The sequence below is a fragment of the Delphinus delphis genome, chromosome 4 (assembly GCF_949987515.2).
Source record: "Delphinus delphis chromosome 4, mDelDel1.2, whole genome shotgun sequence".
Taxonomy (NCBI): Eukaryota; Metazoa; Chordata; class Mammalia; order Artiodactyla; family Delphinidae; genus Delphinus; species Delphinus delphis.
In genome coordinates, this window is record NC_082686.1 from 5,644,163 (window position 1) to 5,716,251 (window position 72,089).

Genomic DNA, 72,089 nt, shown 5'->3' on the forward strand with positions numbered 1-72,089 from the left:
GCTCCATGATGTCTGGGGGTCTCTCTGCTGCCATGCTAGTCCACACTAGGCCTGTAACGACTAGTCAAAATTTTGCTGATTTCTTTGAAACACTTTTATGGCAGAGGTGACTTTCTCTCTGTTCTGATGCAGCACTTGTGTCCTGACTATTCTCAGGGGAGAGACTCTGCCCCCTGGGAATTCAGGCTACTCGATTACCCCTCTGATGGGTTCAGGAAAAGCTATGATTTTGTAGCTTATCTGGCTTCTTCTCATGGACGTCTGGGTGATGTTCTTTCCAGCTTTCTCCATCCTAGGCAGGAGTGGAACCCACATCCAATTTTAAGTGGCACCTTTGCTGCACATAAATGCTGAATTCAGCACCGGCAGAAACACATTTTGCAAAAACACAATGTCAAGCCCAGCACAATAATTACCACGAGGCTCTGATATCACTGATAATTCTCCAGCAGTCAAAAATCTTCCAAGGAATGTGTAAATATCCAGTTAAGAAAAACGACAGATGGGAAGAGACAAAATGAATACCTGAACATACCTAAACAGTTTGGTGGATTCCTCTCTTTTCCCTTTGCCAAACCTCCTTCAGAAGCCACATGTGACTCTGTGGGATGGGGGAAACACAGAGATATTTTAAAGCTAAAAGGACAATCATAAGCAGAGAGTCTAAAGACTCTTACACTTTCAAATGCAATGCCATATGAGTAAAGATTATTTTGCATATGAGTAAAAATTATTTTGCAATGTCTACTTTACTTTTCTGAAATTAAGTTCATAGATAATGTAACTTAACTACATACCTAAATTTCAAAATAAAAAACTCCAACATAATGCCCTGTGTATGATATAAAGGAGGTATACACTAATTATTAGAGAAATGCAAATCAAAACTACAATGAGATACCACCTCACACAGGTCAGAAAGGCTATCATTAAGAAGTCAACAAATAACAAATGCTGGAGAGGTTGTGGAGAAAAGGGAACCCTCCTGCACTGCTAGTGGGAATGTCAATTGGTGCAATCACTATGGAAACCAGTATGGAGGTTCCTCAAAAAGCTAAAAATAGAGTTGCCATATGATCCAGCAATCCCACTCCTGGGCATTTATCCAGACAAAACTATAATTCGAAAAGATACATGCACCCCTATGTTCATAGAATAGCAGCACTATTCACAATAGCCAAAATATGGAAACAACCTAAATGTTCATCAACAGATGAATGGATAAAGAATACGTGGTACTAATAAGAACCTGCTGTTTAAAAAAATAAATTAAATAAAATTTTAAAAAAAGAATATGTGGTACATATATACAATGGAATACTACTCAGCCATAAAGAAAAATGAAATAATGCCATTTGCAGCAGCATGGATGGACCTAGAGATAATCACACTAAGTGAAGTAAGTCAGAAAGGGAAAGACAAATACCATAGGATATCACTTATCTGTGGAATCTAAAATATGACACAAATGGACCTATCTATGAAACAGAAACAGATGAAGAGAACAGACTTGTGGTTGGGGGGGTTAGTAGGGGAAGGGGTAGGATGGACTGGGAGGTTGGGTCAGCAGATGCCAGCTAGTGTATATAGGATGGATAAGCAACAAGGTCCTACTGTAGAGCACAGGGGACTACATTCAACATCTTGTGATAAACCATAATGGAAAAGAATATGAAAAAGACTGCATATATATAGATATAACTGAATCACTTTACTGTACAGCAGAAATTAACACAACATTGTAAATCAACTACCTTTAATAAAATAAATTTTTTAAAAAGTAAAGGAGAGGGCTTCCCTGGTGGCGCAGTGGTTGAGACTCCACCTGCCGATGCAGGGGACACGGATTCGTGCCCCGGTTTGGGAGGATCCCACATGCCGCAGAGCAGCTGGGCCCATGAGCCATGGCCGCTGAGCCTGCGCATCCGGAGCCTGTGCTCCGCAACGGGAGAGGCCACAGCAGTGAGAGGCCCGCGTACCGCAAAAAAAAAAAAAAAAAAAAAAAAAAAAAGTAAAGGAGATATAAAAGGGAAGTCATTTATAAGACAGCAAAAATAACACCCAGTAGGACAACACCAGAAGACATATGAAGTAGTCAAATCCCTGAATCTACAATAAGAATTACCGGGGACGCAGCAGCTATAAATCCAGATGGATCCCAGTACGCTGTAATAGCAGCTCAGATACTCTAAGTCGCAGTGCCGTCGGTGATGCAGTTTTCCAAAATGGCAAACAAGTCTTGAGGAAGCTCCTCCCAAAACCAACTTTAACTTTCCCTTGATTTTCAAGGTAGCTTCATTCATAGAAAATTAGATGTACCTTACACACATGATACATATACTTTATGATTTTTTATTGTGAAATATTTATAGTGAAATATAGACTCAAGTAAACAAAGTTATCACTTATGTAGATGTCCGATGGGACATTTGAAATTTTTCAGGCTTCTCCCAAGTATTGTAGGACATCTAGGAACCCGCCCTCAACTGAAAGTCACCAGGACTGTCAATTGCTAAGAAGTTCAAGCATTGCACCTACACCAGAAGAAGGGCCACACCTTTGACCAAAGATGCCATGACTCAGAGGTCACAGGGCAAGTTGGCTGCAAGCCCAGTCGCTTCTTTGCAGAGTGTTTCCTCTGCATCATGTTTCTGGGGGCTTCTAAGCTCCAAAAAGGGAAAATCTAACTCTGCAACAACCCCCCCCAAATGTTTTTAAATCGTGATGATTACCTTAACTGTGAGTCTTTGAGCCTCAGCTTGTGTCCCCTTGGCTGGAGACACTGTGGAACCAGGTGAGCCAAGGAGGGGAGAGTGGCCACTAACGTGTGTTTTGGTCAATGGGTCTTGACAGCCTGGAGGTTCTGAAAATAATGTGAACCACAGCCTAAGAGCAAAACCAATTTCCATGTTCCCTTTCTGGTTCTGGAATAAATCGTTCATTCTGCAAACAGTTATAGACCACGCGGAATGCACCTGCCCCAACACAGCGCCAGGGCCATGGGGGAGCAGGTGGATGAGAAGCCCGCCCACCTTCACGGAATTTAATGCGAAAGTAGGCAGTCAGTAATTAATTACACAATTACGTCACTAATGCAATGAAGGAAACGCCTAAAGTGACATATTAGCAGCATGGAAGCATTAACCCAGCAGGGAGGGAGTCAGAGTTCCATTAGGGAAGCAGAAAGTTCCGAGTGATACAGTAAGGGATTAATTATCAGAATTCCACCTCCCACATCACAGGAGATGCCAGGGAAGAAAAGGTCCAGAAGCGGAGGGTTAGATGGTCAGAAAAGAGTCACTAACCAGGGCCTGCGAAGGGAAGCTGAGAAGTCCACCACAAGCATGGTCCCTGCAATCAGGCCCCAGTAGAAGAGTGGAGTGTGAAGAAACAGTCAGCAGCCACGCAAACTTGAACCCCGGGAGAAACACGGCCGCCTGCCTTTCTCTCAGCTCACCCACCCCCAGTGACGCAGGCACCCTGCAGAAGCTGGCATCCTTCCCCCAGAGCCACACACACCTGCCAGGACCCAGAGAAGCAAAGGAAAAGGTCACGACAGTGCTGGAGGGGCTGCAGATCCAGCAGGCAGCAGGCCAGCCTCCGCAGGTGTGAGCTCCAAGGGCACGGGGAGCCGCACACCACCCTTCCACGTGCATTGCCTCTGGCCCTTCACATGCCTCTTTCTGTGCGGGTAGCTCCCACCCGGAACCACAGCAGGAAGAGTGGCTAACTGACAGAGTACAGAAGCATCCAGAAGGCTTCAGCAAGGAGAATCTGAAGAATCAGCCAGAGTTGGACAAAGTGAAGAGAGGAGGAGGGAGTGATCCAGGCAGGACCACAGACCCCAGGGGAACCTTCCGCGCTTCGGAGACCACAGTGGGATTTGTAGAGAGTGGCGTCTGGCCAGGGAGGGTTGGGGATACACCCAGCTGATCCCTGGAGGCCTTGGCAGGATTTTAGATTTCGTCCTAAGAGTGGTGGAGATGCGGGCGAGATGTTGCCCTGCACAGGCAGAGCAGCAGCCTAGAAGTCCGAAAGGCCTGGGGTCAGAAGGTGTACGTGTTGCTCTGTGACCACAGCTTATGAGCTCACTTTGTTCATTGGAACCACACAGGACTGAGCGAGGATTAAGGGAAATAACCCATGAAACTGTGAGTGTGCGTGAGGCAGGTGGGCACACTTCTGCAAAGGGCCACATAGTGACTGTCTCAGGCTTTGTGGGCCAAATGGTCTCAATGGTTCAACTCTGCCATCAGGCCTGAAAGTAGCCACAGAAAACATGTAAATATCGACTGGGTTCCGAAAAAATCTTACTTGCGGACACTGATGTTTGAATTTAACATAATTTTCACGTGTCATGAAATATTATTCTTCTTTCAATTTTCTTCAACCACTTAAAAATGTAAAAACCGTTCTGAGTTCACGGGCCTTATAAAACTAAGCAACAGCTGAGTTTGACTCATGGGCTAGAGTTTGTTGGCCCCTGTGGTAGACACAAAACTAGTGTCTCTCCCCTTAACTTTGCTCTTTACACACACATGCACACACACTCATATATATACTACCATATACACCCACACATACATACACATCACACAAACACATGCACAAACACACACACATGCATGCATGTACACCACAGATCTGTGAAGAGGCTGCTGCCATGATATAAGCCTTCGTGCTGACTGCATTTCCTTTAATTCAGTCCAATTTGTACATTCTGAGGAAAACAAACAAAACTAGATCAACTGGAATTTTTAAAATTGGTTTTTGATTTAGACAATAATGTGCTATGATTTGAACGACCACAGACTTTATTAGCCATGAAATTGAAGCAGTTATTACCAAGAGTTCCCAAATTAAGTTACTCTGTGAAACATCCCACATTCTTAAGGTTTCTGTAGAGAGATGTCATCAATACATTCTGTACTACATTTTCCCCATAGACTTTACTGGAATTTTATAAAATTTCTGCTTTGTCAACACAGTATGATTATGAGGCCAAGCATGAACCTCTCATTCTGAAGCCATTGGTTGAGCAATGATTCTCACAAATCTTCCCACCAGCCCGCAGGGTTCTGAATCTCAATGTAGTTTTAGAAATAACGTCTCACTCAACAAAAGAAGGAAGACAGTTGTGGGGTTGTTTCGGCTCAAGACCCAGCCTGCTACCGCAAACTCTGCATTTTCCAGGCTGAGAAACCAGGGCACCTGCTTCATAAATGTTGGAGAGTGAGTCTCATCCGAGGCTGTGGCCTGTGGCATGATTTACAGGCTGTGCAGGGTGAGAATTAAATATTTACCATCTGCAGGGGAATGCAGCTCCCTCCAAAGGCTGCAGGGATGAGGGAGGCCTGCATGCACTCAGAGCAGGGCAGCCTCGGGCCTAAGAACTGGGCCATGTCAGGTGAAGACAGGGCAGGGCGTGTATGTGTGCATGTGTGTCTGTGTGTGAACATCTCCATGAGGGTAAGCACCAGAAGGGACTTCAGGGGTCCACAATTCAATCCCTTTGTTCTACTGATGTGTCACCAAAGACGTGACCTACTCAAGTTCAACGCAGCCAAGTTCCTTTCCCCCCATGTGTGTCCTCTTTTGGTAAATGGATTCATCCCAAGGAGAGGAAAAAGCAGAACCCTACAAAGCAAAACATCTTTCCCCGTGATGTCACGAGCACAAGGCATATCTCCATGCCTTGATTTGTTTCCTAAATGTTGCCAAACCCTCCTGGCTGGGTGTCTTCTCCCTGCCTCTCCCATCCATTGGCCGCCCTTGCCCTTCTCCATCCCATGTGGATGCCGTCCGTGGGCTCCCTGGACCCCTGGCTCTGGATGGGCTTGGTGAGCAGAAGAGTGGGGAGGTGGCCTCTTTGTCACCTGACTCCCTCCCTGCCAGCTTTCCAGAGCTTGGCTGTGTCCCTCTACCTGTGGCCCAGCAACCGTCAGAGACCCTCTCCATACAGGGCTGGCCACCCCTCCTAGCCTGTCAGCTCTATGGATGGTGACAGCTTCTCAGACATACACATCCTTCACAGGCCTGCTGAACCGCCATCTATCCCATCCTACGTGCCCTTGAACCCTCCCTCCTGTCTTGCCGCTCACCTAGTCCTCTCGTCTCTGAACTCCATGTTCTCAACTGTTCCACAGAGAGGATTTTCCTCCCTCTTTGCACAGGACACGTGTTCTTCCCCAAGGGCATCATACTCACTTAAATGGCAGGCCCAGATGCTGACACAGCATCTCCTGTATCCTCGGCAGCCTCCATTCACCTTGAGGTCATCACCGCCTAGGAACTGGCAACGCAGCTTTAATGCCCCTAATTGTTTTCCAAGAACAGGGCCACATAGAGCAAAGGAAGTGCTTTTATTGGACCTCTCCAATTATCTTCAATGTGTTTACATTACGACTTGAGTCCTACTCGTAAGTAAATGATGAAAGATCCTTGACTCCATAGGGCAGGCTTGGAATCTGACAGCATAACCAGGGTCAAAGACCCTTGGAAGCATGGGCAGGTGTGGTCTCCCTGGGTAGCATTTTATGACTCAAGGCTTTGAGGAACATTTGTTTAAACATATCTGGGCCTTCATCAGCCATTTATTAGCAGAGAGCCGTATCTATCTTTCGGAGAAACACTCTTGGCCATGATGTTTTGACTCCTTTCACCCCTTCCCCTTGAGCCTGCTTCAGCTCTCTGCACTGCAGGAGTGAGAGATAAATCTACCACATCAGCAAAATCCCATTATCAGTTGAGAGCTGCCCTGGGGTTTGCAGGATTCCTAAATAGAAACTGGAAAGTACACAGACATAACACTGAGAGAAAACATGGATTGCGTGTTTGTGTAAAAAAGCCCACCCTTGACACATCTAGGTCATTTCCAAGTAGCTAGCTCTAGGTCAGCACTGTCCAGAAAAAACTTTCTGCAACAATGAAGGCTGTAATCTGCGTGTCCAATACAGTAGCCACTAGCCAGATGTGGTATTGGGCACTTGACATGCGGCTAGTAGGATTGAGAAAATAAATCTTATATTTTACTTAATTTCAAATAATTTAAATGCAAATAGCCACATATGTCTATGGTATTGGACAGAGAAACTCTAGATAGTTTTGTTTATAAAATATCCATACCTCTTGCAAAATAAAAACTAGCCAGGGGTCCCTTTGAGAAAACTTACTCATAGAACAAGCTACTATAAGAAAGAACCTGTTTACTTGTGACACAGGAAACCTTCCCGAGCCTGATAAATGAAAAAAATATTATAGACTGATTCACCAAGCACATAGCAAATTGAAGAAATTTCTGTGAAGATCATTTGGCATTGTTCTCCAGAGTCTAAAACTTGAAATTCAACTATATTCTACATGCAACCCCCCACCGACTTCTAAAATAACCACAAGAATATGATTCTTATAGCAGGCAGATGGCAAATATTCATTATACTTCAATATACTGTGTTTCCCAGTATTGACTTGTTTGAGGTCAATATTTACTCAGTGCCTCCAGAATGCTAGGTTCTGTAAAGGTTACAAAAAGTGTAAATGACATGACATTTGTTTTGTCTCGGGATCCGTGTTCTGTGGCAATTTGGAGAGAGTAAACTATGAAGAAAAGAATATGGAATTCACTCACTGAACAGCTCTGCTTAACAGGAGACCAGAAGGTCTCCTGAACCTTCTGGGCTTTATCCTTGACTTGTACCCATTCAAGGATGGTGGCAGGAGACAGGATCACATTGACAGGGAGTAAAGAAGTTATTATAATAAACAAGAGTCTCACTTTTAAGCAGTTGAATTGTCAACTTTTCTCATAAAAAGGACTCTTTGGAAAGTATCAACTGAAAAAAAATGCCCAACATGGGAGTTGTGAGTTAAGTTTTATTTGGGGTAAAATGAGGACTATAGCCCGGGAGACAGCATCTCAGAGAGCTCTGAGAAACTGTTCCAAAGAGGTAGGGGGGAAGGTCAGTATATATGTGGCTTTGGTGAAGGGGGAGTCCATGCCATCAAGTACATAATTTTTGCAGAAGGTTTCTGCTAGTCTCGTGAAGGTTACTTCTAGTCACGAGGAGCAGACGTCACCATGAAGGATTTTAGCGCTTTTCTAGATATGCGGAGATACAAGAATTAGGCTCATAAAAATCATCTCCTGAAAATAACTATCTGAAGGCCTGTTCTGCCAGTTTTTTCTAGAGCACAGAGTGCCTCATTCCTGAACTCCTTTCAGAAGGTGTTGAAGGTCAGCAGCTGCAGTGGCTCATAATTTAATCCTTGTAAATCTAGATGGCAAGTGCCGATTTGTAGGTGACAAAAGTGACACAGCTATATTCATGGTGTTTCGAAATTTTGCATTTTAGTTCTACTCTAAAGAAAATAGTGACCAATTCCCTCACATTAGGGACACAGTCTTAGAAGAGGTGATCTTTTTCTTAGGATCCTCTAAGTAGCGGGCATATACAAAATATTTGACAACCTATAAAACAGGAACACCACCCAATCAGAGTGGATAGTGTATGGGCACCACCCAATCAGAGTGGGTAGTGTAGGGGCACCGACCAATCAGAACAGTACAGAACAGCACACAGCCCCACGTTGTACCAGCAAACACCCCTTGAGTTAGTTGTCAATTCATAGGAGGGGGTCCAGGGTAGAGACCAAATGTGATTTATGATGAAGAAATACTTTAAAAATCATGATAGTATGCAGGTACACCTTGTTTTATTACTCTTTGCTTTACTGTGCTATGTAGATATTGCATTATTTACAAATTGAAGGTTTGTGACAACCCAGCGCAAATCTATCGGCGCCATTTTTCCAAAAGCATTTGCTCACTTCACGTCTCTGAGTCCATTTTGGTAATTCTTGCAATATTTCAAACTTTTTCATTATTATTATACTCGTTATGGTTGTGGATGAAAAACGCTGCCTGCCATATCGGCAAACAAAGGGTGATGCAGCCGTCAAGACCTCAGCCACTGCAGCCCCCCCAGGCGGTGCCCCGGAGGGGACTCAGGATGGGAAAGAAGAGGATGCTGGCCCCAGAGAGCTGAGGTGCACATCGAAGGAATGATTGCAATGAGCCCAGGCTCTTGCATCTTCCCATGCATAGAAAAGCACTAAATTCCTCAGCTTGAGGTGTCTGGTTTTCTTTAATTAACAGTAACTTTTTGATGTTCCAACTACCTGCTCTTTGCTGCAAAACTGCTATATATCCTGGCTCCCCCCCTGCCCTCTTTGGAGTAGTCCCTCAGAGTCCACTGAGAGGCTGCCTTCCAGGCTTGAAGTCCTCAGAAAATCTGCCAGGTAAAACATAATTCTCAACTTTTAGGCTGTGCAGCTTTTTTCAATCGACATGGTGACCTGTGATCAGTGATCTTTGATGTGGCTCTTGCAAAAGGATTGCAACTCACTGAACTCTCAGATGACGGGGAGCATTTTTTAGCAAGAAAATATTTTTTATTTAAGGTCTGTGCGTTGTCTTTTAGACGTAGTGCTAGGGCACATTTAATAGACTACTGTATAGTGTAAATGTCACTTTCACATGCACTGGGAAACCAAAACATTCCTGTTACTTGCTTTATTACTGTGTTCTGGAACCGAACCTGCAACATCTCCAAGGTCTGCCTGTATAACTTCTCTACCACTGGATTAGCACGCAGCGGTGTGGAGTGATAAGAAACATCATCACGATGAATGTGTGTCTTTTACCAGGTAACTTCAAGGAATTCACCACAATCTTAACACTTTTAAAATTTGAATTCCATAAAGACACAGACCTACTAGAGAATGGACTTGAGGACATGGGGAGGGGGAAGGGTAAGCTGGGATGAAGTGAGAGAATGGCATGGACATATATACACTACCAAATGTAAAATAGATAGCTAGTGGGAAGCAGCCGCATAGCACAGGGAGATCAGCTCGGTGCTTTGTGACCACCTAGAGGGGTGGGATAGGGAGGGTGGGAGGGAGATGCAAGAGGGAGGAGATATGAGGATATATGTATAACTGATTCACTTTGTTACAAAGCAGAAACTAACACACCATTGTAAAGCAATTATACTCCAATAAAAATGTTAAAAAAAAAATTTGAATTCCACTTCAGCAATAGCATGGTTGGGCCTCGGGGCCCAGAGCAGTTGCTAATTACTGACCATCATAGCAATCTGTTCCAACCAGTGCAGAGCACAGCCAAATACTAGCCTCTACGTTAAATATGAAGTGATGGGGTGGACAGCGAAATACACTGAAAATCTCTACATGAAAAAAGAAAAAAAAATTTTATAGAGGTCTCTGTTTTGTTTCTTGGAAAATTCTTGGTTCCTAAGCTCTATGATTCTTTAAACTACCCCCTGAATAGTAAAGAGTTAAGAAAAGCAATACAAGTTTTTTGGTGTTTTCCTTTTTATTTATGAAAGAACATATTTCCCATTTCCAGTTTTTTCATGGCTGGAGTATGTCCCCCACAAAACATAATCCACATCTAACTCATCCGAGGACAAGAGAACAAGACTGATGAGGGAGCAGATAAAAATGAATGTCTTCATGTCAATATTCAATAATGAGATATTTCTCAAGGTGCACATTAGCTTTAGAATTTAAAATTACTTATAACCTATAAGTCCTGATTTTCTGGGCAATTTTTATTTTTTGCCACGCCATGCGGCTTGCAGGATCTTAGTTCCCCGACCAGGGATCGAACCCGGGCTATGGCAGTGAAAGCGCCAAGTCCTAACCACTGGACCACCAGGGAGCTCCCCATTCTGGGCAATTTTCGATGTCTGATTGATCCTAATTTTTATCCTCTTTTTTTCACAGATAATATGCAATAATACCCACATAGTAAACATACATAAATATCACTTCATAGGATTTCAGATAATAAAAACTTCTTAAATGTCATGGTGGGATGTAGACTTATCTACCATTTGTTGGGTCAGCAAGCAGGAGTGTTGAGTGATGAGAAGCACGATCATGACGAATTTGCAGCTTTTACTTAGTAACTATGGAATTCACTGAAATCTCAAAACATTTTAAAAGTCAAATTCCACTTTAGAAGCTGGGAAAATGGATTCCTTCCGTCCCTATAAAATATCCATTCCGATGATGCCAGCATCGCTTCTTCTAGGTCATGTTGGCAAAGCTGGAGCCCAGCCATAGGATGATGGAGAGCAATGGCAACACCATTGTGAGCAATGATGACATCATCATGAGCAGGGATGACATCATCATGAGCACTGACGATATCGTCGCGATGTAGGTCATCAGCCAAGTGCCGTGTGGAGCCAAAGGGATGCTGTACTATACCAAAGTCACATTCCTGACCTTCTTAGGACTGGCCACATTAAAGGAAACCTGTGGGCGACTTGCTGGGCCCAGCTGGTGCTGGTCAGATCCCTGGAGACAGAGAGAAAAGGGTAGATTGAGTTGGTTGAGATCATCATAACGGCACACTTGAGAAGGAAGCTCAACTCGTCAGCTAAGATAAAACGAGGGTGCAGAGAGGAGCACAAACGTTAACACAGGTCCTTCCTCTATGATTTTCAATAACACACACTGCAGATGTTTCCCAAGTACAGGGCCTGAAGAGCGATCCAATTCAAAGAATCCAGTGTTTATATGAAGGCAAACTACAGTAAAGATTCACTGTTTTGTTTTTCAATATTCCTATGGAAATTCTCACCATTGTGTGAAAATGTAAAATATTTCTAACCTTCTTTAAATAGCACACTTTCTTTCTAAAGGAAAGGAGCAAAACTGAAGAACTGACTCCATGTCAATCACCCACCTGTCTCCTCGGACAGTGTTCCTGGCTCTTACATTCTGAAATGTACTACCAAGCAGACCACTCACTCCTCTGAGGGGCCAATGCCTGTGGAAGAGTGTTGCCCTATTAAAATACATGCAGTGGACTTCCCTGGTGGCACAGTGGTTAAGAATCTGCCTGCCAGTGCAAGGGGACACAGGTTCGAGCCCTGGTCCGGGAAGATCCCACATGCCCCGGAGCAACTAAGCCCGTGTGCCACAACTATTGAATCCCGTGCACCTAGAGCCTGTGCTCCACAACAAGAGAAGCCACCGCAGTGAGAAGCCCACACACCACAACAAAGAGTAGCCCCTGCTCACCTCAACTAGAGAAAGCCTGTGTGCAGCAACAAAGACCCAATGCAGCCAAAACGAAATTAATTAATTAATTAAAAGTCATCAGTCCTTTACATAAAAAATAAATAAATAATTAAAATAAAATATAATACATGCAGCGTATTTTCCTGCCACCCTGAGAATGCTGACTCAGACTCCAGGGCACCCGAGCTGCATTTAACATCTTAAATAATGTAACTGGGCACCATAAATAATTTACATCACAATGGAACGTCAGCAAGTCTGGGGGGTGGAATCACGCTGACTCGTGGTTTTAATTCATTGACCCCCCATCACACAAGGATGCAGCCCCACAGGTCTGATGGGGTTACATCGCACCATAAAGGCGGTGCTTCTGCTGTGATGATGCCTGGAATTTTTGCTGTCGTTTGCCTTTTGTCCCCATGACATGGTTGTACCAACCATTGTTGTTTTCTAAGTTTATCAAGAGTTTATTTCTGTTGACCTCCATGGGGAAAAGATTAGCAGGGGAGACATCATCCAGGTTTCAAGTTATTCATAACCTCACCCCCCAAAACTGAAAGAGTCAGGAGGAAAGACACAGAATTGCCTGAAATAACCAGAAAAATGGACTGACAGCGAGTCAAGGAGAGGAAAGGGTGGATCGTTTGATTGAAATATTCATCATGATGTAAAATATTTGCAAACCCTATGACTTCCTATCAAAATAAAAGGTGCTTCCCTTTCTCATTAACTGTAATTTTCAGAAAGAATTTCTGATTTTATTTATCAGTTTTGTGCCAGTGTGTTTCGTGGGCAGTTACACCTGCGTTATCTGTACTTCACCAACAGAAATTCTTGTCTGGAAAATAATGTCGGTGTTATATAATCCTAACTGGAGATGCAGCCCGGATAGACATAATCAGTGTAGAAAAGTGCCATGTTTTGGTTTATGTCAGTTTGTAAAATCAGTCTCTTTTTTTACCTTCTGAGCCTTCTTAAAATTTAGTGCATGCTCTGGGGTCTCTACAGCCCCAAACCCTCTTTCTATCCTTCATATATATTGAATGCGATGTGCCTTAGACCCACCTAAAACATGGGAGATTTAAAAAGTGTTCCTCAGCTATGGTGCCACGTGGTTATGGAATATTCTGGTGCTGAGACGCTTCCATTTGATCTTCATCACAGCCCCACCACAAGCATCTCAGATCCTCCATGCTCTGTGGCAAGGGCCATGCAGTGGGTTTGTGAACACGAATGATTCCAAATGCACAGATGTAAGCAAACCCCCAAAACTCAGAATGACTTTCCCTTAGAAACAATGCAATACGTGTCTGTTTTCACGCTGAGCCACAAAACAATTTCCTTAAAGCAGATTGCCTGGGGAACAAGGTAAAAATGCCCTTTCTTCGGTCGTATCTTCCAGAGATTCTGATCCAGAAATTCTGGAACAGACTCAGGAGTGTGCACTTTAACAAGCCCTCCCCCCGCCCCCAAAGGGCTTCTCTGTACTGAGGACCACGGCTCGATGAGCAGGTACCCAGATAAGTGTGTCTCCAGGTGCTGGCTGCACCCCCACGCTCAGTGAGCATTCTTTGGTACCCAGGATACAGGAAACACTTCCCGCATTTCTGCCCATTGGTTATAGGAATGAGGATTCTCCATCTCAGCCTCTGGTAAAGAGCCCCAAGTTCACGGGGCACCCTGGCAAGGCAGCGGGCTGAGAGGTAGGGATGAGCATGGGAGGTGCTCCAGGCGGCTAGCGGGGGCGTCTTCCCATGGTTTACAAGCCAGCAACTCCCAACGGACCTGGCCTACATCAGCCATGGCCCCCTGTGGCCTCTGACCACAGTGGCTGGCCTTCTATGGAGCCAATCTCCAGCCCACAGCCTGTCCCCGATGACACTGTCCCTGATGACACTGTCCCTGAGCTGAGCCCTCACCACTTCTGACGTTTTCAAGGACGGTCAGCACTGAAAGCGTCGGGAGACAACTGGAGATCTGAGAAAAGAGGTTCGCCACGACATCCATGCTGCCCTTCCCCACAGCAGAGTGGGCCTCTGGCGTTCCAGACCTTAACGGGAAGGATGTTGGAGGAGCGAGAGTCGTGGGGGGCTGGTGTCGTGGCGACGGGGTTTCACCCCTTCCTAAAGCATTAAGAATCCAGGCTCCTGTTCTAGTAACTGTTGAGCATAGGATGTAATTTAAATCGTACTTGGCAATGCATGATGAAGACGCAGCGTGTACAGGCTCTCTGCAGCCTGCAGATGTAGACACAGGTGGTGGAACTCTGGGTGGGAGTGACCCCGAAAACCGCCCTCTCCTCAGCAACTGTGCGCAGCTCTGAGCAGACACGGCCACAGACTCCAGGGCCTTCTCTCCTTGTAAGGGAGTCCACATGATGTCAGCAAGAGTACAGGCACCATCAACCCCGGGGAGGGGTCCAGTACAGCCTCTGCCCAGTGTGGTTACCATGAATGCCTTGGGACTCTGAGCAAATCATAAGTACTGGATGGGGTGAAATGACAAAGTAGGCAAGTCCATCTTTGGCAAAGCCGCACTCTTCCCTCCTGCAAGCCCCACTGCCATCTTACTATAAGGCAGCCAATAACACTTCAATCTAGCCACGTGTCAGAGCCCCCTCAGCTGGCTCTAAAAGGCAGAGATGCCCAGGCTGCCTCCCCAGCTCTACTGAGACAGGAAGTCTGCAGGTGGGGGCCAAGAGCTTGGACATCCCAAAGGCCACAGCGTGAGTCCCCTAAGCACCCCAGGCCCTTCGGGTTTCCCCTTTCTTGGATCATGTTTGAACGAGAGAGCCTTGAAGAAAACCCAAAGTGACCAAGATTCCAAAGGAGCCAAATGGCCGTTTGACCTGGAATCATGTATCTTTCTTCAGGGATTCAAAACAAAATGTTGCATCCTCGTCTATGTTTGTCAAATAATATTTTTTGTCATGATTTCACTGTGGTGATCAGTCCGTAGGCATACGGGCTCCTGGTGTCGCCCTGTTGGTGACAGCACAATGCTGGGCTTTGAGAACCTTCTCCACTGGAAGGAATTACTGTGTAAGGAATGCCCAGAATGAATGCTGTGCCAGACTGTGTGTAGCCAATGGCCGTCCACTACGTACGACCTCCTGCGATGCAGAGGGCAAATAAGACACCAGCCGAGCAGAAGAGGAGACAGCGTGGAGAGAACATGCACACGCGGACTTGTGGGTTGTTGTACTTGCCAAAGCCAAGATGACGCTGCTCTGAGTGAGACCTGTTGACCCAGAGCAGGGGCCTTAGCTGCTGTCATGCACACCCTGTCTCCGCCCACAGGACTTGCATCTGACCCAACCAGCTCCACAGTGATGGAGCCTGGGCTGCGCTTTTGCTGCAGGTTGACTCACAGCTTGAGTTCTCTCGGTTTAACTGACAGGTTTTTCGGGACCTGAGCCTAGCGCAGATTTTCTGCAAAACTGTGTCATCTGTAGTCAACCACCCTGAGCTCTAACAAGCCAGCTTCTCAGGCAGGAGTCTCGCTGGGCACCTGCTCTGGGCCCCTGAGGCCCACGTGGGTGGCCACACCCCACAGCAGCAAGGACGGCAAAGTGGACAAAATGAGTCACACGGAGACAAGTGGAGAGGAAGGCAGGATGAAAGGACAAAGGACGGGACTCTGAAGAGCTCTCCTGTCCTGGGCCCTCCAGGGAGCAAAGCTCATTGCACATGGAGAAAGTTTATGAGGAAAGAAAGCACAGATTGCACTGTCCTTGCTCTGTGGCCTAAGGGGTTCCGAGGAAAGTCCGCATGAGCCTGCGCAGCAGGGGGCGTGGCCACACAGACCAGGCTGGGCTGCAGGCCCGGCCTTGGCAAGTTCTAAAGGAACCTCTGGCTAAGGGTCGCCTGGACCTGCTTCTACAAGCTATGGCTTGACCACCTGGTGGCTCTTCAGTGGCCAGATGATGACATGCAGGACTACGTCCTCTTTGGAATAAGGACACAGAAGAGACCTACTGAAGGCCCAGACCTTTCCTCTACTGACCATCTTGTTCCCTCCCTCCTTTTTTTTCAATTGAAGTACAGTTGATTTACAGTGTCATGTTAGTTTCAGGTGTATAGCAAAGCGATTCAGTTACATATATTGGGTTGGCCAAAAAGTTCGTTCGGGCTCTTCCATAAGATGTTGCAGAAAACCCAACTGAACTTTTTGGCCAGCCCCAATGTATATATATTCAGATTCTTTTCCCTCATAGGTTATTACAAAATATTGAGTAGAGTTCCCTGTGCTATACAGTAGGGCCTTGTTGTTTATCTATTGTATATATAGTAGTGTATACCTGTTAATCCAAAACTCCTCATTTGTCTCTCCCCCCCCTTTCCCCTTTGGGAACCGTAATTTTGTTTTCTGTGTCTGTGGGTCTATTTCTGTTTTGTAAATAAGTTCTTTTGTATCATTTTTTTAAATTCAACACAGAAGTGATATTATATGATATTTGTCTGCTCCCTCCTCCTTTAACTGCCTCACGGGAAGCATAGCTCACAGTACATCTCACGTTCAGGTTCTTCAAATGGGCATCCAGGACACAGTGCCTGGGCCCACACCGGCAAGGCACCCTTTGCTTAATGACCAAAGACAGGCCTCTTCATAAATGTGCTTGTCCAAGCTCCCTCGCTTAGAAAAATCCAGCTATTTAAAAACTCTTTGTCAGTTTCTAGCTCAGGCAAAAACAGTTCATCTTCCTTTCATCCTCTTTGTTTCTTAAGGACCCTGGTGCTCTGGCCAAGATGCCCTGCTTCCCTAGTAGCCTTACAAACACTTCAAGAAACACAGATATGTGTGTTACCAGCCCCCAGGGCCCAGCAGCTCAATGGCCACTGTGCTTTTTCCACCAATAGATTATTTAACCGGTTACATGTCTAAGTAGCAGAAACTTCTTACATTTCTCTCCCTGTATATTTTCAAAACAACACTTCAAGCTTAAGAGCACCCATTCAGAGCTCCAAACGTCATCCTCCATTCCTGTATCCAAATGCATCCAAACTTCCCCTTTCTCCTCATTTATATCAAGGGGAATCAACTGACATGACCCTCTTCTGTATCTCCTCCCCACCTGCCCCATCCTCCACTGCAGACCTGAGCACTGTGGCTTGTCAGGTGGAAAGACACAGAACAGAAAAAGGTAACCACAGAAAGGCCACCGAAGTAAAGATTGGCTTAAGTGTCTTCTTGGAGTGACCATGCTTGGCGCTGGGGAAGAGAGAGCCACTTCATCAGACCGCATTCCCCACTCAGGTCCAGTCGGGGGGTCTTGACAGGAAACATCCTTCACAGCCCAGTAATTACTCCCTTTCACCCACCATCTCTTAGTCAAGCCACCAGCCCTTCGTAGGGGAAATGGTTGCATCTCTACAGTCAAGAGATATATGTGCCCGAGAGAGCAGCCTTGATGGGAAGAATTTTATGTCTCTATTTTCCTGCCACCCAGCCTGAGGAAGTAGCTTGAACTCGTACCAGGGGCTCACAATTTGTCACGTAGGCCCATCTGCTTTTGTGAAGACCCTTCATACGTCTTCCTGCCTGGCTACCTTGGTTGCCGCTAATAGCATCATTTCATTCCTCCCGATACATGGCTGAGCGTCAATCAAAGCTCCCCTTCCCCCCAAAGGCCTGGGAGGCACACGTCACTGGCAAGCTGTATGTATGGAGCTGAATCCCGACCGCAGAAAGAAATATTACAGCCTGGAGCCGCCTGGAAACTCAAGTGAACATCTACTCCAGGAAGGAAAGATGGGGCTTCGAAGGCACACGCTCAGCAGTAGCTCCTCAGGCCAGTGGCAACTCCAAGGCAGAACAAAGCCAAGGCCACCTGATCCAGCAAACTGCCAGAAGCCCAATCTGTGAGTCTGGCTTTCCCAAAAGCTAAATGGGGAAAACACCCACTGGGGACATTATGGCAGAATTGCATCCCAGTACTTCTCCTTTGAAGATGCACAGGCCAGAAAATGGTCCTGGTTATATGCACATTTGTTTAATATGATTTTTGGATATAAAGAATCATATTTTCTGCATATGAACTCTAATTCATTCATGAGTGACACCAGTGCTAACTCAGTGTTGGAAAGTGAACGTACGGTGTCCTCACGGTTCCTAATGGGTGGTTTTCTTTATGTTTAATGTCCCTTGGAAGGAGGTGTCCATCGAAAGTTGCCTAGCAACCAGGAACACCTGCGATCGTGCCTCTGCCTGGAGCCCCAGACTCACACATCTGTCTGCACGCCCCATACCTCTGTGTGGACGTCTAACTGACATATCAAGATTACCAGCCCCCAACTGAACTTCTGGTCTTTCCCAAAAAAACCCACTACAAAGAGATACTACGTGTCCCAGCCCCATTCCTCCATGCTGGCCCGTTGACTTGGAGGTGAGCAAAGGCCACGTTTGTCCATCATGAATGTAATGTAATCACCTACCATAGGGGAAGGGTTTTTAAGTAGCAAAAAAAAAGTCCAAAAGGGAGAAGAATGTCTGAATCACCTGATACGGTTGCCTACTGACACGTTGTTCTGGAACACTGGATTCAGAGGACTTTGCAGGGAGAGAAGCAGTCTCTGCAACAGCAAAATGATTTTAGAGTCACAAGTGACCAAAACCACACTACCTATTCTACCAATTCCAATCCATAAAGAAATACCTTTGCTTTTAAGTAGTACCCCTGGCATCAATAATCTGTAACCACACACGGTTTTTTTTTTTAAGTTTACTTGAGGTTACATATTTTTAGAACTTTATCTTTCTAATGAAATTAAAAACATAGCAAAAGGACTCAAAATCGATTCCTTTCTTGACAGGTTAGTCTCATCCAGAGACAAGATGAATCCATTGCTTTAATGGCTCGTCGAGGGAAATAAACACAGGGGAAAAAAAGGAGCCAGAGAGGTTCAGTTTGGGCCATGATTTTGGTCAAGCTACTTAATTAATCATATAAAATATTAATGAATAAATATTCTATCACAGGAAATTCTGCAAGAGGCTTTGATCAGATTATCAAAGGAAACTGTCTATGCTTTGTGGAATTCTTTTAAATCTGAAGCATACAATTTGGAATGTACCTAGGAGACAGCCACGGAAAAATGGAAATTATGGGGTTGCCAAGAATAGAGTCCCAATCTCAGTGAACAAAAGTTTTCTAGCCTCTCGGTAAGAATCAATTAACCAAAACTCTATCTCTGGAATTTGTTTTGCCGGCAACTTGTGAGGGCCGGTCTCCCTCCCCAACCGCTGAGGGGTAATTTGTACCATCTCTCTTTCTCTCAACTACTTTCAAAAGGATCTTGGTTCAGATGCTACCCTTGTCCCTCACTAGTGACAGTGGTTTCAGAGACACCCCCCCCCCCCACCTTATGACTGTCAGATTGAAGAGGAAAAGATTTCTTGCTGAATTTCAGACTTAATTGAAGTTTGGGGGCAGTTACCCTCGATGTATTCAAATGCCTCTTCACACACTTTAAGGTAGAAGCATTTTTTTAAAAAGAGAGAAAACACTGAGAAAAACATTATTTTTAAAAAATTCTTAAGATTTCCACCTCGATTTCTTTTAAACTTTAGACAAATAGGTGGGTTTTGACTGTTATCTTCTCCTAGAATATTTCTAGTTCTGGAATGTCGCTTTCTTCTAAAAATTACTCCCCAAATAATGACCGCCAACCACTAAGGCAGCCGCCTTCAGAAGCCGGTGTTTGATGGGTCAGCCTCTCTCCGGACACTTTCTCTTCCAGATCTTTCCGCTGCACCCACCTGGCCACTGACTTGTGGTCCATGGCTCATCTGAACTGTAGCCATAGTTTTCATTCCCGCTTTTTAACTTTGTCCCAGAAGTGTCTTTGTTTGTCTTCATATTTGCAGATTTCCTAGAATTAGACCATTTGAAAAAGCCAAATGTTAATCAGCAATGGCTGCTCGTGTCTCACGACTCCACCCAGAGCGTTCACACACGATGCACTCACCACAAGGCCGACGCTCAGGCACTGGCCTCTGGAGGGTGGCTAGCAACGGGATGTACCCTCACAGCCACCAGCACGGCCGTGTGGGTGCCCTGTGTCTCGCACACTCCTCTTATGGGGAGAAATGGAACTTTATCATGATAGGTCCATAGACTCCAGTCCCCTGGTGGTTGGTGCTCAACTCTCAGACACCAGTGACCAGATAAAGCAGGGCTGGCCAGCTATGACCCACAGGCCAAATCCAGCTCCCTGTCTGTTTTTTTAAATAAAGTTTTACTGGAACCCGTCTGCTTCCATATTGTCTATGGCTGCTTTCCTGTTACAGCAGCAGAGTTGAGTAGTTGTAACAGAGACCATGTGGCCCACAAAACCCCAAAGTTTCACCATCTGGCCCTTGATAGAAGAAGTATGCCTGCCTCTGAAATAAAGCAGAAGTTGGTGCAGCTTCCCAGGGGAAAGAAGTTTGGCAATGGATACCCAAAGATTTTTAAATATTTATGCTTAACCACTAAGAATTGATTATAATAAGCAAGGGAAATACGCAAGGGTATGTGCAAAGATTTATCTGAAAGAATGTTCATTCATGAGCTATTTATACCAGCAAAAGTGCAAACACAGGTGCCCAGCCATAGGTAGGGAACTAGTAAAATAAATGACAATGCATCTCTAAAGTGGAATTCCATGCCACCTGTAAAAGTTATTACAGGTGAGAACTCTCCTACACTGCTGGTAGAAGTGTAAACTGCTACACCTACTTTGAAAATTGTATGGTAACATCATCTAAAGCTGAACACATACCTGTCCTATGACCCAGCTTGCACTAATAGATTATACCCAACAGAATACAAAACAGGAATGAGGACTGGTATACATGTCACCAAAAGACACACACAAGATCGCTTAGTGCAGTAATGTTCGTCACGGTCCCAAATGCCCTTTAAGTGTAAAATGGAAAAATCAACTGCTTATATACCCCTTACTTGGTATTATATAGTAAGAAACCACTGACATCTACATTCAATAATATGATTGATCTCACAGCCTGAAGTTCAAGAAGGCAGACATATCACATGACTTCATTTATATCAAGTTTATACAACTCTAACTTCTGGGGATGTGGGGATAGATGTCAGAAGACATGACCTTTGAGGAAGAGGCAGCAGATGATTTCATGGAGGCCTGAGTAGGGGCTGGGGTCCTGGGGGTGTCCTAGTTCTGCGTCAGCAGTCCAGGTCCACATGCTTTATGAAAATTAATCAAGCTACGTACTCACGATTTGTGTACTTTTCTATAGTTATATTTTAATAAAAAACTTTATTAAGCAAATGAAACAAAAACATTGCAGGCAAGTATTTGTCAACAGAAATAATCTTCAGAATAGTGTCAAGTGAGGAGAGAAAGATATTAAATGATGTTTATTATGATCCAAATTTCACAGAACATATACGTGTGTGTATCTTGGTGAACACACATGTGTGTAAATATATACGTACTTAGGTAACAGTTACTTCTGGGCAATAGAATTAGGGGTGATTTTAAAACCATTTTTTATAAACTATCTTTACTTAAAAATTTTTTTCTAAAATAAGTATGCATTGATCCTATAGGAAAAATATATATACGAAATATATATATATATATGTTCTTTTAATGCAGTAGAAATCTGTGAGCAGCTAGAGTTAGCACTGTTGACCCAGTGGGAGGGGAAACAGGTACAACACAGGGGCCCCAGTGAGCTGCCCCATTTTTCTTCCCTGGGCCCAATGCACTTGGATCTAAGGGTAAGAGCTGCACACGGACAAGAGCTCAGGCCCTGAGCAAGGTCAGCTGGTTCACATTCAGACCCTTCCATTCTCTGGACAGGAGATACTGAGCACATTACTTAACCTCCCTATACCCCTCAGCTTCTTCATCTACCAAATGGAAAAAGAGTCTCATAAAATCATTGGGAGAATTCAGGAAGATAACCTCCACCAAGTGTAAAATAGCCTGACACGCATGTTAGGCACTCATGCTAGCTCTTACTGTCGCTACTTGTGTCATGATTATTATTGCCATTGTTATTGCTGTTCTCTACCCATTGCCTTGAATAGCTGTTGATCACTGTACCACGTTTTGAAATCACCTAAGATCCCAGAGAATAGAATTGACATTACACAGTCAATAATGACGAACAGAAGAATTCAGACCGCCACCCTGCTGGTGATAGCAGTTGAGAGAAATTCCAGTATAATTACAGAGGTCAGTTTTCCTTCCTCTCCTCTTGTCCCAAGTCAGGCCCCAAAGGAGGTGCATTTTCAGATTTCTGCTTTGTGGCATCCTCAGAGAAAGCGAACCACGTTATCACCAGGGAGTGATTGGGGTCGAGGGAAAATGGATGGTATCTGTTACATGATGATTACATACATCGTCCTTCACCACACGTAGCCAGAAGATATTTTAAATCACAACATTTCACATATTAAAATTATCTAATAAAATACTGAAAAGTAGATGGGGTTTTAACACTCCCAACAAAATCACCACTGTCTAAAAAATCCTTCCCCTGAGTGTGTTTATAATTATGTAAATATTGCAGACATTGAAACTGGCTTTAGTAAGTGCTTGACATAGTTACCTTAAAAGTGCTTGCAGTTACTTCTGGACAGCCGTGAGGATGGCAGGAATTTCTCTGTCCCTCCGCCCTGAACAGTGAGCTGTGAACACTCCTAATCTGTCTGCCTGTTCGGTTTCATTGCCTTAGTCACCCAGCTGGTCTCACTGTCTCTACCACCCCAAAAATTCCAGCAGGACCTCTGCCTGGTTCCTTGACATCCTTGAAATGGCCCTCACATCTCTAGCCTTGACTCAAAGCAGGAGGGCCAACAGTCACAGTACAGAGTGTCCTCTTGTGGAAAGAGTTGCGAATGCCAGACACCAACTAAATTCCACTCCACTTTCCTAAGTGAGGAAGTCAAACTTAGGCAGTAGGAACCTACCTATTTTACTCTGCAATTAATGTTGCCCTATGAGTTTGTGATTGGCATATGTGTTTTTCAGAGTTGTCCCTTTTTAGTACCTAATTTTGAGTAACATAATCCTAAAATCCCACAGCTCTGTATGTCTGTGTTGGTTGGTTTTCATTTGCTTTTTATTTTCAGAAAATTGATGTGATCTCAAACTTACCTTATTTCACTTTGATAGCTAGATTCTGCCAAAAAAAAAAAAAAAAGGAAGAAAATCACATTAGCAAAATCAGGATAGTTATTCTGAAAATAAAATCTCATCGATTTTTCTAGGTCCCCTGATTTTAAATACTCACATTACTGAGTGTTTGTGATCCAATAGATATTAAGCTTCCCAACAGTGAACTATCAAATGACTTCCAAGCTTAAGGAAAGCAGAATTCGCTATTCACTATCATAAATATAAGTATTTGTGATACTTGGGTACCTGAAATATAGTAGGTGCCCAGTAAGTACTTAGTGAGTACTGAATCTAATTTCTGAGGTTATAAAGACTCTACTGTTCACCATAAAGAGATGCTCTGTGTTCCCAGTCCGTGCTGTCAGTCATTCAGTACTTACCTGTTCAGGCACCATGCCAGTGCTATGCAAGGTGTTATTTCATCTAATTGTCACAACAACCCGAGAGGTAGGTGTTAGCATCATCATATTTTTAACAAACTAGATACTATTACAAGAGTATAACCATGTCTTTAACAGATAAGGAATTTCATTGCTTCAGCACTATATTTCTTTTGTTCTGAAATACATTTTCAATCAATATGTACCAATGTTATCAATTCATACAGTTGTGTCCACACCCCAAAAGCTCTCATTAAATTGCTAATGTTTTTCATCAATGGATTCTTGGACTGGAGGGACTCTAGCATTTCACAATGGGGAGTAACACACAGCAGCCCCCATCCACCTGGCACTAAAGCCAGTGTGCTTTGCACTTTAGCCATCCCAAGCTTTATCAAGATCAAAAAAATATTCATTTTCCTTATTTTTTGGATAATGTTCTCACTTATTTGCAGTTCTGACAACATCCGCTGATTCACACTTCAAATTGAACCTCAGAAGCAATCTTATTTGAATTGAAGGGGAGAGATTATCTAGTGTCCCTCTGGTAATAGAGGAATGTCACTAGTGTTCCCGTGAAGCTTCGACCCCAAAGCCTCCAGGCCACGCTGAGTGGGGTCCTCAGCCGTCCTCAGTCAGTCTCCAGCAAACCAGGCAGAGTACTGAGAATTCTCCAGGCACCAACAAAGCAGAGCTTTGTTTTAAAATACTATTTAAAACACTTGCTATTTAATATTTGTAAGCATGGAAATAATTATCATGGGACAATCCAAGTGTTCGCTGGATCCTATACATTTATGTCAAGGTGAAGTGTAGCGGCCATTGTGAATCAACTTTTCAAAGTTAAATGAAGGATAAAATCTAGGACAGATCATGATCATACAAACTTTTATTATGTTAATTTACTTAATTCTCATAACCAATCTATAGGATAAGACTTATCCCCATTTTGTAAATGAGGAAGCTAAGAATCAGAGAATCTCCCTGGTGCACATCCTGTGTGGCCACAAACCTTCTTACTAGGCTGGCGTGGGACAGACAAAAGCCTGAGAGATGCAGAAGTCCAAATAAATAGAATGTTCTCCAAATATGCCACAATAGCTAATGTCAGAAATAATAATCTGAAGGCAATGAACAATCCTAGTCAGTTCTAAATTAAAATTTAATTTATTCATAGTTTTCATTAAAATCCAGTGGTTTTCTTTTTTTTTTCTTTTTTTTTTTTTTTTTGAGTAATGCATCTGTGGCACACAGGGTAACTCCTAGGTAAAAACAAATTCCCATCAAATATGGGTCAACAGGTATTTACTACTTTTCACTTCTGTTTCCTAAAGAATAAAGGTATACCACAGAATTTATTCCCCAAGGAAAAACCAAATCCATTCAGGAGCTAAGGCTAGACAATTAGCCTAGTTAAGGCTGGACCATGAACTTCACATGGAATATCTCACTAAGAGAACTATTCTGAGTAAAAGAGTTGGGTAACATGGTGCCTGGCAGACATGCAAAAAGCGCTCATCGAGTGACAGTTAGTCTTAATAAAATTAAAAGTGCAATTAAACTGACATGTAGCTAAACATCAAAACTCTAAAATTAAGAAAATTAATTTAATATTCAAATTTAAATATTTAATTTAAATATTCAGTAGGAGTACGTGGAGGTTTTATGAGAGAAAGAAAGACAAAGATGGACACACACACTCAACACTTGGAAAGTCCTGAGCTGTCCATGTGACAAAGTCCCTGTGGTTTCTGAAATCACAAACTAACTCCAGAATAAGCCCACCCAATGTTGATGAACTCACCCTAATATTAATAGGCTCACCTCTATGTTGGCCTGCTCCCGAAACAAGGCCACTCCTTCATATATCTTGGGGTATCTCAAAAGACTTCATTTAGAAGACATGTGTAACTAGTTTTATTTACTTTATTTGTACTACTTTTGTTAACAGAAGACCATGTTTTTCTTTCTACCACTACACCAATATTCACCTACAAAAGGAGACTCAGAATTCTACAAAATAGAAAATAATCTTTTGATGTGTTCATATAGGTGGGTATTATTCTAGAAAAAACATAGCATCTAAATGACAGATTGGGACAGCCTTATATCCTTGCCAGTAAACACAAAACTCAAATAGTCAGTGTCTTTGATGAGAAAGGCACTGTCTCTTCACCTTCTCAAAGTGTGAAGATCTGTCTTCCTTGGGCGGTTGACTCAGGCCCCAGAGGAATGTCTTCCTTCCTTGAGAAAGTTCTTTCCCTCTCTATGAATGGCATGCATTTCCTTTCAAGGACTCTAAAAGCCAATATATCTTTTGAAAGAGCTGATGAGCTAATGAACTGCAAATGCTTGTACCAAAAGTTCAAAAATATATATAAATCTGTACGAACAACAACAAAAAAGTTACCTTCTTTCTCTCTCCTGGAGACACAGCAGCAGAATATTATAATCAGAACAATGATCAGGATCAAAAGCAATGACAATGATACTGCAAGTAGAACTATGGCCCAGGCAGGCAATGTTGTACCTGGTTTATCAATACTGTCTATAAGGTAGAAAGGAGAAAAATATATATTTTAGTGATGCTTGCCACTGTCAAGGGTATGTAATCACTGATTCTGCCACACTATAAATTAGATTATGTTTTCCAACAATGTTGTAACTATTCAATCTGCTACAGCCAGATGTCAAAGGCCAAGTTCCCTTCAGTGTGCTTAAATATTCAATGCTCTACGGTATTTTTCATTACAGTGTTTGTTGCTGCCAATAAATACCAGCCTAGTAACACAGTCCAAGCATTCTCTGGTTAACTCCTCTAAAATTCCTGAGAGGTGAATAAGCTGGTCTGGGCCATGACTCCCTGAGGTTGGAACAGTGGTTTCCATGCTCTGACATCCTTTACTTATTCAAGAAATGCTTATTGACTGGATATAAGCCCAGGAGTGGGATTGCTGAATCAAAACTCTAATTTGAAAAGATACACGCACGCTTATGTTCATAGCAGCACTATTTACAATAGCCAAGACGTGGAAGCAACCTAAATGTCCATCAACAGATGAATGGATAAAGAAGATGTGGTACATATACACAATGGAATATTACTCAGCCATAAAAAAGAATGAAACAAGGATCGACCTAGAGATTATCATACTAAGTGAAGTAAGTCAGACAGAGAAAGACAAATATCATATGATATCACTTATATGTGGAATCTAAAAGAATGAAACAAATGAACTTATTTACAAAACGGAAACAGGCTCACAGACTTAGAAAACAAACTTATGGTTACCGAAAGGAAAGGGGATGGAGGAGAGATAAACTGGAGTTTGGGATTAGCAGATACAAACCATTACGTACAGAATGGATAAACAACAAGGTCCTACTGTATAGCACAGGGAACTATATATTCAATATCCTGTCATAAACCATAATGGAAAAGAATATAAAAAATAATATATATATATATGTATAACTGAATCACTGTGCTGTACCGCAGAAATTAACACAACATTGTAGATCAACTATACTTCAATAAAATAATTTATTTAAAAAAGAAGTATGTATTGAGCAGCTACTTCTGGACAAGACTGGAAGGATGACCTTGGTTCTCATTTCCATGTCCCCACCCATGGAGAGTCAAAGCCCAGAGGAAATCAGAACAAACTGAGAAAGAGTCACTCCCAAAGGAACCTAGTGCAAGTCTCCACCCCAGTGCTACCCACACCTCACCTGCAATTCGCTTCTCTTCTAGTAATTGCCCCTCACATGGCTCTCTGGGAGCCACCTTCCTTAGTGTCGACTTTGCCTTCTTGTTCTATCCAGTAGTCATGGAGGTGGGAGAGAGGAAGGATCAGGTGGGGCAAGGCAAGCAGAAAAACAAAGGAGCCAGGATATCGCTTGCTGCTTGTTTTGTTCAAATCTGTACAGAGATTAACGGACATATAACTGAAAGTCTCACCTACTCTCACCTGTTTCAAGCTACGGCTCGTCACCAACTTATTTTTAGGAATGGAAACGACTGTGACACTTTTGAAGTTCCTTTCATCTTATTTACACTAACGTGTCTAGTAGTACTTTAACAATGTAAAGGGTTTTTTTCCCCCAGACAGTAATTGCAATGATGTGTTTTACAAGTTGTTGATAGCAAAGACATTTTCCTTAAAAAGAGTTTTGCCGTACACTACTTTAACTAGGGTGCTGAAATAGTGATTGTGCAAAATACATTGTACTAATTAAGCAAGCTAGAAGTACTAAGAAATTTGTGATTATTATGTTAATTTCTGGACCAAATAAAAAAGTGCAGTCAAAAAAAAAGGGAGAGGGAGAGCTGGGAAGAGAAGGAAAGAGAGAAGAAAAGCCATTTTGATTTTTCATAGCCATGTCCTAGCTGTAACTTTCTACTACACATCATATGGTTGTCTAGATTCAAATTTAATTTAATTTAAATTATATACAATTAAATACTCAGCGCCAGTCAGAGTGGCCACATATCAAGGGCTCAGTTGCCACAGGTGTAGAACCTCAACTTCATCAGGGAGTCCTGTGGGACCACGCCGCCTAGGCATGGGCTGTGGGAACTGCACGCGTGTTCCAGACAGCCCTCATCCAGCATTTCACTTCTCCTACTGAACCACGTTGAAGTCAAACCACATGTACGTTGGTCAGCTTAAATGTGAATTGCTATTCAAGAAAGTCTGTCACTCTACACTGAGTGCGTGGGTAGCACCTCAGTGTAAATTTGTGCTATTTTATTAGATGCTAGTCATTAGAAAAGTATTAAAACAGCAGACTTCCTATGAAGGAAGATAGGGTTTGCTTTTAAATCAACGGCATTCCCGCACTTTGGAACTAGAGATATAGCTGGAAAATGTCTCTTGGATGTTCTTACTTAGAGTTTTCTTTGAAATCATAGTTTCAAAGTTACATTCTCAGAATAAGTTGCAGGAATGGTTAGAGATGATCACTAGTGTTCTGGTGTCGACATCTGGTTGCTGATTCATGGGCGAGCAAGGATCCCACTGCAGAATAATCCACAGGCTTATCTCAAAGCAAGTGCTAAGATCCAGGGAACTCTGTGCTTTGAAGAACTATGTAATATGAAAAGATATTTGTCTTTTGCCCTTTGTGCAAGGTTTGTCTGCATTACCTACAATGGTTTTTACATTTCCTTCTTTTTTTTAACATCTCACATTCGACGCCATCTTAAATGTCTATGAAATTGACCACTCTCAGGTCCATTCTTCTTACACTTCTGCTCCTATGTAAATTAGACTTAGTCCCCACAAGGACTGTGTCTTATTTTCCTTATACTCCAAGCACCTGGCACATATTGGACACCTTGAACAAATGAATTGATAGATGGATGGATAGATGGATGAATGGACAGATAAAAGAGGCTGAATTTCCTTCTGACTCTACATGGAGAAATCTGTACACCAGGCAGTCAGCTGCCTCTGAGCCAGACCTAGGACTCACCTTTCTCCCATATTAAGATGCTGAGACAAGAATTACAGGACTTTAGAAAAGTCAGAACTAATGCCATCTATCTCCGCATCAGTCACCATTTTTCTGAGGTGAGCTGGGACTGATAGAGATAAGAAAAGAGTTACCCTCCAAAAAAAATGAAGGGGGAAGGAACAGGATTATACCCTTCCCATGTCCCATACATGCAACTTTAAAACAAGCCAGTCCCTAAATTGGGAGACTGGGATTAACATATACACACTCCTGTATATAAAATAAAGAACAAGAACTTACTGTATAGCACAGGGAACTATACTCAATATTTTGTAATAATCTACAAGGGAAAAGGATCTGAAAAAGAATATATATATACATATATATGTATATATATAACTGAATCACTTCGCTGTACAACTGAAAGTAACACAACATGGTAAATCAACTCTACTTCAATTTTTAAAAATAAAAATAAAATAAAATATAGTATATGGTCCAAAACCAACAAAACAAGCCAGACCCTTCACATCCAGAGAGGAATATGGCTCATCCCCTCGCTCCACAGAAAACAGAATCCCAAGCATCTCCTGGAATGTTTATTGTGCACACGGATTCAGAGCCCACCTCCCGTGATGCTGAGTCAGGGGTCTGGAATTGGTACCCCAGGGGATTCTGATGCAGGTGGTTGGCGACCCACACTTTGAGGATCCCCAAATGCAGCCAAAATGTAAGCACCGCCCAAGCAACCTGCCACATTACAGGGCACCCCTATATTCTCCCTCTCTCTGATGTGACGATAAAATTATTAAGCCCAGAACTGCATTTAGGATATTCACAATCAGACCACTCTATGGAAGCTTCCTGACTGACAGAGCCCTTTGGGCTTTGTGTCAGTGGAACCAATCAAATCTCACGGCCACCGTGTCCCTGTGCACCTTTCGGCCTTGGGCTCACTCATCGGTAACCATTCTCACCCCACCAGGCTGTTCAGAGACTTGAGAGATGGGGGTCAACGTGCAGAACGCTGTGAAGTCCAGCACACGTGTTCAGGATGGCCGTGGTCATTTTAATTCGGTCTGTTGAACTCTTTTACACACTGAAGTTTGCAAATCATAGGAGCTTTCATAGTAAAAGGGAGCCAGCTGGGGTTAAACATTAAGGTCTGGCTCAAGATCCAAGAGACAGGCTTGAAATTCTTACTGGAAAAAGTCAACACACTGTTGACCTCCTCAGACCCTCTCTGTCAGGGGTGTTTCCTCCCCTGCTGGAGAAAGCGCTCAGCGTGCCAGCTTCTGTCATCTGAGCCTTGGCATAACAACTTTCCTCTGATCTTGCACAGAGGCAGCCAGCGATCCCCAGGGAGGGCCTGTTTAAAGGACGGGAGGCCACCTCTCTGGGGTTGGGGACAGAATCAAGAAAGAGAGCGGGTGATGTTGTGCCCTGCCTGCCTCTCGTGTCCCTTAATTCAACCACCAAGTTCAGTGAAGTGATGCCTGCACTCGCCTAAAAGCCCCAGGCTCTCAGCAAAATGGCAGCCATAGGGCTCATTCTTCGCTTCTACGGGGTGGGGGTGGGGGTCAAATTTCCCATGGAGCTTCCTACCTAAGAAAGACTAAAACTCTCTACTCCAGGGGAGCCCAGAGAAAAGTGTGGGGTGTGCACTGTGAAGAGATGTAATTTAGGATTGGAGCTACACAGAAGAACCTTCCTTACTTTAATAATAACTTTAAATTTATCATAGAGTACTTACATATATGTACACACACGCATATATATCATGGGTACTTTTGTTTAGCATGAGGCTAATTTTTAAATGAGCTCCTTTACAGTGGGTTGAAAGAAAAAGAAACAATAGTCATATATTGATAAAGCAAAAATCGTGGCGGTGGACAGAAAACAGAATCTTGGAATGATCTCATCCATGACCCAACCCCTTTGTCATGCAGATAAGACACTCGGGATAAGGACTCGATAAAAGGGTCAAGGGCGCTCAGAGCAGGAAAGCCCCAGGGGCTCTCACTCATGTCTTTCTATTCTGCCATGTTGGGTCTCCAATCTGGAAGAATCCTTCTGGGGAAGTTACAGCCCACGTCTTAAAGGAAACAGGGAACCTAGGTGGACACCAAGCCTTACTGAAGGGTGTGGGTGTGATGGTTCAAGGTGAATGGCAGATTTGCAGGCGAGGATAGGTATATTATACCTGAGAACCCACAAATAGTGACTAAGGAAGGTTATCTCCAGGGTCAACACAGCTCGCCTTCCTCCCTACGTTCCTTCACACACTACACGCTCGTAAGGGCTGCATGACTGGATTTACTGTGTGGTTTTAATCTCAGCTCCGAGCTTGTCTTTTTCCCATCTGTGAAGACAAGGAAAATAGTATTTCCCAGATGCTCTCACAGGAATGCTCAGAGTTTTAAAAGGGCGCATAGAATTTCTCAAAACCAACTGGATGACTACAAAGTGTCACCACCAGCATGGGCAAAGCGTGCTCCTGACTAGAAGGGACACAGGAGATCTCTGAATCCATAAAATAAATGATAACCATCGCACACTCTCCTGTCCTGTGGGCTCTGGGACAGGGACTGTCCTAAGTGCTCTCGGTGTTTTAACCCACTTACTTCTCACAATAACAACTACCCTATAAGGTAGGGATTATTACTATCTCAGTTTCCCAGATGAGAAAACTGAGGCACAGAGAGGTTTTCACTTGCGTAAAGTCACACCTCAAGTAAGTAGGCAAGCTGGGGGTTGAGGCCAGGCTGTCTGGTGTCCAAGACTGTGAATAGTAGTACCTGATGAGGCTGGGTCAGGAGGTGGGGCCTTGGAGAGTTTCCATTTCAGTAACCCCTGATCCTGACTGCTCAGTAATTTGGGAGCGTTTCTTTATTTTTTTTTTTATTTTTTTTATTTTATTTTTTTTGTGGTACGCGGGCCTCTCCCTGTTGTGGCCTCTCCCGTTGCAGAGCACAGGCTCCGGACGCGCAGGCTCAGCGGCCATGGCTCACGGGCACAGCCACTCCGCAGCATGTGGGATCTTCCCGGACCAGGTCAGGAACCCATGTCCCCTGCATCGGCAGGTGGACTCTCAACCACTGTGCCACCAGGGAAGCCCTGGGAGCTTTTTTTTTAAATGCCAATTCCCAGACTCCACACAGACCAAGTAAGTCAGAACCTCTGGGGTGGGGCCTGAGAATCAGCAAACGTGTTAAAGCGCCCTTGACAGGCAGCCAAGGAGAGGGAACGTCTGCCCTCTGCTCCTCCCCACCTCGTTTTACGGGCAAGAAAACTGAGCCCCGAAGGCCAGTGACTCGTCCAACATCACACAGCTAGTGCCAGAGTTCCCACCAGGACGGTCACTCCCACCACTCTTGTCTGCTCTCGAAATGACCACATCCCACAAAACTCAGATCATACCAGGAATCACCACAGCCTACAAGGTGCTCACGTGTCCGAAAAATATGACTTCACTTTCACAATTCACGGCCTACACACTTGTAAGTATGTAGAGAAAACAATCCAGACGACCAGACAGAGGACTGAGGGACCTTCGCTCATGGTAGGCATGATGGGGGCCTTCACCTTCTAGCTGTATGTACGTCTGGGATGCTTCAAGTCTGTGTTACCTCTATAATGGAGAAAATAGAATTTTCAAAAAAAATTAGCCTGCGACCTTTCAATATGCTTTTCTTTAAAGAATCAGTGTGTGTAATACAACCTTTTGGCTTGAACTCACTAGACTTCCTAAGCTGCCAGTATTATTCTTCTTTCAGGGACTTGAAAGGATTATTCCAGACATGAACACGAATTCCTTGCACTTTCAGGAATGAGTGGCAGGACTGATGCTTTTGTCTGATTCCTGAAGAAGCTTGAACAAGCACAGCCTCGTGCATCTTCAGCTCTTTGTAAACGTGGCTTTGCTTCTACAAGCCAGCTCTCCCAGCCAAGGCAGGAACAAGGCTTTCAGATACTAAAACCTGCATAAAACACACAACAGGCAGCCAGCCACCAGCTGCTCTCGATCTTGATGAATAATTTAGAAACAAATTACCCTTCTCCAAAATGAGTCCAATAAAGTCAGACTCATTGCAACACACCCCTAAGGCTCTCCTCTGTGAAACTGTCATGACTCCAGCTGCCATAATTAAGGCCACTCACTTCACTGGTCCCAGGCTAAGAAGAATTCAGCTGAATCAAACCCCATCACAGGAAACCGAATGTCCCTTGCCCTTCCCCTAAAAAGAGAAGCTTTGCAGGCAAGCTAATAACCAAATCCATTTCTGTGAGGCATCATCATAGACCAGAGCTCTTCGCTGCATTATTACCTTGTTAAGGTGTGTGGTTTAAACAAATCCATTCCATTTGGTGCCAATGGAACTTTTTTCAATCTTCCCTTTCAAAGCCTGGACCATACTTTGTCATAGTTAAATTGCTTAAAAGCAAGCTGGGTTGGCTCCTTGGAGAGCTGGCTGATTCCAGGCTGGAACAGGGGAAAGGTGAAGACAGTTCGGAACATCTTACTGAGCCAAGTGGAAGGAGATGTGGGGATATATGTACACACATATAGCGGATTCACTTTGTTATACAACAGCAACTAATACACCATTGTAAAGCCATTATGCTCCAATAAAGGTGCTAAAAAAAGAACTAAGAGGGACACAGCGGAAGTACAGCAGAGCCAGCTGGAAGGGATTCCCACTGGCCGAATCTGGAGGAATCTGAGCGTCACAATGAGTAACGATGGAAATCAATCATAATGTATTGGATAAAACTGCGTCCATACTAAAACTGTAAAGATTTTTTTGAAAAAATAAGAAAAGGAAGAAAAGAAATGCCTCTTCTTTACAGAACAATGCCAAACTAATAAATATAGAAAAATGATGGAACCAGAAAAATCTCTCTTTTACAACCACTATAGAAATAAGGGATTCAGGCAATGACTTATCCATGAATGCAAATGTTATTATGTGATAGACAGTCAAGAAACAAGATAATCACACAGTACTTGTAGATCGGATATTAATTATAAAGGCCAAAAAGGCACCTTTACAATGGAGAAATCTGGGGGACACCACCTTACCCAAATGATCAAACTTATTACCAATAATAGAGAAAATTGGCATCACATGCCCACATGACATTACCCATGTCTTGCCAAAAATATTTAACCTCAGTCAAAGTATGTTGGGAAAATTCAGACAAATCCATATTGAAGGGTATCTTGCAAAAATGGTCTGGATCCTTCAAAGATGTTTATATTGGGAAAGACAAAAAGTGGGGGAACCGCTGGACGTTAAAGGAGACAGAAGAAGACCTGACAGCCAAAGGCAACGCATGGCCTTTACCTGGATACTGGTTTGGGGGAAAAAAATCTAGAAAGGACAGTAGGGGAAATTTGAATATGGACTGAATATTGTATAATAGTATTGTATCAATGTTAAATTTCCTGACTGCCAACTACATTGGGGCTATGTAGAATGGCCTTGTTCTTATGATACACATGCTGGGGTATTTAGGGGTAAAATGTCATAAAATCTCCAACTAAATCTCAAATGATAAAGAAAGGAAGAAAGGAAGGAAGGAAGGAAGGAAGGAAGGGAGGAAGGAAGAAGGAAAGAAAGAAAGAAATTTTAAAAGGAGTGAGGGAAGGATGGAGGAAGGAAGGAAGAAAGGAAGGAAAGAAAGGAGGGAGAGAGGAAGGGAAAGAAAAGCTAAGAGAGAAGCAAACATGAGAAAATGTTAACATCTGTTGTATCTAAGTGAAGATACATTGGTATTCATTGTACTATTCTTGCACCAACTTTTCTAAAGGTTTTTTAATTGTCCAAAATAATAAGAAAGCAAGCTAGGTTTGAATTCTAGCTTCATCTTCATATACAGTCTTGGTAGGAAATCAGCTAAAATCCTTTGAATTTAATAAGCTGAAATAAGTTAACCTCGACTTAAAACCAAAGAAAACACAGATTTCTGTGTCCTTTACCCTCAAAGACACTGATATTCACCAGAACCAGGTCAAAGCTCTGGCAGGCTGAGTCCCCATTCCTAATGGCAACAACCAGCTGGTGCCTGTACAGCTGCTCCGTGTCGATGGGGATGCTGTTTGGTTCCCAGCAGGCCCCTGCACTCTGTCTTCTACCTGACATGTGGATTCACTCATGCTTTAATTTCTGTTGTCTGCCTGGTCTCTGGAGACATCTGAGTTGGAGACAAGGGCCAGACATCAGGAGTGCAAGCTTGTGATGGTACTGCAGTGGGGATCAATCCCTGCAGTGCAAAGCTCAGGATGACTGGTGCTAACCACAGCTTAGGCTCTAAATGGCTTTTTACAGGTTCACAGAGACATCATCTCTTATGCGGTGAATTGTCTGTCCCCAAAATTCATTTGTTAAAATACTAACTCCTGGTGCCTCAGAAGGTGACCTTATTTGGAAACAGGGTTGTTGCAGATGGAATTTAGTTAAGATGAGGTCATAGGGTGGCCCCTGATCCAATATGACTGGGGTCCTTATTAAAAAAAAAGGAAATATGGACATGAGCCACCCACACAGGGAGAACATCATGTGAAGATGAAGGCGAAGATCAGGTGATGCAGGGTCTACAAGCCAAGGGACACCAAAGATTGCCAGCCAACCACCAGAAGCTGGGGGAGAAGCTTGGAACAGATGGGTCTTCAGAAGGAACCAACACTGCCCACACCTTGAGAGAAACCATGTCTGTTGTTTAAGTCCCCAGTCTGAGGTTACAGCAGCCCCAGGACACTCACAAACCTTCCAGGGCTGCCCCCAGGGGGAGGGCAGAGGGGACGGGTGAGCAGATTCTGGAGACACACTGGCGAGGCCACCTCTGCCATCGACTATCAACGTGGGCAAGTTCCAAACACTGTGTCTCTGTCGCCTCATCTTTACATCAGGAATAACCACCGCATCCACTCATAAGAACGTTGTGTAATTTGGTTAACATTTGAGAACTGCTTAAAACAGTGTCTTTAAAGAGTAGATATATGTACATGTATAACTGGTTCACTAACACAGAATTTTAAATCAAGTATACTCCAATAAAATTTTTTTAAAAAATAAAGTGAAACACTGATTTTGGGGGGAAAAAACACATCTTTACTTAATAAGAGCTATGTAGTACTGTTTTTTATTTTTATTATTGTTATTATCAATCTTGCTATGGCTGTAACTTTATTCCAAACTTTGGAAGATCTAAGTAGAAGTGTTTTCATAGTGGGAAGAGTTTGGGACCAAGGGAGAAGTTCCTCCTGGCTTTGGGATCCCTTTGTGCCATCAGCATAAGACCTGGAATGGAGTGTAGTCCTTCTCTGGGACTCCCTTCCTTTCCTCTTCTGTAAAATTAAGGCATGAAACTCAGCCCCCGCCCCTGTGCTTTCTAGTTGGCCCAGGTGGCCTTCGAGGTCAAGCAGGTTCAGAGGCCCCATGAAGGTTTGGTCAGTTTGGTGTTTCCCAAGGACCCTGCAACAGATTTTCTTCAGGATCTAAACTTTAAACTTATGTCATTTTGTGAAGTTAAAAAAAAAAAGAAAAAAAACATAGACCTGGTACTTTGAGATACACTGTGGATTTGCTGGGTAAAAAATTGAGCTCTCCTAATCCCACTAAGATTGGAAGGAATCCTTGAGAACGTGCATGACCTCCTCAGATACTGAAAGAGCTCACTTTCTTGGCCCAGGGGATGGGATCAGACAGGAACAATGAGTGAAAGCTAGAGAAAAACATTGAATTCAAGTATTTACATCTGAACTTGATGCTATTTTATAAGTAGTTGTCAAGATTCTCAATGGTTTCCATATGTAAGTAGAAAAGAGAGAAGCACTTGAAGACGGAGTTTTAAAAGTGAAATTACAAGGTCATGAAGCTGACACAAGTCATTTGTCTCCATTACCATCCCCACCTGAGATCAAGATCACCGTGCGATTCTCCTGGGCATCACTGATTAAGCAGCACAACATACAAAATGTAAAGCATGCAATAATAATCCACTTTGTATAAAGCAAAAAGTCTTCACTTACCCAAGGGAGGCTGAACCACAGTAAGATTTACAGTTACAGACTCGTGGACATGCAGCCGCTTCATCTCAGCCACACACGTCACAGTGCCATTGCCCTGCGGCGTCAGAGCCAGAACGCTCACTGCACTTTGAAGGTCCTCAGGCTCCCGGACGGAGTAATAGCTCGAATGGCTCACTGGAACCCCAATCTCCCAGGAAAGACGTGGGAGTGGGGTCCAGCCCAATGCGCGGCAAGTCACATTACAAGGCTTATCCTCCATGACTACTAGACTGCCTTCAGGAATGAACAACCGCCCCATAACTAAAGAAGAAAAGAGAAATGTTTGGAAGGAATGATCATGCTTCTCGGTGATAGATGTCTTTAAAATTTTCCTTCAGATCACATTGCATGAGCACTACCTTCCGAGCACAAGTTGACTGTGTCTGTATCTGGAAACCTTAACTCAGGTTTGATCTGTGTATTTAACTTATACCTGTCAGGTTCACAGAAGAAGGGGAGGTGGCTCACGAGAAAACATAGATTCCAGAGAAAATGAATAAATAAAAATCAGGATCCAAGGGAATATAAATTACATGGGAAAGAGAGGGCGGATGTGCCCACCATGGAGGGCTGCACAACGTCTGCAGTGGAGTTGCAGACTTGCCCTGGGCTGCCCTAGGAGCCAAAGCAAAACGGGAAACAACCTTTACATTCTTTTCATCGTAAGGAGAACACATCTCAAAGTTTCATGGGAAGCAAGTCTCTCCTGGCCTTTGGTCAGTCAGATTCATTTTATTTTTGAGTCACATTTTTAAGGATAATTTCCTATGATAGTGCCTTAAAATATTTTTCTAGGTACAAATTAAATAAAAATCTAATCTAATTATAGAAATAACTACCTTAAATTCTGTATCAGAATATATTACTTAGATCAATTATTTTAAAGTTTTTAGTAAAGACATGCTTGCATATGCCAGGGTTCACACCATAAATGACCCATCTGAAAATAGCACTTGTATTGTTAATATTACTAAAATAACCTGAGGATGGGCCCCGGTAAAAACACAGCGTTAGCGAACTATATAGACAGTGAAACATTCAGATTAAAATACCCTAAAATTCCCTGCCATGTAATATAATGGAAAGAACACTGGACTAAGAATCAAAAGATCTGTTCTCGATATCGGCTTTCCCACAAACTTGCCGTCACCGTGGGTAAGTCACTGAAATGTTCAGGCTCTCTGTTTACTACCTGGTGAACAAGATGATTTAACAAGACCAGTGGTTTTCAAACATTTTGGTTTCAGTAACTTTTATACTCTTAAACACCACTGAGGACTCCAAAGACCTTTGATTTACATGGGTTCTATCAATATTTTCCATATTTGAAATAAGAATTAAATATTTGCTTATTTTTTTTCAAACATTTGTTTTAAAATAACATGAATAACCTATTACCTGTTAATATGGATTAACATATTTTTATGAAAACTATCTTTATTTTTAACCCCAAATAAATTAGATGACATGTGTTCTATTCATGCAAATCTCTTTAACATCTGGCTGGACTCTCGTATCTGCTTCTGCCTTCATTCTGTTGCGATATATTGCCTTCTTTGGAGTATATGAAGAAAATCTGACTTCACACGGATATATGATTGGAATGGTTAGGAAGCTTTTCAGATAATCATGGATGTTCTTTGATACTACTGATACACCAAAACTTGACAAGCAGTGGTTGCCTAACGGTTAGTTACACTGTGGAAACTGAAACCGTATTAAGGCACTTTCATGCCGTTACATTAGAATCCATTGCTCCAGATGGCATTTTGAATGGAACTTTTACCCTTGCACGATTTTGTATCATTATACATCAGTCATCTGGAAAACGCCGGTCCACTGTGTTATGCAGACCTTCCCAATGTACAGTGGGAAAATCCCTGTACACTCATGACAGTGAGTGAGAAAGGCAACTAAAATCTTAGTATTACCATGGAAACAGTCATGACCACAGAGACCACCCTGAAAGAATCTAGGGGTTGCCTGGAAGTTTCCAGACTAGACTGAGCTGGATCAGCTCTGAAAGCTCTTCTTACTCTGAAATGTTAATTTCCAATTATTCCTTTCTTGAATAATGTGTTGGAGCAAGTAAAGCACCTTAGCTATTTCAAGGATTACTGTAAACGCAGCAGTGAAAAGGGAACAGATTTGTCCCCTCAGACTACAGGATCTTGTGTTTATTCTTTTTAGTTCATTCATTGTTTCATTGATGGAAAGGTTTAAGATGACAGAAACTGGGGGTAGGGGGCTGGTATTGCTTCAGTTAGTAACAGTTGATCTTGAACTCAAGGCTTAGTGGCCTTCAAAACACAAGAGATCTAGAGTTTGGTGTGTGATTAACTGGTGTATGGGCAAAAATACAGCAATCTGAAGCATTTCCTTTTTCAGTATTTGTGATCCACCTTTCCCACTGGCATTCACAGAGGTCATCCAGTGGCATGACAAGCACTTTACACAGGGTGATGGCTAGAATATTCATGTAGATTTTGGATGACTCAACATGGAGTTATATAAGTTCTCTTTCTTTTTCTTGTGGATATATGAGAAGGAAAAAAACAAACTTTAGAAAATTCACTTTCAAAATAAACTGGATGCTTCCTCTTTTTTCATGGTTCTTTTCCCTTGAAGAGACCCTGTTGCTCAGAGAACTTCTGTTTCTCTAAGAGCAAAGTGCCATTCAGCCCAGTGCAACCAGGGTAAACGGATGGAGTTCTGTCTCGATCTATGGGTTCCTTCCACGTGACCTTGAGGAAGACTTTAACTTCCCTAGATTCTTGTTCTTCCATCTGTGTTAAAACCAAAAGCTACAGTAGTTACCAACATTTAAAAATGCATGTTAGGGGGGCTTCCCTGGTGGCGCAGTGGTTGAGAATCTGCCCGCCAATGCAGGGGACACAGGTTCGAGCCCTGGTCTGGGAAGATCCCACATACCGCAGAGCAACAAGGCCCGTGAGCCACAACTACTGAGCCTGCGCGTCTGGAGCCTGTGCTCTGCAACAAGAGGGGCCGCGATAGTGAGAGGCCCGCACACCGCGATGAAGAGTGTCCCCTGCTTGCTGCAACTAGAGAAAGCCCTCAGACAGAAACGAGCACCCAACACAGCCCAAAATTAATTAATTAATTATTTTTTTTAAATGCATGTTAGGGGTATTCAGACAACTTCATAGTTGCATCTTGGGAAAGATGCTATAAAACCACATGGATTTACGAATCTGATATGCCATAAGCATAGCAATAATAAGTCATGCCTTTAACCCTGTTTCCTTGATCCAGGGATGCCCTCCTCCTCTCTTGCTTCCCCACTTTGCCTGTTATCTACAGACCTTCAAGGCACATCTCATATGGCACCTGCTCTGTGGAGTCATCCTAGAAGCCTTCACTAAGTCTCTCATCTCCCTTCCCAATTTGAACCTTACATTGTCTCCCTCTCTTTGCACTTGCCAGCATCTACATCACACCACTGTTATTCATGCACTTGCATTATCTACTCTTCTTGTAAGATTCTTGAGAGCAGGACTGTGTCTTATTGCATTCACCTTGAGTCCCCCTTAAATGCCTAACACAGTGGCATGCTCCTACTGGGAATGCAACAGATAATAGCAAATGACTTTATGGGCATTGCTATGAACCAGGTGCTGTTCTAAAGGCTTTATATAGACCTACTCATTTGATCCCACAACTGCCTATGATGAGCAAACTAGGACACAAGGTCATTAAGTAACATGTCCAAGGTCACACAGTTAGTCAGTGATAAAGCTGGAACTTGAACCTGGCAGTCAGGCTCCCACCTCTGTGCTATTTACCACTAGACCTCTCTGCCCCACCAGCTTCATTTGCAGTAACTTGAAACAGACAGGGCTTTGGAGTCTTCAAACCATCCCTAGTCTTGTTCCATCCGATCCTCATAGTAAACCTGTGATGTGGGCAGGGGAGCCTTATCCTCACTTTAAAGATAAAGAAATTGAGCCATTTCAGGAGTCACCAAGGTAGGTAACTGATGAAAACAAAACCAGAACTCATATCTTTGGTTCCTTGTCCTGTGTTCTTTCCTTTATACCACAAATTATTAGAATAATAATTTGGTCATGCAAACTAAGCCAATAATCCAGGTAGCTTCACAGAATCACTTATTTAGAGAATATCATTGTGCCCCTAATGAAACCACACAAAATTAAAGACACATAAAAGTAAAGATACAACAATTTGACTAAATTAAAAAATGCAAGTAGAAATAAGTAGACATGTAACTCCACCGAACATTATCAAATTTGATTTGATAGCAATATGAATATAGACCAAATCATTGGAAATTTCTCCTAAACAAACTAATAAACAGGCATAAGAAAAAATTTCAAAGACACAATGTAATCTGTTAAAAGAAATGCTGCTATAGAAATCAGGAACTCTAAAAGCTCCAATGCATCTACAAATAGTACATAATTACATTTTTAAGGAATGCAAAATGATTAAACTTTGATAAAGATGTTCTGAATCCTTGTATCCTTTTTTTTTCACTAAGTAGCATAATCTTCAGCACCTGAAAATTACCTTTGATCCCACAACAGCCCTATGATGAAAATGAATAAATGATAAAAGGAAAAATAAGTTATCCATTATTATAAATTTTGTTTACTCTTTTATTTTCTCTAAAAGACTTGGTAGGGCTTAGTGAACACACACCTTTTATTATAAGAACCACTGTGGGCAGGAAGAGTAATAGATTAGGAAAATTCAGCTGGAAAGAGGAAAAAGTTAAAACATGATCCAAAGTTGATAAATGATGTCAGGCAAAAAAATAGAGTCAAGTATATGAAAAGCTAGAAAAAGGGCAATGATCGTCAACTCTCTCTCTAAATCAAAGACAAGTGACTGCAACTGGCCCCAGAATTCCGGGATGTACTTCCAGAAAAGTTATTAGTACTGAAATTGGTCAGATGAAAAAGTGATAAAAGCTGCCTTTAATAGTCTTAATAAGAAAAAAAGTAAAGGAAAGGGAAAGGAAGGAAACGGAAGAGGAAAGGGAGAGAAGCAGAAAGAAAGAAAGTAGAAAGACAGTCAGTGAGGATGGGAGGAGAGAAATAAACACCTAAAAACAACAAACACTAGTCAGTTCAGAATAGCTCTAAGCATACCAGCTGAAGGCAAGTCCACATGTGAAAGAAGGAAGGAAGGCCAGGAAGAAGGGAGAGGGGGAGGGAGCATGGTGATAAGTAACAAAATATCCATCAGTTCAGAATAATTCTAAGCATAGCACCAACTGAAGTTCGACCCTATATGTCCCCATATACGACATGAACTTCAGAAGGTCCCTTCCAGCCCCCCGACATTTAACCCAGTGAACTCCAAATGCTCCCATTGGAGTCACCTGCATACACACCTTGGACAGAAAGAAAGGCAGATCCATCCCGGTCACTGTTCTGGAGGCTGCATTTGATTTGCCCTGCATCACTGAGTTGTACGTCGTGGATTATCATCTCAGAGATGAAGTTACCGCCCTCTTCATAACTCATGGCGGTGAAGCGGTCGTTGGTGATGATGGGCTCCGTGGGTGTGACGCTCAGAACCACCGTGCCTTTCAGAGCCCACATGATGAGCTTCCAGCCCTGCGAGATGGTGCAGTTGAAGCGAGCCTCCGAGCCCTTCAGCGCCGTGACGTTCTTGGGACCCTCTATGATTTCATTGCTGGATCCACAAGCTAAAAGACAACCAATTTTTCAAGGTGGTGAGGGGATGACTACAGAAGTTGACTGTACAATGTAGCACTTCTGTGTACCAGTTGTGGCCACTGGGTGACCATCCCGTGGCTCAGATTCCATGTCCTACTGGTCTCAGTACCAGGTCTCCCAGTAGCTCAGGAGCTTCCAGTGGACAGGAAGCCACACCCATGCCCTCCTTTCCATGGCCCTCTCCCCAGTCCACAGTCCACGGAACTCCCAGTGGGATTGGGACTGGAGGGAGCAGTGTCCCTCCTCCACCTCCTGCGGGATGTTACCTTAAGTATCTGACCCCAGCCTGTCCAGAGAGCGACCACTAGCCTAGCTCTGTGACTTCGGGTAAGTTTTTCAGCCTCACCATGAAGTGAGAATTTTCCTCCCAGTGAAGTGGGAAGGACATGTGATTTCCACCTCAGAGGAGATCCCAAGGCTCAAAGGGGGAAGTGGAAAGAAGCTTCTCTTTGCATAGAGGGTGGAGACCCCAGGTTGCCGTGACCATGGTCCACTGCACGCCCCCTGCACCCTTAGGATGGAACTGTCACTAATGCCACACCCCACTTCCTAAGGACGAGAAGAGATACGTGGGGGAGACACAGCGAGGGAAAACACATAGAAGGATGTAGGAGAATGCGACCCCTCAAGGAGAACCCTGTGGGGATGTAAAGGATGCAGGAGAGTGGGATCCCTCAATGACAACACTGGGGGGATGCATTTGGCAGCCTCGTAGAGAGTCTTAGAGCATCTAGTGTTGTGTTTAAAACTCCAGCGGGTGGGCAGGTAGTTCTAGAGCATAATACTGTGAACTCCAGAGTCCTGCCTCACTGGGAAAGTTTTCACACTTCTCCTTGACCACTCCCCTCACTGCACAACAGGGACACTAGTACTGAAACCCAGCAGAATGCTACAGGGCCTTCCCAGAGACAGGCCTTCCCCTCCCCTATCCCTCTTGCCTCTTGTTTGTATAAAAACTTTAACCTCTTAGACCTTCCCTGAGTTCCAAATAGCAAATTTAACCAGAGAAGTGAGAAAATGCATTAAAAAAGGAAAACAGTCAAACAAGACAAAATAATAATAGTTTAGCCATAAAACAAAGTCAAGGACACTTAGCTCCTCCTCCAGGGCTACAGATAATATCCTGAGCCATATTCTTGAGCTGTTTTGCAGATACTGAAACCCCCACCAGGTGAAAGAAGTTAAGTGCATGCTGACCACAAGCACATAGACTCCAGACCAGTTGGAACCAGAAGGCTGATGATGTTAACTCCTGAAATACTACCCTGTTATCTCTCCACTAACTAACCAGAAGAATGTCCAAGAGCTGTTCATGAGCCCCATGACCCCCTCCCTCACACTGCCTTTTAAAGCCCTTCCCTGAAAGCTATCAGGGAGTCTGGGTCTTTTGAGCATTAGCTGCCTGTTTTCCTTGTTTGGTGCTTGGAATAAACGCTACACCTTCCTTCACCACAACCTCATGTCAGTAGACTGGCTTGGCCACGTGTTGCGCAAGTGGACCCAAGGTTGGTTAAAAGTACCACAGCAACTAGTTTTAAGAACCACATGAGACGATCCACATAAAGCCCTTAACATGACCCTCAAGCACTCAGTAAGCAGTCACTACTATGTGACGTACAACACAAACCAAGAAAATCATAGAGGAAAGTAAAATGTTTCCTTCAGACTTCTCACAACGTTCTACCTTTTGCTCACCAGATGCACTCTGACACTGGTTTTAACTGGAATGACAACTCCTAACTGGCCTTCCCCAAGGAGGGCATCAAGACCTCTCCAGCTCATGGGAACTCAGTCAGAAACACTCAAGATGGAGTGCGTTCTGCGCCTGAAGAACTCAAGAAATCTTTCAGCCATTTAGGACTGATTTTCTTATCACCCCAGAAGAGCGAATGGGTGGTCAGAGTTTTCCTAGACTTTCCCATGTTTGTAATAATAATTCAAAGTAGAACTTACAGAGCAATTGATAATCTCCAAGATTTCTCATCTGTTACCTCTTACATTTTAATGCTGAGGAAACCAAGACCAGCAACGCCTCAGGACCTGTGATCACAGTGGTGGGGCTGAGACACAAACTCAGTCCTTCCCACTCTGAATTTTCCCTCTTTCCCACTCTTTGCCCTCTGATCTCACTCAGAGATTATAGTAAAAAGACCCCCCAACAGCCCACACTCTTGGCAGCCACGCCTGCCACCATCAGTAAGACTACATGTTCCAGGGACTTCCCTGGCTGTCCAGTGGTTAAGATTTCACCTTCCAATGCAGGGTGTACAGGTTCAATCCCTGGTCGAGAACTAAGATCCCACATGCCTCACGGCCGAAAAAACCAAAACATAAAACAGAAGCAATATGGTAACAAATTCAATAAAGACTTTAAAAATGGCCCACATCAAAAAAATCTTAAAAAAAAAAATAAAGACTACATGTTTCTATCACCTTCTGGAGCGATATGAACCTGCAGGTCTACCAGGCAGCCCCCATCCACACTGGGTGCCCCCAAATAACTGCAGCCCCTCTTTCCTTCCAATCTTATAAGGTCAAGTTGTAAGGCAGGTTCTAGAAGAATCTAATTACCACCTGAAAGACTTCTGGGAAGGAACCTCCCCACCAGACATGCATTAACACATTGACACTCACCTGAGTACCCAGAACGCACTGCAGGGATGGTGCCCACAGCAGGGCCAGGTCAATGGGAGAGAATGGGGTGTACAGTGTCTCTGAGACCTGTAAGACTGGGTCAACTAGGAGATCCCAGGCTCCAAAGAGGCAGAACTGAGGGAAGGTCAGAATTAACTAGGACTAATCCTGTTTGGGGGTAAACATGATCACTATTCTTTGTTTTGCCTCTGGGCATGATAGAAAGAGAGAGAAAGTATGACCCTTAATAACCACTCAAATTGGATATTCTCCCTTACCCTTGGGCACATCTTTCTGATCCAAGGATCCCTCTGATCCGAGATTTTTAAAAAAGGGGAAAAAGGCTGAAGAAGGGAAGGCAGAAATGATTCCCCAGGGAAGCCACAGCCTCTGTGCCAACTTGGTTCTTTCCACGAGCCCTGAATTGTATCTTAAAAAAAAAGCTCAAAGGAAAGAAACAGCCAAATCTACACCCCGAGGAAGAAAAGACGAGACGTGTCCTCATACTCCACACTGTAATAACAACATCTTTCCCATCTCGGACTCGGGTCCATGGGAGTAGGTTGAACACAGCCCATGGGTCTGGGTGCCGGGAGCACAGGGACGGTGAGACCAGGGCTTGCCCGGCCAGCTGCTCCGTCCAGGACACTCCAGCAGGATAAGCAAAGCATCTGAAACTCTGGTTCCATCACTTCCTGGTGCCGGGTAGGTTATTCACTCCAAAACACTGTTCACTCCAAGCCAGTCTTTAAATTCCCTGCAGACTGCACATGGGAGCAAGAATGCACCAGGTACAGACCTTACTGTGCAGCTCAGGAGGTGGGAGCTTGGGAGGGACCTGGACCAAATGGAAACGCTTCCACTTTGAACTTGGCCTTTAAATTAAACAGGCGGCATCAAATCCTAATCACTAAACTCCCCTGACGTCATTGCCTGCGATCCTTGCTGCCACCATGAGTAAACTCCCCTCCAGCTCTGCCTCGTGACTCAAGCTCTATCTCCGGTAACGTGAGGCCCCGGAATCTCACTGCTCTCTCACCTGCATCCTATCAGCTGTGGTGTGTGTAACTTGCCCCACACAGGACAAATATGAGAAAATTGTAAATAAGACCTTTCATCAAACAGTCCGCTTTCCCCTTTGCTCTCCCTTTCACTTTGTAGAGCAAAGGGCCAAACCAGGGGCAGGGAACGATGAGTGTCCCTGCACCCACCTCGGCCACCAGCTACGGTGATCACCCAACACCGGGTCCTCCCTTGCAGGAGATGATCAACTTGCAAGATGCTCATTCATGCCAACACCCTCCAATTCCACATCCAGGGCTTCAGCCCCGCCCCCCCTTGCTTTCCTCCTGCCTTGCAAATCCCGCTCCACCAGGCATCTCCGTGTAAATGGCTGGCTGCCACCCAGGACTGAGAAGGTTCTCTTCTACTCATTGTGCCCTAACAGCTGCAAAACTGAAATCACTCACACGGTAGCATGTGGGCCAGCTGCCCGGCCCCTCCCAATCCTCTGCAGATAGATCCTAAACATAAGTACCATTCTTCTACAACTGCTTCTTCTCAGCTCCCTGGAGTAGCAGCCAGGCGTCTCCCTGGCGTGTGGGACACAGAGGGTCTGCACCCACTAACCCCTCTACTCTTCCACTTACTTCTTCTCCAGCTTCCCTCCTGCACCTGTAGACCCCTCACCTTCTCCCATCCCTTACTTAACATTGGAAATGAACAGACAAGCAGACAATTAAAAGCAGAAGGGATAAAGGGAAATAAAGCAGAGGGCAGTAGAAGGGAAGTGCCCAGGTAAGACAGCTCCGATGGAGAAAATGGTAGTCAAAACACATCGGGGGCTGGGAGCATCAGAAGGAAACTGGCAAGTGAGGGAGGGGGTCCCGAGGTGTATCAGAGCTGCCCCCCATGTCCCGCTGACCATAGCAGGAGGTGCCACCACCACCACTGTGCCTCCGCCATCACCCAAGACTGCGCTGTCCACGGGGCAGCCAGATGGGTCTTCTCAACATGCCTATGTGACCAGGTACCCTTTCCAACCTCCCACCCCAACACCCCAGACTTTGTTTAAAATATTTCCATCCTTTAGGATACAGACCAGATCACCCTTAACACTACCATACCTTAAGACCCTTCTTAGTCTCACATCAACGTCCTCTCCAACTTCATTTTGCCCCAAACTCCGCCCACCAGACCATCTTCAATTTATCCAACTCACCAACTCTTTCTGGCCCCAGGGCCTTTGCACAGGCAGTGACTGCCTGAAGAACTAGTCTCGCTTACTCCTCAGCTCCCAGCCAAGTCGTCTCCTCCTCAGGAAGCCTTCCCAGACCACCCTGTGCAGGTCAAATTAGCCATAACAGACTTTCGGATGAGTGAAGCAATTGTCATGGTGGTGATTTTGTATTGATTTTTCTATCAATTGATGTCTAAGCTCTTTGTTAGCAGAGACTGCGCCTGGTTTTGCTCATCCCAGTGCCTGCACCTAAATGGCATGTAAGAAGGTCCCAGTGAATATTCACCGAGTGAACAAATAACCCATCACGCTAGGAGCAAGGTGGACAGGCGAGGGCTGGCAGGAGTCCTCTGGGGGCACGTGGAGGTTGTCTTCAGCTATTCAAAGCCATTGGGGGTGTCTCTACCGGACACTTTCCATGATGAAGCATCCTAGGAGTTCAGGCTTTTGCAATGGACCCCATCCCCCAAAGGGCTCTAGGATTACCCATAATCCTCTCCCCTCCTGGAATAGCTATCTCCAGACCTCAACCCAAGCCATCCCTGCCTTCAAAACAGTACTTCAGGAAAAATAGCTCAGAAAAATTGTAGACGCAGAGTTCATCAGTTTCCCGCTAAGCTGCCGGAAGAGATTTTTACCGCCGTGGCTGAGACAGCCACGTTGGAGCCATATCCCTAAAAGGTGTGCCGAGCCTGGTTTGCTAACCGCATGAGTCCCTACACAAGCAGGGAAAATGTTTTCCTCTCCACCCTGCAAACAAATGCTTATCAAGCACCTACTAAACACTTAGCACCACGTACTAGAAGGCACGGGCTTCCAGACATCTTTGCCCCTAAATGCATGTTAACACCACAGCCTGGTTCCCTTGTCTTAACGTGTAAACACACCCAAAACCAAACTTTGTAAGACAGTCCTGACTGCACATCACACACTCTCATCATTCCTATACTACTTTATTCTGTTTTATTTTTTCAAGCTGTCGTGGATGGAGTTAAAAAAAAAGAAAAAAACTATTATCTAGCCATCTGAAACAGAGTTTATAGGTGTGTCAAGTATAAAGCAAGCAAAACTTATCTACGCAACTAAAAGTCAGAATAATGATCACTTTGAGGGAGGGGGAGGGGCTGAAGAAAGCATTTGTGAAGTGTTCTTGGGCTCACCGTTGATACACAAAGGTGCTCAGTTTGTAAAATTTCATCAAGCTGTACCTTTATGACGTGCATTTTTCTGTATGTATATTATTCTTCAATACAGCGCCTTAAAATCCCTGAAGTAAGAATACCCTGAGGACTTTAAAACCTAGCTAGGAAAACAAGACAAACACACCAGACAGAAGCCATGAAATCAAGACAAGACATAGTCAAAAGAAAGCTGGCATACAAACTCCTGTTACCCTAAGCACCCGGGGGTCTGCACACTCCATCTCCTGCAACGCGGAATCTGAGCCAGAGACCCTGGCCTGGGGCACCTGGAATCTATTCCCACTGATACTCTGGGAAAGTTCCAGGATGAGGAGGGACTGTCGGGAGGACTGGGAAGTCTCACAGGCAATGGGCCCCTCACTCTGCCAACAATGGGAGATGTGGGGTTATCACCCAGAAAACTGCAAGGCCAGGAAGGCTTCAGGGAGGAGGTGACGCCCAAGTCAGGTCTTCCTCGAAGACTAGGTAGAAATGGAAGGGGAGAATATCCAGGCGGGGGAATGGGATGCTTCAACAAGAGCAATGAACTTGGGAAGGTACCCAAGCAGGGACCCCTGGAGGAGGACTGGTGGGCTCCTGCACACCTGAAGGACCCTTCCGGAGTGAGGTCGGCGCAGCAGGAAATGGAGGGGGTGGGGTGGAGGGGACCCAACAGGAAGAGCCTAAGGCAGAACCTGCTGGCAGCCACGCGCCCCCGTGGCCTCCTCCGAGCCCCTCCCGCCCACTCCGGGTGGATGCCCGGGAGCGTGTCAGCCAGCTCCGCGGTCCCTACCTGCCAGCCCAGCCAGGACGACCAGCGCGGCCAGGATGCCTCGGCAGCGGCCCGCATCTCGCATGTTCCTCCACACCTGGGAAAGCAAAGCGGGCAGGTCACAGCCTGTTTCCATCCAGAGGCGCATGGGGACCCTCCCAGCTCGTGTGTTTCCCTGGAGAGATAAGTCAGCCTGGCCAGTGGCACCAGCCTCATCTTGGAACTTGTTAGAAAAGCAAATTCTCGGGCCCACCCCAGACCTGCTGGATTAGAAGCTTTGGGGGGCAAGCTCAGAAATCTGCCTGAAGTTAAACATTGTACAGATTCCTGTAGATGATCCCATGTGAGAATCAGTATATTCAACGATCTTCCTCCCAAGCCCATGTATAAGTCGTGGGAAGCACGTGCTGTACCACGACCACAGAATCACTAACCGAAAGGTCTGAGCGTGGGCATACTGCTACTCACTTCAATCGGGATGCTTTAATCATTGAGAAAAAAAAAATCCTACTCACAACAAGTGTACATTAGCAAAAGGGAAGACAGACAGCAAAAGGAGGGACTAGATCACAAGCTTATTAAGTGGTAAGAGGTATGGAGACAAATAGAAGAGAGCAGTGTGTGTGAGGGGATGTGTGTTTGGTGGGCTGGCTGGTGCTTCGAATGCAGAGGTCAAAGAAAGGCCCCCAGGAAGGTGCCCAGTGAACAGGGAAGGCGGTGAGGCGACCGGCACACGGGTATGTACAGAAGAGCTTCCCAGGCAAAACAGCAGGTGCAAAGACCCTGGGGTGGGACCGTGCCTGGCACGTTTGGGGAACCGTAGAGGGGGCTCTGGGGCTGGGACAGGAGAGAGGTCAGGGTAGACCAAGTAAGGCCTTCCTGGCCCCTTGGTAGCACCCAGGGATCCTGTCATGTTCATCTCTCGGCCCTTCCTTTGTTCTTTGATAACCCTCTGGCTCGCTCTCCATCCCTGCATTTTTTTTCCTTCTCCTTGGGACAGGCCTATCCAGGGAGGCCACCAGCGCTGCTTAGAGCACGTAAGTTAAATCTCCCACTGAACATATCATGAACTGTCTACAAAAACACCGGCTCCTCCACCCAGGAAGGGGTTTCTTTATTTCACACATCCTTAGCACAGAGACCCGAGCTGCGGGGAGTTTTCACTTTGGCTTTGGCCTCCACGTGGATTTCACAGCTCCCCCCAAATCAGGGGGCAGCGGGTTCCCTAAGTGAGCCCGCGCAGGATTCTGCGATGAGCTGCCACACACCCCCGGGCTCCATATTGCCGTCTCTAACAGGACATAGGCCACCACAACCCACAAGCTGAAATACAATAACTGAAATAGACACAGGTAAGAGCTGCCTCGCCTGCTCCCTCAGAGAGCACCTCATACAAGCTGCTGAATCAAATAGAGTGGGGGTGAGGGAGCGGAGATGCCCGGCCCGTGACCCCACTTTACATGTAAGTGCAGCACGGGGTGCTCACAGCTCACAAGCAGGAACGTGGGGTTTCCATCCCCGTTTTCTGATGTCTTTGGAAAGCAAAATTCAGCCTGTATAGTAAACCATAACTGCTCGTGTGTGTAATATAAGGGTCCCAGCATCTGTGCTGCAGGACCTTCCCACCAAGCAACTCAGCTCCTGACATCATCTAAAAAAGACTCAGTAAATCCCTACAAATACGCCTTGATACCAAGCTGTCCAGCAGCTGAACACAAACCAAACTGAAATCATGGCCTTCCCAGATGGATCCAAGATCCCAAATTACCAAGCGCCAAATAAACCATTTACTAATTTTCAAGGTTCGATGAACACAAGTGGACCAGTCAATCGCTCTACGAGTCACCTAGAAATCTAGGCTCAAGAGGAGGATGGAGGAGAGATTGAGCTGCCGAGTTATAAAAATCACACATTTTCCTGAAAGCAATAAATGTGAAGTGCGGACCCAGCATTACTGAAACTGCAGCATAAGCTCAAGGTCCACTAGGAAAGGCTTCTAGTCACTGATTGTCTAGTGAGCCAGGCTGCAGACTAGCACCAGATGACTTAACTCGCTTATTCTCTGTGTGACAGAACGAGTCCATTTCTAAGAGCCCAGCAGAACCCCCCGGGCGGGGGCACGTAGGAACACCCTGAGTGCTACAGGAACCCAGACGTGGATCTTGAGGGGACAGTATTTTTTGAAGGGTATGTACAGGAAGGAACTGTCACCAAATTGATTCTAAGTTGTAATTGAACTCCGACAGTTTGCTTTAATTAAAGGAAGGCTTTGCCAGGTAATTTGCAAGTTCATATCTCTATGGAGTAGTTTGAGACTTTACTTCTCATTCATTTTGTTACAGAAGACTTGGATTATCTACTTTTAGTTGAAAAACTGCAAAGTCTTTCAAAAATCTTAAATCTTACTAAATTGCATTGAAGCAGAAACAGAGTTACAGATGTAGAAAATAAACGTATGGCTACCTGGGGGGAGGGATAAATTGGGAGATTGGGATAGACATATACACACTACCATATATAAAATAGATAACTAATAGGGACCTACTGTATAGCTCAGGGAGCTCTACTCAATACTCTGTAATGACCTATACGGGAAAAGAATCTTAAAAAGAGTGGATATCTGTATATGTATAACAGATTCACTTTGCTGTACACCTGAAACTAACACAACATATCAAAATATTTTTGAAAATTGCATCAAGACAGGATTTAAATCACAACCACTTCCTACTGCCCAGGCAAGGCAGAAACACTCAGGAGACCCGTCTGCACCCACCAAGCCGGTTATCTCAGGAAGAAAGTTGCCAGATGAGATCATTTCACTTATTTACCCCCACACGCAAACCCTTATGTCTGCGTTTTTGGAAAAAGCTTGAAATCATAAAATCCAGAGGCTGCAGACATCCTGTTTTTAGGCATCAGCATAAACCCTAAACCCCAAAACAGGTAGGACAGGAGGGAATTTAAATGCACACAAGGGGCTCTCCACAAACCTCTATGTGCACATACAAAGGCACCAGGGTCCCTCCTCCACCCCAGTACCCCAGCTCTGGGCGCCCCCGTATTTGGAGGCGCCTTGGCCCTGCCTGCCAGGCGTGGGGAGTCTTAGAACTTCCAGAGGTTTAGAGCAATTTCCTTTCCGTCAGGCCTCTCATTGGGGAAGAATAAATGGCATTTAAAGTCTGTCCAGTCAATAACGGGAGTGCCAGGAATTTCCCAGCCTTTGAATCCAGACCTTCCAAATTCCAGCGAGTCTCGGCTTTCAACACACTCGGAGAACAGCTCCCTGTGAAGCTTGATTAGAAATCATCTCAAATTCCTAAGCTCGCAGAGCAGCCCGATCTTTCAATTTTTAACTCTGTGGAATTTGGGAAACAGATACGTGTTGGATTGTCCAGCACTTCCCCCTCCACCCCCACCCCAGACCAGCAAGCGGCCTGCCAGGGGCTGAGTACCGGCTCCCCAGGAGGAAGCGGATACCTGCGGGGAGTCCTTTGGCCACACACCAGGCCCACGCGGTGTCTCACCTGTGACAGGGTGATCTGCCCGTTGGGGCTTCAGCGAAGGTACTGCGGTCCCCAAAGGCCCCTCTCCTGCCTCTCAGCTCTCCCCACAGAAAAGCAGGAACAAATCTCTCGGCCACGGAGAATCCGGACCGCTCTCACCTGTAACCAGGAAGTCGCTCACGTCACAGGCCGGGCTGTGCACCAGGGCCCTGGAGCTGCAGACTCCCCATTAATCATCAGCCAGCCCCGGGTCCGGCCAGGCTGATCACGTCCTGCCTCAGGGCCAAGGCTGCCCTCGCACTTGGCCTCCACCCCCTGTTCCTGCCCCAAGCCTTTCTTGTGTCCTGCAGGAGGCCAGTGGGAGGCTGGCGGCCCCCTCCTGCCCTTGGACGTGGACGTGGCCGGCCACCGGCCAACCTTGCTCCTTGAGCTCCGGGACAGGCCCGGAGCTGGCAAAGCGGGTTTCTTCTCGCAGCCCGGCCCCTCCACATCCACAAGAACAGGTTCTTTTGTGAAAGAAAAAAAAAAAAGTCCTGAGAGTGACGTCCTCTGGAACGGGGCCAGCTTTAGAAGTCAAGTCCAGTTTCCTGTGGAGCATTTGCAGGAGAACTGCTAAGAGGTTTTCTGCAGACATCCCAGACCCCACTCCCAGCCCCTGGCAAGCGAACTGAGGAACTTGGCTTTTCAGAGCATTGAGAATTCCTGGGAAAAACCATCCCCCCAAATCCCGAAGCAGCAGTGTACTGAATTATCTGCTCTCTTACAGTTGTTTTTGAGTATCTGGTTGGTCTCCCCCATCACATTCTAATCCTGTCGTGGGACTCAGGGTCAAGGGCATCTGCACAGAAGAGGTGACAACAGAAGGTATGGGTCATATACTTAGAGTAAGACCCTGAAGCGAATAGATAGGGGAAATGCTGTGTCTTCCAGTTGAAGGGGATCAGAACATGCCACCCCAAGACATGTCACTTTGGCATAAAGATTATTTTTAAGCTGAAGACATTTGAGAGTCAACAGATGCAAAAAAAGAAAAAAGGAAATAAAGAAAAAAAGCTTTCTCAGAGCTTCCCTTTTCTGACTAAAAGCAGGACCTCCTGGGAAATAAGGCTGCCATAAATTCTTCCCCTAAAATACCTTTTCTCACCCCCTCCCTTTCTCCTACTAAATTAGCTACGTCAGTCTTTAACCATTCAATGAGCCAGTTACTTCCTTTGTTGGCTCCCATATGCACACAATAAACCTTTTTCTCCTAGTCACCTTTCTTTTGTCAGTTTAATTCACAGGTCTCAGTAAAGGAACATAAGAGGGTAGAGGAAAAGGTTTTTTCCCCTCCCTACCAGGCTCTGGTGCTAGGAGCTGGTCAGAAAAATGGTGAACAAGCAGATAGACTTAGAGAGTCGATATGTTTGTCAAATAATCTCACAAATATACACAGGGTTATAGCATCTTATTTAGGCGCTGTGTCCCGAAGGCCTAACATACTTGAAAACTCAAATAATTCCAGGGCAGTGAGTCACAGGAATAAAAATTGAAGGCCAGGGTCACTCATGTTTGCCCTAATGTGCTTTTTAAATATTTTTTGGCTCCATTCCTTCCTGACATTTAGAATTTCATTCACCAGTTCTGCGAACTGGCCTTCGGAGCACAGTACAAGCCAAGGTTTCCGGCCCTACCCTCAGCCTCAGCAGTACTGCTGGAGAATATCATTAGAGCTTCTAGAAAAATTTAAGGTATAATAACAAAGGGGAGGGGAAAAACAAGCTTTACCCTCCTCAGTCTGTGGCTGGGACGCTGGAAATTAAACTGACAAAGACAGATTAACAAGAGGAAAGCAAGAATTTATTAACACATGCAGTACAAATACAGGCAGAGGAAACTCATTGCCGGGTAGCTCAAAGGGGCGGTTAGGACTTGGGCTTACCTAGTGTCTAACAAGAAAATAAATTTTAGAGAAGTGACAAGGAAAGGAAAAGGAGTTGAGGCTTTTGGGGCGGCCACCTGTGGGAAGGTGAGTACATGGGTGAGACTAATGGAAGGTAAGTGTTGTGTTGATAAGCTTTGTTTGTGTTGATTCTGATAAAAGTCTCCAGTATTAAGATCCCTTTGCCCTTCATGGTACAAAAGAGTGGAGGGTGGAGAGTTTGGTGTCTGCTGTTTCTCACTCATCTTCAACTTAAAAGAATGCATATGCCAAAGTGGAATATTTTGGGGTGGTACGTTCTGATTCCCCACAAGTGCCGAAAGCACTGTCAGCAATTCCACCGAAGATGCGCGGTCTCCTCGGCGTATTCCTATCTACCAGTTACTGAGAGGTTCCCCCAGGACAAGAGTGGAAACACTACTGACAGGTCACTGGAAATGCAGCTCAAACTGTGTGGTCCTGACGGATTATTTTTTTTCTTTTTTTTTTTTTAATTTGGGACATTTGCATTATTTCAAAGTTTGAACATAAAGAGAGATTTTACTAATATTTTTAGCCTGTGCTATTTTAAAACTGTAAAATTCAAATTTACATAAAACATATTCACCCTGTAATTCCTATTGCAGTAAAATCTCTGAAGGAACTCTGATGAAGGTTGGGGTGAGGAGGGAGTTTCCCTGAGGAAACTGGGTTTGAGCTCAGATTGGAGTGAGAGGATGTCAGTAGTGAATTGGGCAGGAAGGTGGAGGGCGCAGAGGACCACTCCTGGAGCAGAGGGAACAATGTGCATCTGGGCAGCAGGATGGATGGCAGGAGACTTGGTACCCTGAGGATGTTAAAGAGGCTCATGGGACCTGAATGCAGTTAGCTGGGGGGCCAGGGGGGCCTCGGATGAGCCCAGAGGGGAGGCAGGGTCCAGACCAAGGGTTCAGACAAGAGGTTGGTCTTGATCTTCTAATATAGAAAGAAACATCAGGAAAACTGATGAAAACTTTGAAATGGGCAAAAAAGATTCTGGGGTTATCTGATTTAATAGGACCTGAGCTGCCTTTGAGGTGTTGAAAACTCTCTTAAGTTTGGGATGGTAGATTTTATGTGTCAACTTGACAGGCCATGGAGCACCCAGATAGCTGGTTAAACATTATTTCTGGGTGTGTTTATGAAAACATCTCCAGAAGAGGTTGGCATTTGAATCAGTAGACTGAGTAAAGCAGATTCCTTGCCAATGTGAGTGGGCCTTATCTAATCTACTGAGTGTCTGAAAAGAACAGAAAGTGGAGGAACGGTGAATTTGCTCTCTGCCTGACTGTTCAGCTGGGACATTGGTCATCTCCTGCCCTCAGACACTGGCATTCCTGGTTCTCAGATCTTTGGAGTCAAACTGGAACTTAGGCCATCGGTCCTTCAGTTCTCAGGGCTTCAGACTTGGACTGAACTACACCACCAGCTCTCCTGGGCCTCCGCCCTGCAGACAGAGGATCATGGGATTCTTCAGCCTCCATAACCACATGGGCCAATTTCTCATAATTAATTAACAAATAAATAAATAAATAACCTATTGGTTCTGTTTCTGCCTAACACTGACTAATACAAAGTTGTAAGAAACTGACAGTAATATAAATGATTCTAGTCCGTAGAAATGTCAATGACCTTTGGCAAAAATGCAGTTGATTTTTGCCCTACAGATATTGACTAGTTTTGCATCTATTTGTAAATTTTTTAACATTCTTGATGGTACATAGATATGTGTCCCTTGAATTGTCCATTCAGTCTGTTGTAACGTCTTGCTGGTTCCCTCATTAATTAGTGAGTTAAATAAAATCTGGGACACATGTTTCTTTTAGATTTGTATGAGAGCCGTGATTTTAGAGCTTTTAAAAGGAGCCCTCTGCAGAATTTAAGTGAATGAGTGGCATGACCTCTATAGAATATTTTTTAAATATTAAAAGTAATAGGTTGAATCATGAAAGTGTTACCAAGTCCAGGCTCATACCACTCACCACACAACAGGCCAATAAATCAAGGGATGAGGTGTTGGGGCAAGAATAGCGACTTTATTCAGAAAGGCAGCAGACTGAGATGAAGGTGGACTAGCGTCCCAAAGAACCATCTTCCCCGAGTTAGAACTCAGGCTGCTTTTGTACTAAAAGGGGGTGGGAGGTGGGGATGGTTGCTGCAGACTTCTTGAGAATCCTTTGTTCTTGCAGCTGTCCACATGGGTCTGGTCACAATGTTCCTATAAAGCTCCCACAAGACAAATGCTATTCTCTGTTCTGCAATTTTTATCTCTATATGAATGGGAAAGGGTTATACCTTTAAAGGTCAGAGCCTTGAGAATGGACTACCCTATATATTTCAGGCTATAGGCAACATTCTTTTAGTGATTAACTTGTAACAAAAGCAATAGAATACAAAGGTTAAAGAAACATATCCAATACGCAGTCAGATACATTCTTCCCTGTTAGAAAAGTGCCCACATTAAACTGTTTTTCACTTACATAGACAGCAATTTCATATTAGGCTCAATCTACTATAAAGAAGAAAATAAAACCCATGTGAAAGTATCACCCCTAGATAAGCATTATGAATTTTTAATGCATAGCTTCTGTTGTTTTCCTCATTATAAGTGATACATATTAACTATGGAAAAATTAGAAGATTCAGGTAAGCAGAAAAGGAGGAAAATTTTTAAAGATTTCTCTTAAGCCCAACATGCAAAGACAAGCAGTTAGTAGCATGGCATATATCTGTTTAAAAAATATTCTTATTTTATCTACTATTTAGGAACCAGATTTTATTTACTTAATATATTGTAAGCCTCTGCCCCCAGTCAGTAAACACTCACATTATTTTTAATGGCTAAGCAAAATTCCATCAAAGGAAGGTGCATCACTTATCTAAGCATATTCCTGCTGTTGGGTGTCACATGACTGGCACGTTTTATCACAGTGGTGAACATCGTCATGGCTGGATCAGAGCATAAACACCTAGTGATTTCCCTAGGATCAGGTCTGAAAAATGCAATTTTTACTACGGAGACAGTAAAAAGTTCAGTGACTGCTAGGGGTGGGAGGATAAATAGGCAGAGAAGAGAGTATATTTAGGGCAGTGAAAATACTACGCATGATACTGTTAGGGGAAATGCATGTCATTATACGTTTGCCAAAACCCATAGCATGTACAACACCAAGAGTGAACTCTAAAGTCAGCTATGGACTCTGAATGGTTGTGATGTTTCAATGCAGATTCACCAATTGCAACAAATGTTCCCCTCTGGTGAGGGATTGATAGCAGGGAGGCTCTACACAGAGGCTGGGGAGAGCTGCTGGGCAGGGGATATACCCTCTGAATCTGCTGCTTAAGTCTGCTCTGAACCCAAAACTGCTCTAAAAGATAAAGTGGGTTTTTTTCTCTTTTTTTTTTTTTTTTTAATGCAATCCCTGGGTCAGAAGACATGCACATCTCAGGAAGTCTGAAACATTCCGGATTAGCAAGAGGCTCTCCAAGATAATTATATTGCCCCTAGCAGCTAATGTCCAATGCAATCAACACTATCAGCTATTTTAATTTTTGTCAATTTGAATGGCAAAAAAAATACTTAAATAATTGTTGTTTTAATTACAAAAACAACAAAAGACCTCTTTATTACTTTGTTTATTTTGTATTCTCCCAGCCAGGACCTGTTGGCTGATCTTACTTGGATATCTACTCTCTCCATTTGTTGTATTCTTCCCATTCCATGGACCACATTGGCTGTGTCTACCTGCTAGCAAAACTTTACCTTTGTGGTCTCCCTCTTCTGGATTTAGGAACCACGATGTGTTCACCTTTCTGTTCCCAGCAAGGCTTGATACAGTGCCAAGCCCAAAGGGTGCCCCACGCACAGCTACTGGCAAGGCCCAACATCCACAGCAGAGAGAGTAGGTAGAAGGAATCTGAGCCCTCGGGGACTCTGAAGAGCCGGACTGCCTCATACGTAGAGAAATAAATGTCTACCATGTTGAAACCACTGCTATTTTGGTCTCTATAGCAGCCAGACTTATACACCAACTAATACAAGAGGATTCATAGATAAAAGCTAGAGACCATAAGGAAAATTCAAGATTTACTGGCCAAGGTTTTGGTCCTAGATGGTTAGAAAGACCAATGATTTGCGGTCATAAATGGTGCAAGTTACTTAACCTTACCAGACTCAGTTTTTCTTCTGTAAAATAGTGATACTAATATCTAGCACATGGGCTTGCATTGGATTAAATTTGATATGTCTGTAAAGTGCCAGGCACATAATAGATGGCCAGCAATGGGCAAGTATCATTATAATTAAATATTTCAAAAAAAAAAAGGAAAAAAGGAGTTTATGCATAAACTTAACTCTATGAGACACTAGTGTAACCTTCTTTACACAGCATAGGGGTTTCTTAGCCTGGGTTTCTAAAAAAGAAGATCCTGAGAAAAAAAGCATTTGTGAGCAGGTAGTTTATTTGGAAGGTGATTCCAGGGCAAGAGAGAGGAAATGAAAAGAACCAGTGTGTTAGTTTTCTAGGGCTGCTGTAACCACACACTGGGGGCTTGGAACAGTGGAAATCTATTCTCTCCCAGTTCTGGAGCCGGAAGTCTGAGATCAAGTTGTCGGCAGGGCGGTGCAACCACTGAAACCCGTAGAAGAGACTCTTGATTCTTCCTCCTGGTTTCTGGTGTTTGCTGTCAATCCTTGGTGCTCCTGTGCTTGTGGCGGCATCACTCCAATCCCTGCCTCTGTTGTCACATGGACTTCTCGCCCCACATCTTCATTTCATCTTCTGATAAAGACACCAGACATGTTAGGTTGGACCCACCCCAATCTAGTATGACTTATCTTAACTTGATTACATCTGCAAAGACCCTATTTCCAAATAAAGCCACATTCACAAGTACCATAGGTTGAGCCTTAAGCATTCTTTTTGATGGGGACACAATTCCACAATTCAGCCTACAACAGTGAGATGGAGAAGGAGGAAGCCACAGTCTTTTCTTTTAACATCTTTATTGGAGTATAATTGCTTTACAATGGTGTGTTAGTTTCTGCTTTATAACAAAGTGAATCAGCTATACATATACATATATCCACATATCTCCTCCCTCTTGCATCTCCCTCCCACCCTCCCTATCCCACCCCTCAGTGTGGTCACAAAGCACTGAGCTGATCTCCCTGTGCTATGGGGCTGCTTCCCACTAGCTATTTTACATTTGGTGGTATATATGTCCATGCCACTCCCTCATTCCTTCCCAGCTTACCCTTCCCCCTCCCCGTGTCCAAAGTTCACTCTCTACATTTCCGTCTTTATTCCTGTCCTGCCCCTAGGTTCTTCAGAACAGTTTTTCTTTTGTTTTTTTTTTTTTGTTTTTTATTTTAGATTCCATATATATGTGTTAACATACAGTATTTGTTTTTCTCTTTCTGACTTACTTAACTCTGTATGACAGTCTCTATGTCCATCCACCTCACTACAAATAACTCAATTTCGTTTCTTTTTATGGCTGAGTAATATTCCATTGTATATATGTGCGAAATCTCCTTTATCCATTCATCTTTTGATGGACACTTAGGTTGCTTCCCTGTCCTAGCTATTGTAAATAGAGCTGCAGTGAACATTGTGGTACATGACTATTTTTGCGTTATGGTTTTCTCAGGGTATATGCCCAGTAGTGGGATTCCTGGGTTATATGGTAGTTCTATTTTTAGTTTTTTAAGGAACCTCCATACTGTTCTCCATATTGGCTGCATCAATTTACATTCCCACCAACAGTACGAGAGGGTTCCCTTTTCTCCATACCCTCTCCAGCATTAATTGTAGATTTTTTGATGATGGCCATTCTGACTGGTGTGAGATGATACGTCATTGTAGTTTTGATTTGCATTTCTCTAATGATTAGTGATGTTGAACATCCTTTCATGTGTTTGTTGGCAATCTCTATATCTTTTTTGGAGAAATGTCTATTTAGGTCTTCTGCCCATTTTTGGATTGGCTTCTTTGTTTTTTTGATATTGAGCTGCATGAGCTGCTTGTAAATTTTGGAGATTAATCCTTTGTCAGTTGCTTCATTTGCAAATATGTTCTCCCATTCTGAGGGCTGTCTTTTCATCTTGTTTATGGTTTCCTTTGCTGTGCAAAAGCTTTGAAGTTTCATTAGGTCCCATTTGTTAATTTTTGTTTCTATTTCCATTTCTCTAGGAGGTGAGTCAAAAAGGATCTTGCTGTGATTTATGTCATAGAGTACTCTGCCTAAGTTTTCCTCTAAGAGTTTTATAGTGTCTGGCCTTACGTTTAGGTCTTTAATCCACTTTGAGTTTATATTTGTGTATGGAGTTAGGGAGTGTTCTAATTTCATTCTTTCACATGTAGCTGTCCAGTTTTCCCAGCACCACTTGTGGAAGAGGCTGTCTTTTCTCAATTGTATATTCTTGCCTCCTTTATCAAAGATAAGGTGACCATATGTGTGTGAGTTTATCTCTGGGCTTTCTATCCTGTTCCATTGATCTATCTTTCTGTTTTTGTGACAGTACCATACTGTCTTGATTACTGTAGCTTTGTAGTATAGTCTGAAGTCTGGGAGCCTGATTCCTCCAGCTCTGTTTTTCTTTCTCAAGTTTGCTTTGGCTATTCGGGGTCTTTTGTGTTTCCATACAAATTGTGAATTATTTTTGTTCTAGTTCTGTGAAAAATGCCATTGGTAGTTTGATATGGATTACATTGAATCTGCAGATTGCTGTGGGTAGTATAGTCATTTTCACATGTTGATTCTTCCAATCCAAGAACATAGTATATCTCTCCATCTGTTTGTATCATCTTTAATTTCTTTCATCAGTATCTTATAGTTTTTTGCATACAGGTCTTTTGTTTCTTTAGGTAGGTTTATTTCTAGGTATTTTATTTTTTTGTTGCAATGGTAAATGGGAGTGTTTCCTTAATTTCCCTTTCAGATTTTTCATCATTAGTGTATAGGAATGCCAGAGATTTCTGTGCATTAATTTTGTATCCTGCTACTTTACCAAATTCATTGATTAGCTCTAGTAGTAGTCTGGTAGCATCTTTAGGATTCTCTATATGTAGTATCATGTCATCTGCAAACAGCGACAGCTTTACTTCTTCTTTTCCAATTTGGATTCCCTTTATTTCTTTTTCTTCTCTAATTGCTGTGACTAAAATTTCCAAAACTATATTGAATAATAGTGCTGAGGGTGGACAACCTTGTCTTGTTCCTGATCTTAGAGGAAAGGTTTCAGTTTTTCACCATTGAGAATGATGTTGGCTGTGGGTTTGTCATATATCGCCTTTATTATGTTGACGTAAGTTCCTCTATGCCTACTTTCTGGAGGGCTTTTATCATAAATGGGTGTTGAACATTGTCGTAAGATTTTTCTGCATCTATTGAGATGGTCATGTGGTTTTTCTCCTTCAATTTGTTAATATGGTTTATCACATTAATTCATTTGCATATACTGAAGAATCCTTGCATTCCTGGGATAAACCCCACTTTATCATGGTGTATCACCCTTTTAGTGTGCTGTTGAATTCTGTTTGCTAGTATTTTGTTGAGGATTTTTGCATCTATGTTCATTAGTGATATTGGCCTGTAGTTTTCTTTCTTTGTGATATCTTTGTCTGGTTTTGGTATCAGGGTGATGGTGGCCTCATAGAGTGAGTTTGGGAGTGTTCCTCCCTCTGCTTTATTTTGGAAGAGTTTGAGAAGGTTAGGTTTTAGCTCTTCTCTAAATGTTTGATAGAATTCGCCTGTGAAGCCATCTGGTCCTGGGCTTCTGTTTGTTGGAAGATTTTTAATGAAAATCTCAATTTCAGTGCCTGTGGTAGGTCGGTTTATATTTTCTATTTCTTCCTGGTTCAGTCTTGGAAGGTTGTGCTTTTCTAAGAATTTGTCCATTTCTTCCAGGTTCTCCATTTTATTGGCATATAGTTGCTTGTAGTAATCTCTCATGATCCTTCGTATTTCTTCAGTGTCAGTTGTAACTTCTCCTTTTCATTTCTAATTCTATTAATTTGAGTCTTCTCCCTTTTTTTCTTGATGAGTCTGGCTAATGGTTTATCAATTTTGTTTATCTTCTCAAAGAATGAGCTTTTAGTTTTATTGATCTTTGCTATTGTTTCCTTCATTTCTTTTTCATTTGTTTCTGATCTGATCTTCATGTTTTCTTTCCTTCTGCTAACTTTGGGGTTTTTTGTTCTTCTTTCTCTAATTGCTTTAGGTGGAAGGTTAGGTTGTTTATTTGAGATGTTGCTTGTTTCTTGAGGTAGGATTGTAATGCTATAAACTTCCCTCTTAGAACTGCTTTTGCTGTGTCACATGGGTTTTGGGTCGTCGTATTTTCATTGTCATTTGTCTCTAGGTATTTTTTGATTTCCTCTTTGATTTCTTCAGTGATCTCATGGTTATTAAGTAGTGTATTGTTTAACCTCCATGTGTTTGTGTTTTTTACAGATTTTTTCCTGTAATCGATACCTAGTCTCATAGCATTGTGGTCGGAAAAGATACTTGATATGATTTCAATTTTCTTAAATTTGCCAAGCCTTGATTTGTGACCTAAGATATGATCTAGCCTGAAGAATGTTCCATGAGCACTTGAGAAGAATGTGTATTCTGTTGTTTTGGGATGGAATGTCCTATAAATATCAATTAAGCCCATCTTTTTTAATGTATCATTTAAAGCTTGTGTTTCCTTATTTAATTTCATTTGGGATGATCTGTCCATTGGTGAAAGTGGGGTGTTAAAGTCCCCTACTATGAATGTGTTACTGTCAATTTCCCCTTTTATGGCTGTTAGCATTTGTCTTATGTATTGAGGTGCTCCTATGTTGGGTGCATAAATATTTACAATTGTTATATCTTCTTCTTGGATTGATCCCTTGATCATTATGTAGTGTCCTTCTTTGTCTCTTGTAATAGTCTTTATTTGAAAGTCTATTTTGTCTGATATGAGAATTGCTACTCCAGCTTTCTTTTGATTTCCATTTGCATGGAATATCTTTTTCCATCCTCTCACTTTCAGTCTGTATGTGTCCCTAGGTCTGAAGTGGGTCTCTTGTAGACAGCATATATATGGGTCTTGTTTTTGTATCCATTCAGCCAGTCTATGTCTTTTGGTGGAGGATTTACTCCATTTACATTTAAGGTAATTATTGATGTGTATGTTCCTATTCCCATTTTCTTAATTGTTTTGGGTTTGTTATTGTAGGTATTTTCCTTCTTTTGTGTTTCCTGCCTAGAGAAGTTCCTTTAGCATTTGTTATAAAGCTGGTTTGGTGGTGCTGAATTCTCTTACCTTTTGCTTGTCTGTAAAGGTTTTAATTTCTCTGTCAAATCTGAATGAGATCGTTGTTGGGTAGAGTAATCTTAGTAGTAGGTTTTTCCCTTTCATCACTTTAAATATGTCCTGCCACTCTGTTCTGGCTTGCAGAGTTTCTGCTGAAAGATCAGCTTTTAACCTTATGGGGATTCCTTCATATGTTATTTGTTGTTTTTCCCTTGCTGCTTTTAATATTTTTCCTTTGTATTTAATTTTTGATAGTTTGATTAATATGTGTCTTGGTGTGTTTCTCTTTGCATTTACCCTGTATGGGACTCTCTGCACTTCCTGCTCTTGAGTGACTATTTCCTTTCCCACATTAGGGAAGTTTTCAACTCTAATCTCTTCAAATATTTTCTCAGTCCCTTTCTTTTTCTCTTCTTCTGGACCCCTATAATTCAAATGTTGGTGCGTTTCATGTTGTCCCAGAGGTCTCTGAGACTGTCCTCAATTCTTTTCATTCTTTATTCTTTATTCTGTTCTGCAGTAGTTATTTCCATTATTTTATCTTCCAGGTCACTTATCCATTCTTCTCCCTCAGTTATTTTGCTATTGATTCTTTCTAGAGAATTTTAAATTTCATTTATTGTGTTATTCATCATTGTTTGTTTGCTCTTTAGTTCTTCTAGGTCCTTGTTAAACGTTTCTTGTATTTTCTCCATTCTATTTCCAAGATTTTGGATCATCTTTACTATCATTTTTCTGAATTCTTTTTCAGGTAGACTGCCTATTTCCTCTTCATTTGTTTGGTCTGGTGGGTTCTTACCTTGCTCCTTCATCTGCTGCATGTTTCTCTGTCTTCTCATATTTCTTACCTTACTGTGTTTAGGGTCTCCTTTTCGCAGGCTGCAGGTTCGTAATTCCCGTTGTTTTTAGTGTCTGCCCCCAGTGTCTAAGTTTGGTTCAGTGGGTTGTGTAGGCTTCCTGGTGGAGGAAACTAGTGCCTGTGTTCTAGTTGATGAAGCTGGATCTTGTCTTTCTGGTGGGCAGGGCCATGTCCGGTGGTGTGTTTTACGGTGTCTGTGACCTTATTATGATTTTAAGCAGCCTCTTTACTAATGGTTGGGTTTTGTGTTCCTGTCTTAGTAGTTGTTTGCCATAGGGTGTCCAGCACTGTAGCTTGCTGGTCGTTGAGTGGAGCTGGGTCTTAGCGTTGAGGTGGAGATCTCTGGGAGAGCTTTCACCTTTTGATATTACATGGCGCTGGGAGATTTCTGGTGGACCAATGTCCTGAACTCGACTCTCCCAGCTCAGAGGCACAAGCCTGACACCCGGCTGGAGCACCAAGACCCTGTCAGCAACACGGCCAGGTACGTGGGGAGTTTCTTGCCTTTTGGGAAGTCTGAGGTCTTCTGCCAGTGTTCAGTAGGTGTTCTTGGAAGAAACAGTCTTATCAAGGAGACCACTGTGGATCATAGTACTCCATCACATTTGGACCTCCTGAGAAGTGTACACACTGCCCCCAGAACAATTCACCTAAGGACAGGAGGAGAGAGCACTTCCTGCCAGCCTCTGCCCCCGCAGGTAGAGTATCTTCTCCAAGGACATAACTCCCCACGTTGAGCTCCCCCAAGTCACAGCATCCAAGGAGCCCTGGAGTAGAAAGTAAAAACCTGAAAGACATGCTTAATGTAAGCCATTATCAGCATGAAGTGACTTGAACACAGAGCAGAAATGCAGTCCCGGCCCCTGCTGAAATCAGAGGCCAGGCCAAGAGGACACGAGTCAGAGCGTCACATGTCTGCTGGACACCCCAACACCTCTCAGATTGCTCTTTTTCTATGTTAATTCCACTCAATCTTCAAGTCTGTGACAAGCCACAATCTCTATAGATGACTCCATAGAGAAGGTGTGGGTGAGTAAGCAACCTGCAGCTAACCAGGGACCATGATTGAAATGTGTCATCCCCACTCTTCCACCACTGGCTCTCCATTTCCCTCATGCTCCATCAGCTCTTCCACTGGTCCAGGCTGCTTGCCTAAGTGCTGTCCAGTCATCGCTATCACCAGATGGGGGAGCACCAAGAGAAGTCCAGACAACTTCCAAGTCCCAGGCATCCTCCCCTGTTTCAGTTGCATGGCAGCAACCATAGCCCCGGTGGTAACCGAGGTTAATGATCCTAGCTGGAAGAGTATATTCTTTCTTTGCCTACTAGTCCATCCACAGGGGAGGCCCAAAAGATGGGGTGATGTCATATTCAGGTGCAATGGAATCTTTACTGTGAACCTGAGTGGAAGCCCCCAAACTCTAACCCCAGGAACCAGAATCTCTAATCCTATAGAATGTAATTTTTCTGGCAAAATCTACTGGGAGTGACAGTGAAGGCAGCTGATCCCACTTCCAAGATTTGCTTTCCAGACCTGCAGATTCTGGCCGTTAGAAGCCAAGCACCATATGTTAGCTGCTGGTTCAGCATCACGTTGGCTATTGTTGCAGCACCATATGTTTGCCGCCCCAGAGGATGTGTCCGACTCCAGGGGACATCAACTCTGAGCTGGCACAGTTGCTGAGCCTTTAATGGCCTTTTTTTGTTGTTGATTTAGGCTGATTGCTTCCAGGCTATGTAGTACATGGTAGAGATAATGGATTATATGGTCATGTACTCATGACACACTTCTTTGTCCATAAAATGGGTCCTTGGTTTGAGCTGATGTCATGCCGATCCAATTTGATAAATCATTCATCCTGAGGCCCTCTGATGGTGGTGCTGGCAGGACAGGAGCAGGAAAGGCAAACTTATATTAGGAGCAGATGTCAATTCCAGTAAGGATAAATTCCTCCTGCTGTAACTGAAGGACTCCGATGTTATCAACTTGCTAACAAATGACTGGTGGCTTCCTTGACAAGTACATCCTTGTCAAGCAGCCTAGACCTCAGGTGTCAGGTGTCCTCCACGTGACAAGAAGCCCTGTGAGGTCAACCTGGCTTTGTCACTGGGCTGAGTAGTGCTTGTTGATGGATGAGTGGGCTTTAAAAATGTGCAAAATCTTTTAAAAGCAGTCATTAAATTGGAGGGCTTCTATTGGTACCCTGGCCCCAAGCCAGGAGTTCCCCTCTTAGGTACCATCCTGTTCACACACTGATACAGTTCACACACTAATGATTGTATGCAAAGCAAAATAAAAGTGGTCCTTGAAAGTGAACTTAGATTTTCAAAGACAAATAAATTATTTTTTTTTAATGAATTCCAGAGCATGGGAAAGCATAAATTGCCTTCGGAACATCATCATCTAATTTCTTCTATTCTATTTTTATGATGGAATTCTCATTTTAGGCATGTCAAAATGGCTTGACACATCACAGGTGCACGTGTCTGGAAAACGATCACATCGCCCTTTTTTGGCCATCAGTGCTTGCACAGGGGCTCAGAGCTGCCTGGGAAATGATACCCCCTGGATGCTAACATGGGCTTTGGTAGTGGGATCTTTCTTGCTCCTGAGGGTGAGAGTTAAATTGACTTTGACTTCCGATAATGTACATGGTCACCTTCTGCTGTGTCCTCACATAACAAAGAAAGAGAGAGAGCTCCCTGGTCTCTTCTTGTGAGGACACTAATCTCATCATGAAGATCCAACTGTCATGGCCTCATCTAACCCCAGTTATCTCCCACAAGGCCCATCTCCAAATACCATCACATTGCAGGTTAGGGCTTCAACATATAAATTTTGGAAGGGGGAGGGGTGGAGACACAATTCAGTCCATAGCATCCAGTCTCTGATCTACAACCCTACTTCTTCTAGGTCTCCACCAGAGGTCTCCATTTAATTTCTGAATTTCCAGTTAATTTTTTTAAATAATTCCAACCCACAGACTAAATGAGGGGGAAATCTCTCAAAGTCCATATCTATGGATCAAGGCCTTTCCTCATCATCTCTCCTACTCTAGCCCCCTTCCTTCACATTCCCCACCCCCCATCACTGGAGTTGAAGGCACACATATGCACCTGCACACACACTCATATGGTTAAAAATTAGTATAATGAGAGGGAGTTAGGAAGCAGACTGCATTCAGTGAAGGAAAATCACAACCCTCATGTCATTCTCGTATCAATCTCACATCAATCATATCAATGTGAATTTCATATTAAACATTTCAATCTCATTTCATTCACATAGACTGATGGGATGTAAAGCATCAACCAGCCCCTGGGGCCTCCTTGTCTGCACTCCCTCTTGGATCCTGCAGGTTACCTGAGCCCATGGTCTCTTACCATCTCGACCAATTTCACCCTCCATGGAGTCCAGAATTCCGAAACAGCAGCTGTCACCCGCAGCCAATATTCACTTCATATTTTACTTTAATTTGCACAATTACCTACTTTAGTCTCATCCTAAATCATAATATCCATGGAATTAAGGCCATGATTTTTTCTTGTAATGTTTTTTCCTGATTGACACTAAAATAAAAGTCATAATTATGAAAATTAAAATTGTGTTTGTGCTATCGAGAATCATCTAATGGACCACTTGTAGGAAAAATGGTCATCTGGCCCAAAGTCAGATTTTATATATTTAGTCCTTTTTTTACTCTAGAAGAGGAAACTTGTCTTCTTTTGGGTCTGTTAAAGTGTTTAGAACTTGGACTTGGGGTTCACCTGTTGGGACTGTTAGAAGCTCTTTTATTGTAACCACAGCAGAGAAGAAAGAGGAACCATTTTCAAATGCTGAAAATCATTTAGGGGTTTCTATGTCAGGGGAACAAAGGGGCTTGATTTTACACAATGGAAGAAAAAGTATCCTGGTTCCATTTTGAGTAAACGCAGTGACATTTGAAGTGATTAACACCAAGTAGTATTTATGAGCTGTTACCATTTCCCATGTTTAATGACTGCAAAAATACCTAAAACATGTTTAAGCATGTTGGCACTCATACAAAAGCAGAGTTTTACATTCCAGATGGGTACAGCAGGCTCTGCAATAAAGCCACCAGGCAAGTGAGTCATGATCTCTTGATTTGGAAGAGCAGAAAATCACAACGGATCCATCAGGCACATTTAGCAGAAAACACAATACAGTCCACCTGAGTCTTACTGAGCGCCTCGCCTCACTGCTAACTTGATGAGATGGCAAATTGTTCTTTATGACACATCCTTAGGTTGTAAATATCCCCTGTGTGTCAGGATTAGTTGCAGCCACATATGCTTCAGATATATAGGAGAGAAACCCCAGAAAACAGGGGCTCATTCACGTAGGCATTTTCTCTCGCAGAAAAACGTCCAGAGGTAAAAGTCCTGGACCAGTTCCCAGAGTCCTTCCTTCTCTCTGCTCTGCAGCCTCAGCTGGTGGCTGGAGCAGGATAAAGGAAAGCTCCAGAGGATGCACTGACCAGCTGAGTCACCCAGTGGTAAGGCACCTTTCCAGGAGGTACACATAACACAGTGGCTAGAATTTAGTCAAATATCCACTGTACCTGCAAAGGAGGATGAGAAATGTACTCTTTTGGGCCCAAATAAAAGGACTTAGGATAAAGGTGTGAATAGAAATAGTTCCACTGACTTCTGTTATCAGTGTAGAGAGAAGAATGTATTACATTTTATGAAGAAGCAAAGTACTCTTAGGTCCAAGCAATTAGTTTCATAATTTCATGCCATCAAAAACCAATCTCCTTCTTAAAGTGAGTCTAAATTTCCTGATTTCATTTTTTTTAAAGGATGTGTATTATTCAGGGACCTGATTCTGACCCTAATGGGAATAAAATTAATATTTGAGTCTTGCTTAGTGAATGCAAACTACTTTTTGATCTGTAATCACATATAGTTCTAATAATGCCTCCATGAGGTAGGTTCTGGGGAGCGTGGTCCTTACCACTTACCTGCTATGTGGCCTTGTATAAGTGATGTCCCTTATCTGAACATATAGTTCCTTGTGGTGGGCAAACTCCAAGATGGTCTCAATAACTCCTCCCTCCTGGTATTCATGCCCTTGTGTAACGTCCCCCGTTTGAGTGTGAGGGGACCTTCTAACCAACAGATACAGCCAAAGTGATGGGGTGTCCCTTCTGTGGTTGCAAAAGGTGGTAACTTCCACCTTGCTAGCCAATGCTCTCCACTGCCTTCTCAGCAGGCACAGTTTGAGGAAGTAAGCAGTCGTGTTGGAGAGGTCCATGGCAAGGGACTGAGACTGTGGGAAGACTTCAGTCAACAGCCTGCAAGAAACTGAACCCTGCTGGCAACAACATGAGCTTGGAAGTGTATCCTTCCCCAGTCAAGCCATCAGATGAGATCTGAGTCCTAGCCAAACCTGATTGCAGTCTTGTGGAAACCCTAAACAAAACCACAAGCTAACTATCTGGACTCCTGACCCACAGCAACTAGGAAATAATAAGTATGTGTGGTTCTAAGCTATTTTGTCATAATTTGCTACACAGAAAAAGCTAACAAATACATTTCTCATAAGTAAAATGAGAATAATTCACCTATAAGGAAAAATAAGGACAATAATACTATCTACCTCATACACCATCGTGAGCTCCAAATGAGATACTGCATATAAACTCCTTGGAGAATACCCCACACTTAGAAGGTGCTCATTTATAGTGTGGATGCTTTCAGTGATGTTGATTAATTCACATAATAAATAATACTGAGCTTTGACAGCAGGGAGCACAATAGAAATCTCTGCTTTGGGGAACCTCATACTCTACAGGGGAAAACAGACAACCAATAAATGAACAGACAAATGTATGTTGTGTGGTGGTAAATGTTATAAAGACAAATAAGGTAGGGTACAAAAGATAAATAGTAACAAGGGATACAATTTTAGTTAAGGGTTGGTATTGTTAAGTATATCAGTCAGGATAAGATAGGCTCTGTCATGATACCAAATAATCCCCAAATCATGGTGGCTGCACACAGTCTAAGTTTATATCTCACTCAGGAGAATTCTGCTCATCTTGCTTCCTCAGACACCCAGGTTTGTGGAAGTTTCATCTTAAAAATTTTTCCTTCATTGAGACAGAAATGTGACAAATCCTGTGCTTGCTCTTAAAGTCCCCCACCCCCACCCCCTGCCACTACCTGCATAAGTAACAGATTATTTCTGCTTATATTGCACTGTCCAAATCAAACCACATGGCAACACCTAACATCAAAGCGCTTGGAAGGAGGGAAACCCCCATGTAGTGAACGGCACTGCTAACGTCACACAGAGCTCAGCTGTGTCACTGTTTTTACACAGTCATCACCACGAGTCTCCTGTCCTTGCTCTAAGCACGAATGAGATACCCTTCCTTCTCTCTGCCTTTGGCAGGGTCTCTTGCTAGCTTTTCCATTTATAGTGTTTTCTAAAAGCACCCCTTTATAATTTGTCATACTGCAAAGTCCAACTCAGCATGTGTTTTTGTAAATAAAGTTTTATTAAAATATAACCATGCTCATTTACTTACATATGGTCTATGGCTGTTGAAAGCAAGTCTAAGTAGTCATAGCAGGTATATGGACCACAAAGCCAAAAGTATTTATTATCCTCCTTTACAGAGAAAGTTTGCTGACCCCTGATCTACATCTATACTCAGAATTTTAAAAAATGAGCATGACCTTTCATTCAGTAATTCCCCTTTCTGAGGAAACAACAAGGAAGGTGCACATAGTT

At 43.6% G+C, this 72,089-nt stretch overlaps 1 protein-coding gene across 6 annotated transcripts; it reads right to left on the bottom strand.

Annotated features, from left to right (window-relative positions):
• Window positions 1-10,387: 10,387 nt before the first annotated feature.
• Window positions 10,388-53,411, bottom strand: IGSF5 (immunoglobulin superfamily member 5). Of its 6 annotated transcripts, XM_060010283.1 has the most exons (9): window positions 53,261-53,411; window positions 49,755-49,830; window positions 42,559-42,876; window positions 37,143-37,442; window positions 26,058-26,195; window positions 23,247-23,271; window positions 19,876-19,988; window positions 18,616-18,689; window positions 10,388-11,388 (listed from the first exon to the last, which is right to left on the bottom strand). In XM_060010283.1, the coding sequence occupies exons 2-9, from the start codon at window positions 49,816-49,818 to the stop codon at window positions 11,293-11,295; spliced, it is 1,128 nt and encodes a 375-aa protein (XP_059866266.1). In that variant the 5' UTR covers window positions 49,819-49,830; window positions 53,261-53,411; the 3' UTR covers window positions 10,388-11,292. The 6 variants fall into 6 exon arrangements, with proteins under 6 accessions (XP_059866266.1, XP_069396727.1, XP_059866270.1 ...); XM_069540626.1 differs by lacking the exon at window positions 49,755-49,830; XM_060010287.1 differs by lacking the exon at window positions 37,143-37,442.
• Between the last annotated feature and the right edge of the window lie 18,678 nt (window positions 53,412-72,089).

Coding starts and splice junctions, on each gene's coding strand:
- IGSF5 (XM_060010283.1), bottom strand. CDS start 49,818: ATGCGAGATGCGGGCCGCTGCCGAGGCATCCTGGCCGCGCTGGTCGTC. Junction 37,443..42,558: donor TGCCTTTCTTTCTGTCCAAG/GTGTGTATGCAG, acceptor TTTCTTCTTTAG/TTATGGGGCGGTTGTTCATT. Junction 18,690..19,875: donor GACCACAAGTCAGTGGCCAG/GTGGGTGCAGCG, acceptor TTGCTGTTGCAG/AGACTGCTTCTCTCCCTGCA.